The 72,089-nt window shown below is 44.7% G+C and overlaps 2 protein-coding genes across 8 annotated transcripts; one reads left to right on the top strand and one right to left on the bottom strand.

The window, feature by feature from the left end:
- Positions 1–13,898: 13,898 nt before the first annotated feature.
- On the bottom strand, positions 13,899–53,838 carry COPZ2 (coat protein complex I subunit zeta 2). Of its 3 annotated transcripts, none has more exons than XM_083147078.1 (8): positions 53,474–53,838; positions 32,482–32,580; positions 31,703–31,784; positions 31,061–31,152; positions 27,986–28,041; positions 23,333–23,410; positions 18,276–18,327; positions 13,899–14,208 (listed from the first exon to the last, which is right to left on the bottom strand). In XM_083147078.1, the coding sequence occupies exons 1-8, from the start codon at positions 53,486–53,488 to the stop codon at positions 14,113–14,115; spliced, it is 570 nt and encodes a 189-aa protein (XP_083003204.1). In that variant the 5' UTR covers positions 53,489–53,838; the 3' UTR covers positions 13,899–14,112. The 3 variants fall into 3 exon arrangements, with proteins under 3 accessions (XP_083003204.1, XP_083003205.1, XP_083003206.1); XM_083147079.1 differs by having other exon boundaries at positions 32,512–32,580; positions 53,474–53,765; XM_083147080.1 differs by lacking the exon at positions 32,482–32,580 and having other exon boundaries at positions 53,474–53,764.
- A 38-nt stretch (positions 53,839–53,876) lies between these two features.
- On the top strand, positions 53,877–62,841 carry NFE2L1 (NFE2 like bZIP transcription factor 1). Of its 5 annotated transcripts, none has more exons than XM_083147076.1 (6): positions 53,877–53,897; positions 55,256–55,824; positions 58,931–59,122; positions 59,838–59,912; positions 59,991–60,149; positions 60,648–62,841. In XM_083147076.1, exons 2-6 carry the CDS (start codon positions 55,330–55,332, stop codon positions 61,899–61,901), a joined length of 2,175 nt encoding a protein of 724 aa, XP_083003202.1. In that variant the 5' UTR covers positions 53,877–53,897; positions 55,256–55,329; the 3' UTR covers positions 61,902–62,841. The 5 variants fall into 5 exon arrangements, with proteins under 5 accessions (XP_083003202.1, XP_083003199.1, XP_083003198.1 ...); XM_083147073.1 differs by lacking the exon at positions 53,877–53,897 and adding an exon at positions 53,937–54,121; XM_083147072.1 differs by lacking the exon at positions 53,877–53,897 and adding an exon at positions 54,278–54,412.
- Positions 62,842–72,089: the final 9,248 nt, after the last annotated feature.

Here is a 72,089-nt window from a genome sequence, read left to right as displayed (position 1 = left end):
ACCTATAATCCCCAGACTTTCTGTATTGGTCCCTGTCACTGAATGACTTTCTACCGTTTTATCTTGAATATTACCTTCAAACCTCAAACAGAAAATTTACCAAACAAAATTAATTATATTTCCAACCTGATATATCTATCACTGTGTAGCACATGACAATCAATCCTACTCCGTAAGCTTGCTGCCTAGGTGACATTCTTGACTCTGAACTGTCCTTTATTTATTATTATTTATTTACAGTTTCTTATGTAGCGCAGTTGTGCTTTGCAATAGTAGACAGTGATAAAACAAATTGGGTAACAACAGACAGACTTGGAGGTAAGAGGGCCCTGCTGCAAGCTTACAATCTATAGGGATATAGGAGGGAAACACAAGGACAGGCACCAGTAATGGCATAGCAGTCCCACCAAGTTACAAGTCCAGAAGGGAAGCTATATAATACATAAGTGCCTCAGAGGGTTATGCGTGTACAACTTATCTATGATAGGCTTGCCTGAAGAGGTGAGTTTTCAAGGAACGCTTGAAAGTTTGGAGGCTAGTGGAGAGTCTTATTGTGCGTGTAAGGGCATTCCATAGGATGGGAGCAGCTCAATGAAAGTCCTGTAATAGTGATCCATGCAGAAGAGAGACCCAGATCTTGTGCAGAGTGGTGTGGTCGAGATGGGAGATATTTTGTGATAAGTAAAGAGATATATGTTCCTCACATTCAATATGTCTCAAAGTCATGATACATGCATCTAAAGAACATATCCAAACTATGACCTTACCTGGCACAAGAGACTACTAAATGTCACACCTGGGGGTTGAACTTGGTTAGTGTGTGATTCAACCTATGCAGCTGGATTATAAAGGAAATTAGGATTCCTTATGAACTTTACCCACATCTCTGGGCTCACAGTATGAGGTGGAGTCCTGGCCCCGAAGGCGTGTTTATGGATACTGGAGTTCTGGAAGGTGAGTATGTCTATAGCAATGAAAAATGAAGGAAGTTTAACTAGTTATGAGCCGAAGTTGGATAAAACCAACAGAGAACTGGAATCGGCTGGAACCGAAGAAATGCATGTAGTAGTGAATACTGGGATGCGATGCTGGGAGTCTCCAATGTAGGACATTGATATTGGATATAGGAAGGAACACTGCAGGTATGTATATGAGCTCAGGTAAGAACCACTAACATAGGCACAAAGGGAGATCACCGATGATGACTGTGTGTCGATGTTTGAAACACTGACGGTGACTGATATCGATGACGCTCTCTGACAGGTGACTGATGGAACAAATGGAAGATATTTTCCAGTTTTCACCATAGATTTGTTGGTTCGCTTGCGCTCGGTGTCTGGTCCGAATGCACGCCTACTACAGTTCATGCACTCCCATGTCTACGTCCACATTAACGCCCAGTTTCGCCCACTTTGAAACTGTGCCTTTATACACGCCCACATGATGCCCATATTATGCTCATCTTTCCCGAGCGTGTTCGGTGCACATTTGTAGACTGTATTGTTGAGAACAAGTGCGAAGACACAGCGTTGCTCATGCGCATTGCGTTGCTTACGCATGCGCAGTTAGCTAAAAGTCGCCGTCCAAAAGAATTTGGAACGGACCGCCTCAACCAGAATAAGGCCCTATGTTCGGGAGAGAGGCAGCTCCCCCTCTTCTTCCTCCATGCACAAAGATGTGCTTCAAACAGACATGGTAATGATCCTTTTTTTTCCATTTAAAATTTGTTATTGAATCACCAGCTTGTGATGTCATTACTTATTTTCATGTAAAGCAAGTAAAGTGGTATACAGTGTATACATACTGTGTGTATGTATATATATATATATATATATATATATATATAATATATATATATATATATACTGTGTTCTGGCAGCCTATTAGGAGCGTGCGTGCGTGTTTGTGTGTGTGCAGTGGCGGATTCAGGGGGGGGGCACCCGGGCACGTGCCCCCTGTCATTTTATAGCTGAGGACCAGGGCTTTCCAACGAGCCCAGCCCCGTGTCTCTAGCCCCCCGGGAACCGGAGATATCGCCTGGCAAACCTGTAACGTTTTTTACAGAGGCGTAACTAGAACTTAGTGGGCCCCATAGCAAAATCTTGAATGGGGCCCCCCTCCTCATTGGCACTCAGTGTTGAAAAATAATTACACACAGATTGGGACTCGTAGGAATAAAATGTAACAGAACCAGGAAAGAGGTGAAAAGGAAAGGGCCAACACAGAGGTGATAAATCCAGACAGAGGTGACAGGGACACGACAGAACAGGAAGGCAAGAGAGATGGGTGACAGGACAGGGAAACGACAGTGGGAACAGGAGAGAGGGGACAGCAGGAAAGGAGCGAAATTGTCAGGACAGATGTGACAGGTCAGGATAGAGCTGACAGGGAGAAGGTAAGGACAGATATGACTGGACCAGGACATACTGTAATGAACAGGGGTGGCAGGGACATGACATTGGGGACAGGACAAAAGACAAGGCAGGACAAGGTTAGGCTATGGAGGGGGAAGTTAGTGTTAGGCTGTGGGAAGGTGGGGTGTGTGTGTGAGGCTAGGGGCTGAGGGGGTTAGGTTAAGGCACTATTAGGGAGGGATATGGTCAGGCTGCAGGGGAAGGGATTTAGGGTAAGGGGGATAGGGTTATGGCAGTTACGGAGCCCTGCCAACCATCACCGGGTTATTATATGTATCCTGTAACACATAACAGGGCTACAACAGAGGTGTCAAGACCAGGACAGAAGGAGAAGATAAAGGATCAAGGGGACAGGAGAGAAGAGTGACAGGAACACTACAGAGGTGACAAGACAGGGACAGAGAAGACAGTAAAGTGGTGACAGGACAGGAAAGTACAGAGAGGATAAGGACAGGAGAAATGAGTGACAGCACCAGGACAGAGGGGACAGGACAGGGGCAGAGAAGGCATTACAGTGGTGACAGGACAAGGACAGAGAGGACGAGGACAGCAGAAATGAGTGACAGCACCAGGACAGAGGGGACAGGGACAGAGAAGACAGTACAGTGGTGACAGGACAAGGACAGAGAGGACGAGGACAGGTGAAATGAGTGACAGCACCAGGACAGAGGGGACAGGAAAGGGACAGAAAGGATAAGAACAGGAGAGAGAGGAGTGATAGCATGAGGACAGATGGGACAGGGACATGTCAGCAAGAACAGGACAGAGGGGACATGACAGCTCCGTGGGGTCAGGATGGAGGGCAGGAGTAACTACAGAGAGGGCAGGGACAAGATGGTGAGAACAGAGGTGAAACGCTGGATGTAACAGAGTTACATTTTTCTTTCTTTAATTTACTCACTGCTTTATCGGATTTCTTGTTCTGTGGCCAGGACTGGCGTCAGCAGGTCCTGGGTCCTTGCAGTGCAGGTCAGTGCTGGGGGTGCATGCACCTTCCCCTGAGCAGCAGTCAGGGAGACCTCCGCTGGATTACAGGACCGGCTAAGCTGGGGAGAGGCACGCAAGGAGTGGGTGCTGAGAGCGGGCACTTGAAGCAGGGATCTCTCTGCTGCTGCTCCCGCGCGGCCGCCGCTGCATAGATTCCTGCTGTCGTGAGATGATGTTGTCACCATCATCTCACGAGTGTCTCCCGTCCCCTGTCCTGTCTCCAGTAGGCTCCGGCTGGGCACAGTCACAGTGAGTTCAGCCTGTTCAGGGTCCCGGCGATACCCCCTCCCTCTTATTATCCCCTATAACTACTGGCGCAACTATGGAAGTGCGGTGCAGTGGGGGACTGGGCTTTGGGGCCCCCCCAGTGGCCGGGCCCCATAGCAGCTGCACCCCCTGCACCCTCCATAGTTACGCCACTGGTTTTTTCCCCATAGGATAATATGTCAATTCCGACCCCCACCCGGTTACGACGGCTGCCAGTTCCCGCCCAGGCATCACAGAAGCTTGTGGTTGATTTCATTAAATTCCAAATCGCTGGGTCTTCAAAATGATACCAGGCTGGTCCAAATCGGTCAATCGGTTCCAGAGATATTGCATGTAAACCGATTTTTTTATTTTTGAAATGTAATTTCATGGCTGTTCATGTTCTTTGAGGGCAGATTACTCTGGAACCAGACGTTCCAGTTTCACTGGACCAAAATCATTCAAAGCCCACTCAAAAGTTCTCCAATATAATACTTGTCTCATGTAAATGGGTCAGTTGGTTCCGAAGATATAGCCGGTTAAATGAGATAACTGGTTAAAGGGGGGATGGGGTGGTTTTCTCTCCCCCTCACACCAGAAAATGCAAGGACTAGACTGGTGTAAAAGGGGCCAACCTGGGAATGCATTTTCTGGTGTGAAAGGGGTATTGTTTCAAATAGCCGGGACCTGCAGTGCTCTGAATACAGCCAGGCTCTGCCACTGTCAGTGGCTATCACTTCTGCTGTCCCCCATTTACCACGAGCATGTATTCCCCCTTGGCAATGAGCATGTAATCCCACATGGCAACGAGCATGGAACCTCTGGCAATGAGCATGGAACCCTTGGCAATGAGCATGTAGAGAAGCAGCACTTATGTAGCATAATTTTTAATAGGCATTATGGTGTTTGGCATAACACATAATGGACATAATGGTGTGTAACTTAACGTGTAATGGACATTATGGTGTAAATGTTTAATGCGCGCCTTTGGTGGACAATGTCCCTGTTTATGAAGTGTATTGTGAATTCTGGCTCAATCCGTGTGGCATTATGTGAATTTTGGCTCAATCCATGTGGCATTATGGGAATTTTGGCTCAATCCGTGTGGCATTATGGGAATTTTGGCTCAATCCGTGTGGCATTATGTGAATTTTTTCCCAATCCGTGTTGCATTATGTGAATTTTGGCTCAATCCGTGTGGCATTATGTGAATTTTGGCTCAATCCATGTGGCATTATGTGAATTTTGGCTCAATCCATGTGGCATTTTATGCATTTGGCTCAATCCGTGTGGCATTATGTGAATTTTGGCTCAATCCATGTGGCATTATGTGAATTTTGACACAATCCATTTGGCATTATGTGAATTTTGGCTCAATCCGTGTGTGTTATTATGTAAATTTTGTCTCAATCCATGTGGCATTATGTGAATTTTGGCTCATTCCATTTGGCATCATGTGTAAGGGGCAAGTATAATGGGGTCTAGTATTTTGTTGCATAATGTGTAGAAGTTGTATATGGTGTTGACACGCCCCCTGTTGAGTGGCCACACACCTTTTCCGGAGCGCACCTTTGGCGCGCGCACAACTACATCCTTCACTTTTGTCGCCATGGTGGGCCTGCGTACTTTAAATGCCAGGGCCTATTTTTAATTAAATTCCCACCCTCTCTCTGCCGCTCTCTTAGCATGTACACTGGCACCACTAACACCGCCCCTCCCCCACCCAAACCCTTTTTTATCATGGTGCCCCCCCTGTCATTTTATCCTGGATCCGCCCCTGTGTGTGTGTGTGTGTGTGTGTGTGTGTGTGTGTGTGTGTGTGTGTGTGTGCGCGCGCGCGGGGAGGGGGGCCTGCCTATTGTGTAAGTCCCAGGCCCCACTATTTCTGGTGGCAGCCCTGAGAACAGCTGGAGGGCCATAGTTTGGACATACCTGTATAATAGATAGAATCTGTTTTGGAGCTTCCCCAGAGGCCACTGCTGATTGTTTTTGGGAGGACCTGGTGACTGACGCCATTGGCCATTCCCCAAATTCAGGGGAGTAGCCGCAAGTGTAAACAAACACGGCTGCTCCAGTACAATGGTCCGGGTAATGCACTTTGTTGTTTTAACCCCTGGGATGCCTACTAGGGAGTGAAAAGGACACTGCAGGCCTTGGCAAGTATAATTTCCTTCTACAGGAACCCAATGGGATTCTACTGGAGAAGTAAAGCCTACATTGGAATCCATAGGTGAATATGTATGAATGATTGTAGTATGTACTGTATTAAGGTTTTATTTCTCTTATATGTGTGTGTGTCTTTTATTTCGCTATTGGTTTTGTTGTACAACAACAAGTAACAGGGGGCCCTTTAATGTAAGAAGCTGGCACTTGTAGTTCTCCAAGTCCCTGTATGTGGGGCAGGGTTGCTGGGACTTGTAGTTCCACGATAAAACCCAATAGTTTATTTCATCTATTTTTACACAAATAATCATACCCAATGCCCACTGCCCTGGGGTACCGGGGACAGCACCGGGCTTTAGCCCGGGCTGGGGTTAATTTTGAGGGGGGGACCCCTATATTGGGGGGTCCACACTCCCCCAGTATCTGAGCTCGGGCTGACCAGTCAGGGGGTATAATGCTTTAGCCAGGGGAACTTATAAAACCTATAAAAAAATTCTCCTGGCTGTGGCATTACACTGCTGGCTGTTTTGGCCTGGTGCTGGTTGTCAAAATATGGGGGATCCCTATTCATTTTGTCCTCCGTACATTGGGAACCAGGACCGGCCCTTGAGCATGGCGCTGGTTTTAGAAATAGAACCGGTTCAATGAGCCTGGGGCTGGTTATAATTGTTGGGAGGGGGACCCAATGCTATTTCTTTTAAATTATTATTATTATTATTTTTTACACTGATAAGCTTGCATTGATCTCATACCATCGTATTCTATCGATGGTGTATTCATTCGTATTTTTTAGAACTTCTAAAAAATACTAACGTAAAAAATACGATTCATTCATTTCATCCTTAGAAATTATTAGATGTGTGAAATACGAACATATTTCACATAGAATGGGTATGAATATGACCATTTGTACCCATTCGATCTTAGTAAATATCCACTAGTATGTTTTATATTGTGGGAATGGGAATATCCCCAGACAATATAAATGGAGAGGTCTCCTTCACTATAAGGAATGCATAGTCCACCGTATGTGACCCTGACAAAGGGGGATACGGTCACTAGATCTACAATAACTAGGTCGACAAGCATTAGGTCAACATCACTAGTTCGACGTGAGTTACATGACTGAAGGTCGACGTGGGTTAGGTCGATCGTTCATTAGATCGACATGGGGATGGTCAACAGTCAAAAGGTCAACATGGGGTTTTTCACTTCTTTCTTTGAGCCGACATATGCCGACAGGCGGTATTTCATGCCCTCCTATCCACTAGGGCGTGGTGGGAGAATAAAATAGAGTGCCCGAAGCATAGATAGTGGACACGGTGCTACTTTTCATTGTCCATATAAACTGTGTCGAAATTCGGGGGAAAAAGTGAAAAACCCCATGTCGACTTTTCGACTGTCCACTTTTTACATGTCGACCTAATGATTGTGTCGACCTAACCCATGTCAACCTTTAGTCATGACGACTTTCATGCATGTCGACCTAGTTGCTGTCTATCCAATGATCCCATTCCGACACTGGATATACTTTGTGTAGTATGTGGGGAACAGGTCTTGAATATCTCCCCAATTGCTTGTAAACCACGGATGCTGCAGACAAATTAAATAACAATTGCATACAGGTTAAACCAGTGGTAGCCAACTCCAGTCCTGGAGAGCTACCAACAGCTAACGTTTTCCATGTCTTCTCACAGAATCACAAGTGAAGTATTCAGTAATAAGTGCACCTGTGCACCTGCTGGGTGTGCTGGAAAATGTGAACTGTTGGAAGCTCTTGAAAACTGGAGTTGGCTACCCCTGGGTTACACAGTTCATGGCTTGGTACAAATGGTGGGAAGCGGTCATCTATTAGAATGAACTTAGGTCTACAGTCATTAGGTCGACCCCACTAGGTTGACTGACAGGAAGGTCGACCTGACTTAAGGTCGACATGGGCCAAGGTCGACATGACTTACGGTCGAATTTGCATAAAGGTCGACATGAGGAAGGTCGACTGGTCATAATGTCGACATGGGGTTTTTCACTGTTTATTGAGCCGACATGTGCCGACAGGCGGTATTTCATGCCCTACCATCCACTAGGGCGTGGAGGTTATTAAAGCTGTGGCGAGCGAAGCGAGCCACCGTGCCTGAAGCATAGTGAGCGTCCGATTCTCATTGCCAACTGTGTCCATGTCGACTGTGTCGACATTCGGATAAAAAAACAGTGAAAAACCCATGTCGACCTTATGACCAGTCGACCTTCCTCATGTCGACCTTTATGCAAATTCGACCTTGGCCCATGTCGACCTTAAATCAGGTCAACCTTCCTGCCAGTCGACCTAGTGGGGTCGACCTAATGACTGTAGACCTAAGTTCATTCTGATAGATTCCCAAATGGTAAACTGATGTAGGCTACACCAATCTGGAGGGCAAATGGCACCATGCTCCCTGGCTCATGGTCACAGGGCTGATGCAAGGTTTCTAGGTGGTCTGGGCTAAACTTCACATTACTCCTGCTAATTCCCCAGTACACTCCATTACTCTGTTTACATATAATTATACTTAACGTGTTTACCAAAGACGATGACAATGGGGTGAGTCATTTTTCATATGCAAATTCTGTCATGTAAATGCATTACACTTTGGTTACAGAACCAAGTGCACCCAATATGCCCATTCACCTTTGCCCCTACCAAACCCATTTACCAATTCACCTCCACTCAGCATGAATAAACCCTTTACTTTCCACAAACCCATTAATTGATTGACCCTCCCATCATTCATTAACACCTTAGTCCATAATCTCCCGAGGTAGACAATGCTAGTTCTCTGTCGCTCTGTGTGTGAATGACACACTATTAGAGCTGCAAGGCAGCATTCACTAACTGTCTCCCAGACACTAAGGGGGAAATTTACCAATATGAAAAACCTAGTTTTTCGTATTGGTTGTTTCCCTACGACTGCATACGACTGTTTAAGTCGTATGCAAAGTCGTGTTCCGGAGGGGGATTTACAAAGCAGTCAGATACGACTGCTTTGTAACCCTCCGATGGTGTAATGATTCGTATTAGCGGCCGTATATACGGCTGCTAATACGAATTATTTCTAGCAGTCTGCACGGATCAAGTCAGATCCGTGCAGGCTGCGGTGTGTAAAAAAAATAGAAAAATAAATAAAAAAAAACGGCGTGGGGTCCCCCCCACAGCCATAACCAGCACCAGGCTGAAGGAGCCGGGGCCGGTAATTAAAAATCAGGGAACCCGACAAATAGGGGCTCCCCGATTTTTAACAACCAGCCCCAGGCTCCAGGTCCGGGGCTGGTTCCCAAAATACGGGGGACAAAATGAGTAGGGGTCCCCCGTATTTTAAGAACCAGCCCCAGGCACAACCAGCCGGCAGGGTAATGTCACAGCCGGGGGACACTTATAATATAAGGTCCCGCGGCCAAAACATTCTCCCTACCGACCAGTCAGCCTGGCCAGGGGCCCTGGGGGAGTGGGGACCCCCCCAATGAAGGGGTCCCCCCCCTCCAGGACTTACCTGACCAGGCTGAAGCCTGGTGCTGTCCCCGATGCCCCTGGGCGGTGGGCATCGGGCTGATTATGTTGTAAAAAATAGATAAACCATTGTTTTTTACTGTGGCACTACAAGTGCCAACAAGCCTCCCCAGCAAGCTGGGACTTGGAGAACCACAAGTCCCAGCCTGCTGGGCATTAAAGGGCCCGCTGGCACTTGTAGTTCTACAGTTAAAAAAATAGTGCACAAAACACACTGATACACTTTTAAAATAAAACTTTATTACACACAAAGCCCACACATACTAATACTTACCTATCTTCTTCCCATAGGTCGCCCTGGTCCTGTGTCGGCGTCTTCTGGTCCTGTGTCGTCTTCTTCCTCCATGTCGACCGTCGCTGTCGCCGTCCGGATCCGACGAAATCCATTTGGGAAGCTGTGGAAGGAAACCATACTCACCTGTCCCAGCGCGACGTAGTCCAGGTAAGGGTCTTTGCAAAAAAACAAAACGAACACCCCGAAACCAGACCGGACTGACGGAGACGCACGGTGTTTACATCGTGCGGCTCCGCCTCCCGAATGCCGCTATTGGCCTCCTTGCGGCCTAGCGGCTCCTGATTGGCCGCTAGGCCGCAAGGCGGCCAATAGCGGCATTCGGGAGGCGGAGCCGCACGATGTAAACACCGTGCGTCTCCGTCAGTCCGGTCTGGTTTCGGGGTGTTCGTTTTGTTTTTTTGCAAAGACCCTTACCTGGACTACGTCGCGCTGGGACAGGTGAGTATGGTTTCCTTCCACAGCTTCCCAAATGGATTTCGTCGGATCCGGACGGCGACAGCGACGGTCGACATGGAGGAAGAAGACGACACAGGACCAGAAGACGCCGACACAGGACCAGGGCGACCTATGGGAAGAAGATAGGTAAGTATTAGTATGTGTGGGCTTTGTGTGTAATAAAGTTTTATTTTAAAAGTGTATCAGTGTGTTTTGTGCACTATTTTTTTAACTGTAGAACTACAAGTGCCAGCGGGCCCTTTAATGCCCAGCAGGCTGGGACTTGTGGTTCTCCAAGTCCCAGCTTGCTGGGGAGGCTTGCTGGCACTTGTAGTGCCACAGTAAAAAACAATGGTTTATCTATTTTTTACAACATAATCAGCCCGATGCCCACCGCCCAGGGGCATCGGGGACAGCACCAGGCTTCAGCCTGGTCAGGTAAGTCCTGGAGGGGGGGGACCCCTTCATTGGGGGGGTCCCCACTCCCCCAGGGCCCCTGGCCAGGCTGACTGGTCGGTAGGGAGAATGTTTTGGCCGCGGGACCTTATATTATAAGTGTCCCCCGGCTGTGACATTACCCTGCCGGCTGGTTGTGCCTGGGGCTGGTTCTTAAAATACGGGGGACCCCTACTCATTTTGTCCCCCGTATTTTGGGAACCAGCCCCGGACCTGGAGCCTGGGGCTGGTTGTTAAAAATCGGGGAGCCCCTATTTGTCGGGTTCCCTGATTTTTAATTACCGGCCCCGGCTCCTTCAGCCTGGTGCTGGTTATGGCTGTGAGGGGGGACCCCACGCCGGTTTTTTTTTTATTTATTTATTTATTTTTCTATTTTTTTACACTGTAGCCTGCACGGATCTGACTGATCCGTGCAGGCTAAAACGCAAATAGAACAGGAAAATGGTGTTCTATTTTCCTGTCGTATTTGCGTGGGTGTTTTACACCACTAAGCAGCCGTATTGTCAGTACGGCTGCTTAGTAAATCAGAAACCACCATTCTTTTGAATGGTGATTTCTGTCGTATCCTATCGATGGTGTAGGGCATTCGTATTTGTAACTACAAATACGAATGTTCCATCTTTAGGACTACGAATTGTTGTATTTTTGGGATTGTAAATCCCGAAAATACAAATTCGTAAAAAAAAGGTGTATTTCTCCCTACGAATACACCTTTTTTCTACGAATCCATTTTGGTAAATGTCCCCCTAAATGGCTTTTAGCATGCTGAATGTAGGTGGCTGGAGCTATGCACCAATCATAGTGCCTCATTCTCTACCTGCCTTCCAGCCTGGATCTAGAAAAGGAATGACTCTCAGCATGCAGATTGGTGGATGTCTGTGACATATCACAGTGCTGACAGCCATTCACTATATGTGGAAAGGAGGGAAAATATTTTATTTTGATGTGTTTCTGTGATTGGGTTTGTTGGGGCCCCAATACAGTGCTTTTGCAAAGGTCCTACTAAGCTACTATAATGGCCACGCACACCGAAGACTCATTAATCCCCCTTTCAGCACTCATTACACTCCCCCATCTAGCACCTTGTAATGGGTGTAGTATGGCGGTCCGACAGGGGGGATACCAACATCGGAATCCCGAATGCCGGTGCTGTGACAGGGGGGCGAGCACAAAGAAACCCCTTGAGGGCTCAGTGGCTCACTTCGCTTGCCACAGGTTCTATTCTCCCTCTATGGCGGTTGTGTGTATAGCCCCTGTCAGCCGGGATCCCTCCTGTCGGAGCACTGGCAGTTGGGATTCCGACATCGGGATATTGACTTTCAGGTTCCCCCACCCCCTTGTCGGGCAGTCATCCGGTACCCCCTTGTAATACATTCATTCTCGGCACATAGTAACACCCCTCTCACAACATCCAATAACCCCAGACACACAAAGAAGCCATTGAAAATTCCCTTCACTGTTTATCTCCTGTTGCTCATTCAGCTCCTTCTTGTACAGCAGAGTGGGTGGGGATCCCGACAGTCATTATCCCGACGTCGGGATCCCGACTGCCCGAAGTCAGACAGCATGGCGAGCGCAAAAAAGCCCCTTGCGGGCTCGCTGCGCTCGCCACGCTGCAGGCACGGTGGCTTGCTGCGCTCGCCACCTATTCTATTCTCCCTCTAGGGGGTCGTGGACCCCCACGAGGGAAAATAGCGGGTGGCCGTCGGGCACCCGGCTGTCGGCGTTTTGACAGTCGGGATCCCGATGTCGGGTAAATGACTGTCGGGATCCCGACTGTCGGGAACCCGTCCGGAACCCCAGCAGAGTTGCCTAATTGGCTGTGTCAAAGGGAAAGATGCACTTGGCTCTGTAAAATGACTGCATTTCAGCATTATATGATGTAGTCATGAGCATTTATTGCAGAAGTCTCTGACACTGCTTTTAATTCATAGGTCTTCTTGATAAAGGTTGCTATTAAAAGCTAATACAATGCTTGGTGTCTATCGCTGACACCTCCAAATGTAAGGGCATATTTCGTGCCCCCCCCCGGCAATTGGGGGCATGGCTAACGTGTTGACACTGTAACGGAATCTGCTGCGCTATATAAGACACATATAAGAGATATTTTATGTTAACATTCTTTTTAAAGGTGGATGACAAGTTCCAGCAGGCCCATTAATGCCCCGCACTTCTCCAAGTCCCAGCATGCGGGTGAGGTCTGCTGGCACTTGTAGTTCTCCTGCATAAAGCAATGTTAGGTATGTGAGATTTAACCCTATCAGGCCGGCGTCCACGGACGCCGGTAACAGCCCCGGGCTTCAGCCCTGGATGGTTGAAGCCTGGGGGGACCCCTTTATTGGGGGGGTCCCCACTCATCCAGGTACCCCATCCAAGGCTGACCAGCCACGGTTCTCATGTTTCGGCCGGGGGACCTTATATAAAAAGTGTCCCCCGGCTGTGGCATGACACCACGGGCTGTTGGAGCCCGGTGCTGGTTTCAAAATATGGGTGACCCCAAATTTTTTGTCCCCCGTATTTTTGGAACCAGGACCGGTCCAAGAGTCCGAGGCTGGTTTCAGAAATACGGGGGACCCCTATGCTTTCTGTCCCGCTTTTTTTTGGAACCAGGTCCGGCTCAATGTGTTTTTGTTTTTTTTTATAAACACAAATTCGCACATTACCTCAAATTCGCACATTTTCATGCCTAAAATTTGCACATTATTGCACTTAAATGGAATTTTTTTCCCTGGAATACGCACCTCATTAAATATGCGAATTCGCGGCAAAAAATTGATTTTAAAAAGTGCGATAATGGGCGAATTTGAAAGTGTGAAAAAATCGCATTCTATTAAATGTCACCAGTGGTTTCAATCGCTGCCAACAGATGGCAATGTTTCTGAGACACACAAACTGACACTAGACATATATATGGATGATACAAGCATTATGAAGTATGTTTTCTCTGTGATAAATTGCAGTTTCCAATATGAACAGTAGATGGTGCTACAGGATTACTTATAACTTTAGCCTTTACTTCAGTCATGTTCGGAAAAATGTAATATCTTTGCATGACTTGTTCACAAAACCATGTTTGTATGAATGTATTCGCAAATTAAATTGGATGGCTGTTGAGAAATGCATTTTATGGATGTTTATTTAGGTAATTTGATTCTGATTCTACAGTATATATTTTAGTTATTTTGTGGATTTTTCATGGGCAATTACTAATGTTGAAAATAGGATGCACATTTTAATTACAGTACATTTTATTGATGTATGTAATTTAATGTGTAAAATGTATGGTAAAATAAACCAGTTAAAGAAAATGTATGCTGTAAATGTTTCTTTTTATTTTTTTACAAAGTATATGATACTTGTCATTTATTTCACTGCAAAACAAAAAAAAAAACTGTGAAAAATATACTACTTTCTCATTTTTGTTTACATCTTCCTACACCTAAACATCTTTATCGGAAATTGTTCTAGCGCTAGAAACATAAACAGCTGTCTCAGCAGGAGCACAGGTCATTGCAGAAAGCAAGAGTGGTGGGTTACATGACTTTTTGACATCACTCTGGGCTAAGTACCCATGATCACTCCACCAATGTTTTTCTCTGGGATTCTCTCTCATCACTGTTGCCTGTGATATAATCAAACAGCACAAAGCCAAAGGCTGGTTCTGAGATAGTCTGTAATGAAAAGAGACATTGCCAGTGTGACAAAAGTGTGATATTGTACGGGGAGACTTGGGATGGTTAACAGTAGAATAAATATGGGAAGGTAAGTATAAAAAAATTTAGGATGTTAGTGAGATATGACTATAACTCAAACATTAACAAGCTGCACTCATTTTAAATGTATTTATAAACTATCCTAGGCCTAATACTTCACTGTCACAGGATCATACAGGAGTTGCTTGCTGCCAAATGGTCTGATATCCTACACCAAAATTGGATGTAACCTACTACTCAAAGGTACCACTTCATGAAAGATTTTAGAGCATTAGAATATGGTTCAACAAGGATGCCTCTCTGAGACATCCTTAATTTTGTGATAGACTTAGGGACCCACAGATGACAGCTGACTAAAGCTTCCTAACTTGTCCCAATTTTCAGTACACACTGATAGCTATGAGGGGTTTGTGGGATTCATTGCACCTTCCATCATTTACTCTACATGATGGTTATAAGTGGACCTCCAACTTCATTTTGTAAAGTGCCGAAGAGAGTGTCTGGCACCACAGATTACTGACCTCAGCTGCACACCTGAGACGGAAATTTGTGTAACCTGACGATTACTCAGATGGTCAGACAGAAGGATGCAATGGTGTGGTGTGGGTCACACCAGCAGACAGGAGGCCTCCTGCTGCATTTAAATATTACGGTATTGCACACTTGCTTCCCTGCACTACCCTGCTGCTGTGCAATATTGTACAACTCTGAATCAGGCCTTCAACCCTTCCAATAGAATCCCCCAACCTAGCTCATAAGTTACAGATATGTACCTCTTACTGTTTTATTTCTTACTCTTTGTAATCAAAATGTATTGAGCAATACTGTATAAATATACATATTTGCACCATGTTGTCATTTAAATATATTCATTTTTCATTGAATGATCAGTCTCCGAGTGCCGCTGCTTCCCCGCTATACATCTGATTACTCTGAGGGCACCGGAGCAACCACCAATGGCTGGGGTGAGTGCCGATCCACCCCCTGCAAAGATTTTATATATACATGCATATACTAGTAAGCACACTTGAAGCAAATGCTTTGAAAGCTAGTCTGCTGCCTTGTGGCTGCCTCTGTGTTTGTGCATGTGTGAGAGAGAGAAAGAGATGCAGGGTGAGATTTAATAGGATGAGAGATTCCGAAAGTGAGATATTTGGTGAGAAATCTCCAGTTTTTTTAAAGCGACAATCATTTACACTGCAAAACCAGTTTGATTTTGCAGTGTTAATGCTTTAAAAAAACTGGAGATTTCTCACTGAATCTCTCCTCCTATTAAATCTCGGTACTTGTTTTCTAGCACGGCGCCCATCGCATGGTATACCAGAAGACTAAATATGGTATATAATGGGATGCGATGCAACGCTATTTTGTACAATAAAATATCGTATCGCATCGTATGCCATACAATGGCATACAATGCGATGGTATACAATTTTTTATTGTACAACCACCCTGATGTGTCCTTACAATGTTAAATGCCCCCCAATTGTCAACGCCACCCTCAGGATAAACGCCAACCCGAAGCGTGGCAAGCGCAGCGAGCCCGCGAGGGGCGGCGGTACGCGTCTTCCGACCTCCGACCAAAGCGAGGTGAGCGCACGCGTATTGCTTTACATGTATTGCGCGTCCCCTCGTGGGTAAAAAACTGCCCAAACAAAGAGCACCCACTAATCACATGCTAGACAGGCAGTCTGGACTGTAACCATCAGATACTACTTTCAAATGTAGGCCACTCCCCTGGCTTTCTGCCAACTCTCATATGCTTCTAAGGGCTGCAGCCAATGCAGTTCCTAGAAGCTGCAAGGGAGAAAGGGGAGCAGGGGTGTTTTGTGTGCATGCGCTAGTTTTTCTGCCAGCCAATGTAGTTCCTAGAAGCTGCAGAAGAAAAGGGGGTTTGTGTATGCGCATATATCGCTGCCAGCCACAACGTGCTTCTAGGGGCTGAAATAGATGCAGTCCCTTGAAGGAGCAACATCACTATGAGGGTGAGGACCACAGCTAGGTGTCACTGTTCCATGTAGGTACACCAAAATGCTGGTCCATGCTCAATGACTGGCAGCTGGGTGCTGCACTGTGATGCTATTGTTCCACCCAGCTCCTGTCCAGCAGTGCAGGTAGAGTTTCCAGTAGTAACCCAGCATCTCCTGGGCATCCACTGACCCTGGGTCCACCACTGCCTAGAAGGTCCAAGTCCCATTCTTTTTTTTCCTCCCCTACATTTCAAAGTAGATTGGAGGTATGAGCCACCACTGCACAAAACTATGCATTTTAAATATCTCTCACACATACAGGGCGGTATTCAATGAGTCTGATTCGCCATGTTTTTATGGCGAATTTGTGCTGTTTGGCGAATTTTTGACCTATTCAATGACCAGATGGCGAATACATTTGAAGGTTTTTTTCGCCATGATTCACTGAGTAGCAATCGCTATCTTTTTATGGTGAAGTGGAATGTGAACTTTTTTATTAAAGTGTTTTGTTTTTTTAACAATTGGTGTAAAAAAATCAGGAATTTTATTCTGAGCAGGGGCATGCTATATTTATTCATGTGCTGTAAGCACATGAATATATATTTAATTTAAAAAATATATATATATATATATATTTTTTTTTTACACAGACCATCCAGCAGGGGGCCGGAGCCGAGCCGCTCATTAGATATTATTATTATAATTTTATTTATAAGGCGCCACAAGTGTTTCGCAGCGCCGTACAAAGGAACAATACAGGGAGACAAAACTTGGCATAACATTGAATAAATAACAAAAATACAGTACAAATAAAGAGCACCACAGTTCAATACACATTACAGCTTAAATGTAAGTAGTGAGGACCCAATCAACATACAACTAGAGGCTTGGGGCCAATGATGGAGATGAGTATGCAGACAAAGATGGTCACTGAGTGTTGGAGTAAAGGAGAGCTGTGAGTGAAATGTGAAGAGAAGTGGGCTTTGACAACAGGAGGGAAGAGGGCCCTACTCGGAGGAGCTTACAATCTAGTAGGAAGGGGAGACAGACAGATTACAAGAGGTGCAAGCGAGTGGGTGGTGGTTAGATAGCAGGATGTAAACAGGCAAGGGGTTGGAGAACCATCAGGTTTATGCAGTGGAAGGGTACGCTTTTATGAATAGGTGAGTTTTCAGTGCCCGTTTGAAGCTTTATTCATATATTCACTTCACCCGATCATTACATATGCATGATTGGATGTAGTGAATATACCCGGTCCCCTGCTGGCACCCCCGGGGGGCAGCCTGTGCTGCCTGGCACCCGGGGAGCCCACCTCCCCCCCACAAACGTTCTGGGGCAGGCAGGGAGTCTTCCATCTCCCTGCCTGCCGCTGTCCGCAGGCTCCCTGCGGCATCCTAAACAGGATTCGCTGCACATCGCCATTTGTCTCATTGAATGCCGCCCACAGTGTGTGTGTATATGTGTATATGTATATATATATATATATATATATATATATATATATATATATATATATATATATGAAAAAGAGAAAGAAGCTCAGAGTGTGCTTATAGAGATAATCACAACATGTAAAATGACAATCTTTTTAAATAATAAACAGGGCCCTATGGGCAAGAAAAATCTACACAATAAAAATTATGTTCAACACAATAGTAGTGAATAATCGGACTGATGTTCAGACTTCCAATAACAGATGAAGTGCCCACCATCTGTTTTTGGAAGTCTGAACATCAGTCCGATTATTCACTACTATTGTGTTGAACATAATTTTTATTGTGTAGATTTTTCTTGTCAATAGGGCCCTGTTTATTATAGTGCCAGCTTTAAGTTCATTGGCTCGTAATGATCACATGAGCTCGTGTCACATGAACTTCTGACCACACCAACAACTCTATATTGCAATTAGGCTTCTACCCAGGCTGTCCACTTTAAAACTGAGGTGGGGGGACACTGTATATGAGGTGTCTGATTTCTGGGGGGAAATGAGAGTCCGGTGCCAGAAACAAAATCCTGACAGGACTGTTCATAAAAAAACATTAAGAGGTAATTCACCTTGAAGCTCAGTCTTTGAATGACTTTCTGGGATTCACACTCCAAAATGACTCTGAAAAACAAAATTCATAATAATTTAAAAATAATTATGCATGACACATTCTCCTGCACCATACTTACCAACTCTTGCAAATGTGTTTCATGGAGATTGTGAAAGTAACCCCTAGAAGCGCAGACGTGTACTGCTACATCTGAAGACGTGTCATAAAAGGGACTAACATTTATATGTAAATGAGTTCTGAAGCAGTTAATAAGATCTACTTGATGAGCAGACACTGATACGTGTCCGGGTTTGCTCATGTATTGTGATTTACATGTTGCTCTATATAAGTGACCATGAGAAATTGTATTTTATTTTATTTGTAGCCGTATTAATCATTGTGCCGTATACCAATGCAGGGACAGGGCACTGATAGTCCCATTTAAATGTATATAGCTCTGATTCCCCCCCCCCCCCCCCAAAAAAAACAAAACAAACCTACAATAACAGCTACATAATGGGAGTAAGGTACAATAAGGGAGATCACTAAACACTTCAGGGAGTCTTGGAGATTGCAACTATTTCAGGACAATGTACTGTACATAGAGTTCGATATGAAGTAAGAATGTTAGGGAGAACCACATTGCAGTTACTTTGCAGTTACTTACAGAAATCAGGTGACAAAATGATCTTTGTCTGTGTCTTCCTGCTCACCTTAGGACACTACCCTTTGCTCTAAGGATGGCCATCGACTATCAATGTCAAATATCGATGGCTTACTACTGATGGTTGATCCTTTTCCATCGATGGCAGCGTGGAACCAAATATTTTTATTATTTCCCCCCGGGCACAGAGCTTATCCCCACCCATGGTGGCCTGCTTAAAACCTGCCCCATGTTTTGATTGGGTGGCAGCCCAGAGAGCACCTGCCAGCAATGGCCATTGAGTGGTAAATACCATCAACGGTTTTTGTGCCAATGCTGGTTATCGATGGACATCCCAACCCTGCTCTCCCTTACACAGTAACACAAGCTCAGCTTCCGTATCTGGGCTGTGATCATGCATTATGGCCCTTATTCAGATCTGATCGCAGTACAAATTGTTCTCAGAACTGACAAAACCATGTGCACTGCAGGTGGGGCAGATGTAACATGTCCATTGAAAGTTAGATTTGTGTGAGTTATTTTGTTTCTGTGCAGGGTAGATACTGGCTGCATTATTTTTACACTGCAATTTAGATTTCAGTTTCAACACACCACACCCAAATTGAACTCTCTCTGCACATGTTACATCTGCCCCACCTGCAGTGCACATGTTTTTTCCCATTTTGAGAACAAATTTGTACTGCAATCAGATCTGAATAAGGGCCTATGTGCAGATTGTGGGAAGACTGGAAAGCCCAGAACGCTGCAAGTTCCAGATGTGGGAATTATTTCTTACTAATTCATAAAGGCACCTACTAGAAATGCTTACACTAAATTAACTTTTTTAATTGCTATGCTTTTAGGATGATAAACAGTTTGTGTATGTGAATTGGCCTACTGAACTTGGAATTTAACCAGCTCCTGTTCAGACAGTGATTTGGCTACAATGAAATTATCATTTTAATATTATGTAGTAAAAGAGAAAATGAAACTGAATGATTTCTCTAATTAGAAAAGGTCAAATCATTTTGTTGATATGTTAATTATTGCAATTTATTGTGGGGTGGATAAAAGAAACACAAGCATGTTGAGTGCCATCTTTTGTACATGCCCTAATGTTGCACTGCAAATTTGTATAAAGTTGTAGAGGGCCTTATCTGAAAGGCACATTTCGAGACAACATAGGGGTAGATCCTATTAGGTGCAGATGATTCGCACTTAAAAGTGCTCACACCTCCATAGGGCTGCGAGCAAATTGAAGCGAATTCTGCCCAGCGAAGGGGGCTAGATCAGCTTAATTTGGGTGCAGTTGCTGCCATTTAAATGGCACCTGAACAGTACTAATAGGATCAACCTCATACACTGTCTCAGTTTCATGATGCGCTGCTGTGCGACTGATGTTCCCATCTCCAGGGGATGTGAGATGTTGGCGGTGGGTGTCTCTGAGCACAAAACTTCAGCTACGTCAGTGGTTCCCAAACTTTTTTTAATCACGGTGCCCTAGAGCAGTGGTTCCCAACCTTTTTTCTCTCCCGTACCCCTTGATTAAGACTTTTCAATGATCAGTTTCCCCTCCTTTCATTTTGAAATAGGGACAGTACTTAGCGGTATGCGGATCCTTGTGCATGTCCTTATATTAAGGAGGAGCAGAGGAGTATTATACAGCAAGGAATCATGCCCTTCTGTGTCTAGACACTGGCGTGTATTATCTCCCGGATTTCCGTTAACACCGATAGGATTAAGGGCGGGATGTATTAAAATACATCGCCACCCCCCCGCCGCGATGCTGCCGCATATGTACTAACATATGCGGCTGGCATCGCGGTGCGGTGACGGAGGCCCCCCGCGATACCTGTACACTGGTGTGTGGGGGGTCTCCATCACCTCCCTGCCGCCACGCTCTCCCCTCACGCCGGGGACAGCTATGCATGCTGTCCCCGGCGCTTCCTCCTCCCCCCAACAGCCGGAAGGATGTCCGGCTGCTTCACTAGGGGGAGGAGGGGTTTACCTTACGGGGTCCAGGAGGACCCTTCAGGAAGGTAAGCCAGAGGGGGGGTCGGCGAGGCGGCAGGTTTGCGTCGGCGGGCGGCGAAAAGAAGCCCATAGGCTATCGCCACCCAAAGGTGGCGATACCCTTCAGTGCGGTATCATTTTTGATACATTGGAAAATGCTGTAAAACCGGGGTTTTACCGCATTTTACATTTGATACATCTCGCCCTAATGCCGCTGCTTCCTCCACCTTTGTCAGTGCTGGGCAGATGACTGCTGATGTCTGAGGGCAGCATGGGAAGCTCCCAGTGGATTGCTGGTCAGGCCTATGACAACATGGTTTGTCTCCATGGCAATGGGTCTTCTTCAGCCATCAAAAGACCTTTTCATTGTCCGCCATTACCAATATTGTTTTCAAGTACCCCCAACTGGTGTGCAGAGTACCCCCAAGGGTACTAGTACCCCAGGTTGGGAACCACTTCCCTAGAGTAATAGAATTTTTTTCACGAGTGCCCATATTATAAATATTTCTTAGCAATACATTTAGAAAGACATATTACGAGTGGCGGCTCCTGCCTTTAGACTTAAGGGGGACTGCAATTGCCTGGGTACTGCTCATCACAAACGGAACACAACAATCTACTTTAAATCACCTTAAACTATGGAATAAAGTAATGTTGATTGTGATTGCTCTGTCCCAGTGATTTTGTGCATATACTGTAAACAAATGATATACCCATATTTACACAAACACAGGTACAGAGCAAAATACACAATTTAAATAAATGTAATATTAATTAGAGTACAGAAAAGTATACTCCTATTAAAGATCTACACACAAATAATAGTTTAAATAAATATTGTTCACAGAGGCTCAAATATTATAAAAATAAAAAAACTTCCATGCACCTATCTGGTGCAATGCATACCTTCCTTCAGCTGCATCACACTGAGTGACTCACTGAAGTCTGGGCATGCTTGCTGCAGAGGATTTGCTTCTGCTGGGCTGCACAGGCAGCAGCCCATGGAAGCACTGTAGCTCTGGTGATGTGCACAGAATGACTTCCTGCTGGAAAGCTATTTCTGTCATCACTCCATATACTGGGGGAGGAGTTTTCAGTCCTCTGTATGATGGGCAGTAGCAGCTGCCAATAGGAAGCTACTACATGCTGAACTCCTCCCCACATGAGAGGATGTCACACATGGAGCCTGGTGTTGTGATAACTGACAGGAAAGACATGTGATCATGTGATATATGAGAACTGGGGGAGACACAGACAGCCAGCAGAGAGCTCCAGAGGTAGTTCCCGCTATCACCCTCCCACCCCGCAGGTAGAATGCGCACCCCCCTCTTGCGCGATCGCGAACAAGCGTGTGCACACCGGAGCTCTCATGCTGGCTGTCGGTTTTACACTGGAAACCTCCTGTTTTCACTGGAGGGGCTGCAGTTCTGCAGCCCAATAGCAGGAGCCGCCACTGCACATTACATTTACAGATGAGCGGGTTCGATTTTAATCAGATCTCATGCAGGATCTTATTGGCTATCCAAAACCATTGACAGCCGATAGCCAATTAGAAAAATCCAAAATTGCGATAGTTTGTCAAAAAGAACAGAGTAAATCCGAGTAACCTGCTCACCTCTGATTAAATTAAGTAAATTGTGTTTATATGTCATCCTTGGTCTAATTTATGTGGTGATGTACAGGACTCACTTCAGTTTATCCACATAGTCTATGATGAGAAGCCACAAGCATTGGTTGTGCTTATTACATTGGCCATAAATATTTGAATTGGTTGGCCCTGGACCAGCAATCCAGGGTGCCAAAAACACAGTTTGGGAACCAATTAGCTAAATCATTAGCATATTTTTGCAAGTCCCAGCAAATACTGTATGTACATCTGAGTCAGGCCCAAACTGAGCTTGTGTTATGAGGCCACTCTGGCATATTCTTGCTTATTGGAAAACACTTTCTATGTATGATGTTAGTTATCTTGATGAGGTTAATGTTCTATTGAAAAGCTACAAATAAAAATCGGTTCAGTATGGTTGTTAATAGATCTATATTGGAAAGTGGCACAACAGGGATATGTAAAATAATGGGGTTTTGCAGGTACACGTTGTAAGGGAACCATTTGGAGCCCGTTATTGACATTTTTGATTGAGGAGGGTCTGCTTAAATAGTTATAGATTCTGTGGGGTAAATTGACTAAGATGGGCGTTCTACTGAAGATAGGATGTTCCCATCGCAACCAATCAGATTCTACTTATTTATTAAGCACCTTCTAGAAGATAATAGATAGTATCTGATTGGTTTCTATGAGCAAACTCCCATCTTCAACTGAACTTCCATCTTAGTAAATTTTGTTTATTTTGCCATAGTGTGTGCATATATATATATTTTTCTTAATTAAGCTGATAAATAATCATAACTGAGCACCTCACCCTTGATCTATTATTTCATCAAGTACCAGAAAAGCTGTGTCCAAATTCGCCAACATCAAACTTCTGTCAATGTGTTTCCTATAGTGGAAAAAAAGGAGAAATGTTGTCATAAACTTAGTATCTCCACCATGATGGTAATTTACACAACTGTACAGCAACAAGATAACACACCAACAAGGGTAAAAACACAGACTCAGTTGACTGGAATTAAAGGTTAAAGAAGATGGTTTCTATTTTATAATACAGTATAGTAGTGGTGTTCATTCTAGTAACAAGAGGAAAACAAGGGTGTACCAGCATGCAATAGGATGGTATATTTTGCAATAAACAAATTTAATGAAATAGAAGATATATGGAATTCCATATTAACATAAACAAGTACAAGTGCATTTAAAAACAATTATGGGTTAAAATCACATCAAGCACAATACCACGAGGAATAGGTTGTTTGGAAAAGGACATCTCCAATATCAGAAAAATGTATCAAATTGTTACCAGGTGGCCAATCATTCTGCTCCTGAAGTAGCTGGGAGGCTGATCCCAGGAAAATGCATTGAGCCCATTACATTTATACTGCACCAATACCATTAGAAGGATATACTATGGACATTAAATTCTCCTAAAAATAACTTTTCACTATCTGCATCCGGAAGCTTATCTTAGGCGGCAACAGACTTGCACAGTCATCTAGGTTTACCCATACCCGTATATGGCCCTTATTCTGATCTCGGCGGTACGGCCCGCGTGCGGCCGTACCGCCGATGTTTTCACTCTGCACATGCGCAGAGGTCACTCTGCGCATGTGCAGGCGAAATCGCCGCACAAAAATGTTATACGCCGCAAAGGGGGCGTATAGGGGCGTGAGGGGCTTAATACCCTCATTTCCCTATGCATACGCCCCGCGTTTCATGGGCGTTCCCATGCAAACGCGGGGCGTATGCATGGTAATGAGGCTATGACGCCAGTGATGGGGGCGGAAAGCTGACATCGCCGGATGTCAGCTCTCCGCCCCCATACAAGCTTTCACACGGACGATTGTCCGTGTGGTCTAAGCTTGCGTGAGCTGGTGGAGCGTGCGGCCCTGCCTTCGATGGTCGTCGACCATCGAATGCAGGGGGCAGCTCCCACCATGGTGGAGGCGTACGCCCCACCATTTTCATGCGGATCGCCAGCCGTCCGCGTACGGACGGCCGTGGCGATCCGTCTTGTAGGCGGGGATTGGTTTGTGCGGCCGGAGCAACGTATGCGGCTCCGGCCGCACAGATCAGAATAAGGGCCTATATGTGAAATTGGCATAACTTCACTCTTCATCTCTGAATTCTACATTTGGGACTAAGCTGGCCACCTGGTACCAATTTTCTGCAATTTTCTGATATTGGAGATGTCCTTGTCCAGACAACCTATTCCTTTATGGTATTGTGTGTGACGTGATTTTAACCCATAATTGTTTTTAAGGGCACTTGTACTTGTTTATTTTAATACGGAATTCGATATACAATATCTTCCATTTAATTACATTTGTTTATTACAAAAGATACCGTTCTATTGCATCCAATTTTTATACCCTTAACAGCCAGCGCTGGTACACCCTTGTTTTCCTCTTGTGACATTTGATTTGGGTCTGACAACCCCAGTAGCAGCTGCAATTAGTAGCGCACCGATAATTTTCTCTTTTTTTAGTGTTCATTCTAGTACCCTGCACCTGTAACAATCAGCGCAGGTTCCCTTTCAGGTGCAGGGTATCGCTTTCTGCTCTGGTGCTTCTAGCGCATTCTTATTTGTATCTCTGTGCTGATGTATCTTAGTGCTGCGATACAGACCATAGTATGCTAGAAGCAACAGAGCAGACAGCGACACCCCACGCAGGAAAGAGGAACAAGAAGTTAAACTTTTAATACAAACTAGAATGTAACATAAAAGTTATTATCAAATTACCTGAATATCAAATGCAGCATGTGATCTAAATAATAATGTTTGTAGTTATAGTTTACATACATGATGTCAGGAATTACATGATAACATAGTAGTTCCCAATGAAACACGATCCATTACATGCATTACTTTAAGAATTTAAAGCGTAAGGCCTAAATATGAGGTTAGGATTATTATATACAGTTGTGCTCATAAGTTTACATACCCTAGCAGAATTTGTGATTTTATGGCCATTTGTCAGAGAATATGAATGATAACTCACAAACTATTCTTTTATGGTTAGTGGTTGGGTGAAGCCATTTATTGTCAAACAACTGTGTTTACTCTTTTTAAATCATAATGACAACAGAAACTACCCAAATGACCCTGATCAAAATATTACATACCCCAATTCTTAATACCGTGTATTGCCTACTTTAACATCAATGACAGTGTGAAGTCTTTTGTGGTAGTTATGGAATAGCCGCTTTATTTTATCAGATGGTAAAGCTACCCATTCTTTTTGGCAAAAAGCCTCCAGTTCCTGTAAATTCTTGGGCTGTCTTGGATGAACTGCACATTTGAGATCTCCCCAGAGTGTCTCAATAATATTGAGGTCAGGAGACTGAGATGGCCACTCCAGAACCTTCACTTTATTCTGCTGTAGCCAATGACAGGTCGACTTGGCCTTGTGTTTTGGATCATTGTCATGTTGGAACGTCAAAGTATGTCCCATGCGCAGCTTCAAGGCTGATGAGTGCAAATTTTCCTCCAGTATTTTCTGATATGCTGCATTCATCTTGCCATCAATTTTGACCAAGTTTCCAGTGCCTTTGTAGCTCACACATACCAAAAATATCAGCGACCCACCTCCGTGTTTCACAGTAGGAATGGTGTACCTTTCATCATAGGCCTTGTTGACTCCTCTCCAAATGTAACGTTTATGGTTGTGGCCAAAAAGTAAAATTTTGGTCTCATCACTCCAAATGACTTTGTTCCAGAAGTTTTGAGGCTTGTCTCTGTGCTATTTGGAGTATTGTAAGCAGGATGCTTTGTGGCATTTGCGTAGTAATGGCTTTCTTCTGGCAACTCGACCATGCAGCCCAATTTTCTTCAAATGCCTTCTTATTGTGCATCTTGAAACAACCACACCAGTCCTGTATTTCAGCTGAAGTTATTTGTGGATATTTCTTCGCATCCCGAACAATTTTCCAGGCAGTTGTGGCTGAAAGTTTTGTTGGTCTACCTGAACGTGATTTGTTTTCAGCAGAATCCCTAATTTTCCACTATTTAATTAGAGTTTGAACACTGCTGATTGGCATTCTCAATTGCATGGATGTCTTTTTATGTCCCTTTCCTGTTTTATACAGTTCAATTTCGTTTTCCTGCAGATCCTTTGACAATTCTTGTGCTTTCCCGTGACTCAGAATCCAGACATATCAGTGCAGCACTGGATGAAAGATACAAGGGTCTTTCAGGAGACCAGAAACTCACTGACCGTTTATACACACACACACTGATTACAAGCACACAGATCACAGGGGAGGATGGTTACCTTTAGTAGCCATTCAAACCCGTTTGAATGGTGTATTATCTGGGCGCCCGATTTTATCATTGCATGCCACTACTTAAGGCATGCAATGCGATTTTTCATTGTAAAGACCAGATTTTTAATTGTATAGTCACCCATGGGTGATTTCATACCCTCACTATCCAACTACGCATGGAGTTGATTTTATATAGTGTGGCAAGCACAGCAAGCCACCGAGTCCGAAGCGTGACGTGGATTACTTTACATGAATTCTGAGTCCCCTCGCTGGGCTCGTTGCGCTCGCCACGCTTCGGGCTCAGTGGCTCGCGCAGCTCGCCACACTATATAAAATCAACTCCATGTGTAGTTGGATAGTGGGGGTATGAAATCACCCATGGGTGACTATACAATTAAAAATTGGGTCTTTACAATTAAAAATTGCATTGCATGAATTGTATGCCACTATATTGCATGCGATGCGATGCAATGAAAAAATCGGGCGCCCAGATATTACACAAGTACCCCCGTTTGTGTCAACTTGTGTGCATGTTATGAGGCCAAAATCTCCAGGGTATGTAAACTTTTGATCAGGGTCATTTGGGTAGTTTCTGTTGTCATTATGATTTAAAAAGAGTTAACAGTTATTTGACAATAAATGGCTAAACCCAACCACTAATCATGAGTGAAAGAAAAGTTTGTGAGTTATCATTCATATTCTCTGACAAATGGACAGAAAATCACAAATTCTGCTAGGGTATGTAAACTTATGACACAACTGTAATATGCTATCAGGACGGGTCTCACATGCGCATGCGCGACATATGGGTGTGAAAGGAACGCTGCAGTTCATGCATGGTGCACAGGTTTATTCAGTGGCATAACAAGATACATGTGGGCCCCATAGCAAAAGTTTGTAAGGGCCTCTATTTAGCACCTGATGCTGAAAAGTGTATAAAGCACATGATATTTTGACAGGCAAAGTGGGCCCCTCTCAGCTGGGGGCCCCATAGCAGCTGCACCCCCTGCACCTATGGTAGCTACGCCCTTGGGTTTATTCATTACTAATTCTGTCACATTTTTATAGATCCACAGGTGGTCTGGGTCTGGAAAACATGCACTGTTAAGGGTCCAAGTGAATTATGTATGGGTTACATGCAGGAGTGAGCAAGATGGGAGGAGACATTTCACGCACACATATATGTTCCACTCACCGCAGCATGTGACAGAGGGTTTCACAAATACATGTGAGTGCAGAGAGAAGTATCAGCTGAGAGACAAAGACACTACAATTATCATACTGATCCATTTAATGGGAAATTGTACTAAACCACTGTTAGCTCTTGCTTCCAAACTCTTTGAGGGAATTGTTTACAACCACCTAACTGCCTTCCTTTCCTCCCACTCCCTGCTTGACCCATTTCAGTCTGGCTTCCACCCTCTTCACTCCACTAAATATGACCTCACTAAAGTCTGCAATGACCATCCATGCTGCCAAATCCAAGGCCACTAATCTCTGCTTATTCTCTTTGACCTTTCTGCTGCTTTGGGGGCTCATTTATCACGGATCGCACTTACAATGCGATCTGGGCAGAATATTACTGCCTAGGATCACATTGTAAATGCGATCCTAACGGCGGGTTGTATCATCCCTGACACACAGGGACAGGGCTAAGGAAGGAGCCCGTCCCTGCGATATGATGAGCCGGGCACCTGGGAGTCTGCGCATGAGCACAGCTTTAAGCCCCAGAGTTAACTTAAAAGGAGTTTCCCCTCTCCCACTGTGTAAAATCACTGTGCAGCTGAAGATGGTGCCTCCCCGCTTCCTCCGGCCAGTCTCCAGCTCCTTTTTCTGTGCCAACACTTCTCCTGCTGATATGAAGCAGCAACTCAGTGAGTGGAGCAGTGAGGACGGGTCAGCGTCAATGCAGTGACGGCTTTCTTTCTCCGACAGCTGAGTGTCGCGCTGGAGTCCCCAGGTGCTGCGGCTTTGTATGTGTGCCTTAGACTGCGACTCCCGGCTATGCAGAAGGCCCCAATTTACACTCGCGCTGGGAGCCGACTGTCTCCCCTCCGGTTATAGAGGGTATGTTGTGAGGAGTTTTAGGTGCGTTTTTGGAAGCAGGGGAGCCCCAACCTCAATAGAATGTAAGATTTATCAGGGAGCTCTCCTATCCTGCGTCCTTCCTCCAATGCCCTAGCAAACCCATTTTAAGCTGTGCTAACATAATTGCACAAGGGATTTCAAAGGTTTTCTTATCATCCATTATAACATAATTAGCAAACAAATTAAAACACTACCATTAGAATGATAGTTGACTGATAGTTGAATGATAGTGACTGGAATGATAGTTGCTGGAAATGGGCCTCTATACATCTTCAGTATGTAGATATTCCTTTAAAACCAGACGTTTGCAGCTAGTATAGTCATTTACCACATTAACAATGTATAGAGTGTATTTCTAATTAATTTAATGTCATCTTTATTGATAAAAACAGTACTTTTCTTTCAAAAATAAGGACATTTCTAAGTGACCACTAACTTTTGAACGGTAGTGTGTGTGTGTGTGTGTGTGTGTGTGTGTGTATAAATCTTATATATATATATATATATATATATATATACACCCACACACATATACACCTTAAATCATGCATATCTAATATCTATAGATTGTAAGCTTGCAGTAGGGCCCTCTTACCTTCAATTCTGTCTGTTGTTACATCTCTGTTTACAATTGTAAAGTGCAATGGAATCTGCTGCGCTATATAAGAAACTGGGGGTACTTATGTATTATCTGGGCTCCCATGTTAAATGCACCCCATTTTTTCATACCCCTACTATCCAACTACGCATGGAGTTGATTTTATACAGTGTGGCGAGCGCAGCGAGCCACCGTGCCCGAAGCGTGGCGAGCGCAGCGAGCCCCGCGAGGGGACACGGTCTCATGAGAAAAACGGGAGCCCAGATATTACATAAGTACCAAACTGGGTACTTGTTTCCTAGCAGGACGCTCAGATTTCCCATGTATGCTCAGTAGTTAATTTAGTAAATTTATTTACTGCACCCTGAGTGAAATCGCATGGCCCTTTTTTGTGGAGTGAGATGTGAGATGAGATAAGAGATATGCGATCTCAGTAGTTCATATGGTAAAACACCTAAAACACCACCACTCTCCACGTCACCCCGAAGCGTGGCGAGCGCAGCGGAACGCGTCCTCCGACCTTTTCATACCCCCACTATCCACGCCGGTGTATAGTTGAATTTATATAGTGTGGCGAGCGCAGCGAGCCACTGAGCCCGAAGCGTGGCGACTGGCGAGCGCATCGAGCTCCACGAGGGGATGCAAAATACATGTAAAGTGGGGGTATGAAAAGGTCAGAGGACGCGTTCCGCCACCGCTCGCCACGCTTCGGGGTGACGTGGAGAGTGGTGCTGTTTTAGGTGTTTTACCATATGAACTACTGAGATCGCATATTACATCTCATCTCATCTCACATCTCTCATCTCACGCGATGTGTGATGCGATTTCACTCAGGGTGCAGTGAATAAATTAACTACTGAGATCGCATCGCACACATCGCACACATCGCAAGGCACAAAAAGCCATGCAATGCGATTTCACTACGCAGAATAACCCACTAAGCAAATAGCTTATTGGGCGCCCTGCTAGGAAACAAGTACCAGAAACTGTAAATAAATAATAAATAAATATCTTGGAATGTCTCACAGACTCCCAAAAGTGTAGGTGAGTCTCCCACATCCTGCCCACTTCTACTGAAATAGGCAGGACAGAGAGCATAATGCATGAATCCCCAGACATAAGAAAATAATGTATGATTCTCATAGAAGTCATATAATAGCACCCACCCCTCCCAATCAGCGCTCAGTTGCATCCCCTCTCCAGGCACTATTCCAGTCTAGAGTGCATAAGAAAAATGCCTTCCTCAAAACATGGCAACATTTAAGAAAGAATACGAAATTGTGACAATCAGTCAAGCTCATAATATTCTGGCCATACAGCACTTCAGCACAGGCTGCTCAAGCCACAGATTATTTGGCAAGTCCATGTCACCATTACGTGAAAGCCAAGTCATTGTGCACCCCATCAATTTGTATGCACCCACGAAGTTCAGGACTAGTGTATGGCTAATGAAAACCTGATTTATCTTAACTCTGGAAGCTTTTGCATTTACAAAAAAAAGAATGCATTGTTTTGTGATTTACTAGTCCTTTAAAATATCTGCCAGCATTAAATGAATGCTAAGTTGCCACTTTTGCAATTTACCTCATTCTCATCAGGCCCTCCAATAATATAGCATGTCACACCAGATAAACATTGGGAAAGTACAGTCACTCCATCCACTAGTATCACTTCACCTGTGGTACACAAATAGATAATGCTGAATTAATGGAAACATGTACCGATTTCTGCAGAAATGAAAAAGGGAAAAACAATTCAATGCAATTCTTATTCACACTGTTAATGATATGTGTATTTAAAGGACCCAGGCATTTTTAGCGGATATTTTAAACATCTCTCACAGCAATATTGGCACTCAATGGGTTAAACCACTCCTGCATTGGAATTCTTTGGCAGTTGTAATTATCCTTTGAATCATGTTTTAAAACCATTTTTTGACACATATTTAGCAAAATGTGTTATCTTACAATATGATCAATTTAATTTGAACGATATGCTGCATGCCTGTTAACACATTTCCCAGTGTATTTCTACCTAAATGAAGCTCAGCTTAGTTAGCCAATTATGAATTAATTTATCCAGGTCAATTCAGTGAAGATTCGGAAATAAATCCAGTGGTAGACATATATTTCCTGGATAAACTGGGTTGGGCTGGTGTCATGCCTGTGCTGCATGCGTCAAAACACAAAGCATGCTGGTAAGGCAAAATCAGACCGAGTCTCGTACATTCAGATCTCTGTGTCTTGTAGAAAATCCTTTTCTCAAATTCTCTCTGCTCCAACAAAGATGGAAATGTGTGATCGTAATACTAAAGAAAAAGAAAGTTTGTGGTGAGGGGTTTTACAATTGGAGTGGAAAGACAGGATTAACGAAATAGAAGGTACAGACAGGATATTTAGTATACTATAAAGGAAAATAAAATTAATTTGCACTTGATATTCAATGTAAGCATTGGAATTAATATCTTACTCATATGGAAAACCCTCCCAAAATCTCTCACTTTGTGATTCTCACACCCTATTATACAGATGGAGCCCCTGCCATCTTTGGCCAGGGCTCGCCAGACCCTCCCCGCTGGCGAGTGTCGGCGGCAGGGGCTTCACTGAACTGGGACGCGCGTGCATCTCACGGGGACGCTGCCTGTCCCTGCCCGTCTCCGCTTCAGGGAGACGGGCAGGGTTAGGGGGGCGCTCGGGGTGGCGAGGGCGATGACGGCGGGGGGCCGGAGACAGGCTCCGTTGTCCAGGGGGTCCGCAAGCGTCTCGTTAGAAACGCCAGCCCTGCAAGGATGAGGCCAGACCCATCTGTATTTGTTTTATTTGTACACAATAAAGGATTAGATGTGGGCTTACATGCTTTTGGTATTTATGGGAAGCCCATGCAAAGAAAAACAAAACACATGCATCAAACTTTTCAAAAGAATCACTAAACCAATGTAATTGATTCACCTATTGAACTTGAGTCACAACATGTGTTATTTGTACACAAAGCAAGGCAATATTCACCCACACAGACAATTTGCTCTTAAGTATTACTTTGGCCAAAAGTCGATGCCCATCCTGGTCCAAAATGATGGCAGCTCTCACAGTGTAAAGGGTGGGTTCCTGCAGGAGACATGCACACAGTGATGATCTAAGTTCTGTTCCTTTGGGGCACATTTAATGAAATTAAGCAAGATCATTGATGTAACAGGGAACTGGGAAGGTGCCTCCGCTGTGACTGTGTTTTAAGGAAGTTTTCACAGAGAAAGTGTGTGTGTGATAGTGAGTGAGAGAGATTTTTAAGGCCCATACACACTGGACGATTTTGAGCTAAAAGCGGGTCAGTTTTGTCATTTCAGCTGTTTTCAGCTCAAAAGCTGCTCAGTGTGTACAGGCCAACGGTGAGCACTGATGCGCACTCCATCATCGCTGTTGGCCACTGCTCGTCTACTGGTATTACCAGCAGTTGAGGGACAGGCTGGATGGCTTTCCATAGCGATGGGAAGTTGTATACCCCTTGGAAAATCACTTAGACGGGTTAAATTTGCTCAATGTGTATGCACTGAGCGATTTTCAGCCTAACGTTTTTCCCCATCATTGCTGTCCATACACTCTGGGCAAAACCGCCCAGGGTGTATACACCTTAACAGTTGAAACAGACATCTGGCAGATCCTCTGATGTACTTTTACATTTCAACCAGTCAGTGCTGGTTCTTCATTCTTCTCACAAAGGAGAGGTAAAGCAGAACACGAGGACATGCACTGAAACTAGAGGGAGGAAGATTCAGGGGAAATTTGAGGAAGAATTACTTCACAGAAAGAGTAGTAGATAAGTGGAATAGCCTCCCATCAGAGGTGGTAGAGGCAAATACAGTAGTACAATTTAAACATGCTTGGGATAAGCATATTGATATCCTTACAAAAATAAGGATCAAATATGGTTTGAGGTAACATGTTTAAAAAAGGGGCAGACTAGATGGGCCAAGTGGTTCTTATCTGCCGTCAAATTCTATGTTTCTATTAAAGCTGAGTACACACAGAGAGATCTGTCCAATCTGTATGGATGGGCACAAATAGGACCCATACACTATAAGACTCAGAGTCTCCCTAAATATATAAAAGTACATAAATTGCATACATGTGTAAAATAGAAATGCAAATGTAATACTTATGGTTTATGGCCAACCATGTGGCAGCTGGTATTTGTCTGGTGATCATCATGCTGCCATGATGGCTGGTCTATATTTATGTGGAGGCCTGGAGCTGAGTGTTGGGAAGATTGAGGTGACATGGTATATGCTGGGTTTCTTTACTAGTGTATACAGTACACTGAACTTCTAAGGTCTGTCCCAGCTCCCACTGTTAAGGAGATGATAGGAGTAGGTATTGTAGGTACATGGGTGCGGCTACTATGAGGCCCAGGGCCCGGCCCTTGCACAAAGATACTGTACCAGCCAGCCACACACACACTGACCTCACCTGATACTGTGTCCTGTGGCTTCTCTTCTTTAAGCAGTGTTCTGCTGGCTCTGTCTTCCCATTCTCACTAATGATGGGAGGAAGCATAGCATTGCTTAGCCTGACTCCTCCCAGCATCAGTGAGGATGGAGAGACATGTAACCAGCTGGGAAACTGACAGCAGCACTCCGCTTAAAGAGAATAAGCCACAGGGCACCTGTGGGGATCTGGGGAGGCGGGCAGGATTGGGTGAATCAGGCTCCTGTGCCCGTTGTTTGTGCCATGATGCAGAGCAAGGGGGAGAGGTGTTTGATGTAAACTTTGTTATGGGGCCCCATTAGTCATAGCTATGTCCCTGGGACCAAACATTGGCCTAGCAGGAGAGGAATGCACTGCTAGGAACACACAGGTTGGAGTGGGGTTTAGGGCGGGGACATGGAGCGGGACCGAAGTGTAGGGGTAGAGCAGCAGACAGACACTGACCTTAGCCAACATACTGTATGCACTCCAACAACTCCCACTGCTAAGGAGACTGAATAGACCTAGCTGGTCACTAGCAATAGGGTATGAGTGCGGGATTAAGTGTGCACAGGGATAGGGATAGAGCATGGGCTTGAGTGGTGGGACGGAGCAGCAGAGAGAAGGTAGAGCAACAGATAGAGCAGAGGTAAGAGAGGGGGCATCCCTGCCTAGTACAGTTGTTTTTTTTAAGACTGGTTCTAAGAGGGCCCCATTAATTCTAATTTGTGCCATGGGAGAGCAATATAATGCCATTATGTGGTGAAGGCCAACAGGACCAATGTCCAGGTGTTTCAAAACCCCTTCATTAAAACCCAGCTAATCCTGTCAAACGCCATCTTGGCACCTGTAGATAACAGCAGCACTGGAACAGAGCCAGTGGAAGCTAGATGTATTAAATCTATAGCTTTGGTGGTATTATCCCATGCCTTCCTTCAAAGCACAAAGCCCACCTGATCTGAACGTACAAGATTAGGAAGAAACAGCTTAAGACTGACATCGGTATTAAAAATATATATCGGGCTGTAACTAGCGCATTGGGCAGGGTCTTGCTTATACGTTCTTGATGAAAGTCCTGAAAGACGTTCGTATATGTTGAAATGGAACTACTTTGAAGTGCTGTGATTCTTTTCCTAAAATACAATTAGTGCCGCCTACAAAATGTGCATGGATATGACACGGAAGTGTTGTACTTGGATGGCTCCAGGGTGAAGTGTATCATTTACAAAGGAGTGCTTGTATGTATACATTGTTTTCTCGTCAAGATGGCAAAGTAGACAGCACCAAATAAAGCAAAACATTTAAAAATTCCTGTGACCCCGTCTCTTACTAGACAAAGACCAGCTAATTATACACGGCCCCCTAACTGGTATAAGTCATATTAAACCCCACACCCAAGCACCAATAACTTGTGTTTCTCAGACTGTCAATTAACACAAGAAATCATTTTGCTACACAATAAATGCAAAGTGTGGATTTAGTGGCAAGAGCAAGCTTTCCAGAGAGGGTGTCTGCATGCGTGCTCCATGGGAAAAGAAAATGGCTGCAGCGACAAAAACCATCAGATCCTGTTAAACCTGACCTCCATGTTGGTATACATCCAACAAAGGGGCAAATGATCTGCTACCAGTGTAATCTCTTGGCTAAGTTAAGAATAGTGCAGGGCCTCAATGATCCATTTAATGGCCAAGCACTCTTTTTCCATCATGCATACTATTGTTCCCTGGGGAATGGTCTTTCACTGAGAAAGAGACAGGTTTCTCCTCTCCTTCCTGTTGGGACATTATGGCCCATAAACACACAGGTCAGGTGTTAGCTCCAAGAGAGGAGCAAAGTACTGATTGTAAATCAATCCAGTCTGCTTCAGCTGCCTCGGTCCTTGCCAGCTTGTCAGGACAATTCTTCTGTGACATCTCTAGTAAAGGAGTCGCCAAGTGGCAAAATTACTTACAAATTGCTTGTAATATCCAATTGACCCATAGGTCAGTAGCTTTTTTTTGAGTAGCTTTGGCCAATTCTACACTGCCCAGCTGTGGCTTTAACTAGTTTAGACCTACTATATGCTGCAAGTATTTGGCTTCCTTCCTACCCACCACATATATTTCCAGGTTAGTAGTTAAGCCTGGAAAGTTGCTAGTACAGCCTCAACCACTGGGAGATGGGATTCCCATTTTTAGAGCTGAGGCATAGGCGCTAAGGAGTTGCAAAAGCTTATCCATCCCCACTAGAAAGCTGGAGCACCATGTAAACCAAATTGGGAGAACCTTGTATTGAAATAATCTGCCCAGGGTAGAGAAGGTGGTCTTTGTTCTTGCTTAAGGGAGTGGGATCTGCAGTAATTGTAAGGTCAAGGGTGCAATGGCTGCCTGCCAATATCTCATGTTAATGACCTGATGCATGGCTTAACTATGGAAGAACTCATGTACAGAAAATGAAACAGCTTAATTCAAAAGCATGCTTTTGTCAGGTTTGGACCCAAATTTAATTAAGCTGTTCCATTTTCAGGTGGATTCTTCCACCACTTCCAACTCTTGCACTTCCCTCAACAGTCATCCATCTCACCTCAGGAATACTGTAGTGGTTAATTCTAATGACTATCTCGGGAGGGTTGATGTGTTCTATTGGCATGGTGTGCCTTGAAAGTACAGAGAACACATCTTGGTCCTGTAGTACCATTTTGTCAGCTTTTTTTTTCAGTCTGGCAACAGAGTTGACCCTATTGGAAGCTCTGTACGTTCAAGTATGGTACTGAGCAGTCCAGCCTCCCATGCCAGGGTTTCAAAAAGATGACATGGTAAGTTTGTTCATTTTAGTTGTCCTTATTTGTATACTCTCTAATGTATTTATGGTCTCCAGAACTAGACACAGTATTCCAGATAAGGCCACATCGATGACCTATACAGTGGGAGATTCCTCTCTCTATGCAACCAAGTCTCAGACTTGCCTTTCTCATTGCTTTGTTGCATTGCTTCTCAAGTGACTCCTAGATCCCATTTCCTCATCAATAATTTCCATTATAGTACCCTTGATTCCAGATTCAGCCTTTGAGTTTTTGAGTTCATGATTGAGCATGTTTCAGCATTAAAATGTAGTTGCCATGTTCTTTATCATTCCTCGGGTCTACCTACATCAATCATTTGTTTTACCCCCCTTCGCCCCAGTATGTGTACCCTGTTGTATATCTTTTTGTCTCTTCTACAAAAAAGGCATACTTTTCCTTTAATACGGTTTGCACCAACATAGATATTAAAGACATACATTTTTTGGGCCCTAAAGCTTGAACTGTTATGGGGGCCCCTTCTCAACCAGCAACAATATGGTCACATCCAACATGTCCAGAGGGCCTAGCTGCCCTTGTAAAGGACAGAGCATATCGTTCAGCGCAAGAAAATTGACCTCAGTAGACCTCTCCTTGTTGGGGCTCCCTCACACCATTCATTGCTCCCAGATTCTTTCCTAGGATTGCTCTGCCATTCCTGGGTATTAAGCTGCGCCAGATCCCGGCATCTACTTATCGTGTCCAGCAGCGCTGGGGTCCGTAAGCTTCAGCGGGGAGGCTGTTGGGGCAGAGAGGTGGCCATGGTGTGGGAGCGGTGGCTGCTTCTGGGTTTTCCGCACCGGGCATGTGCATAGCAAGTGTACATCCTTAAATGGACAGACACCCTTCTTTTTACAGTGCTCTGAATGAGGCATAGGTTAACTTCCTCTATAAAAGGAAATCAGAGGAGTATAGGCATTAACACCTACTCAAGCGTTCCCAGTGCTTATGATCTTCATACTACTAGTTATTGACCTTGGATATCTTCCTGACTAACCTTTTGCCTTATCCTCCTGTACTGCGTATCTTGATCACCCACGTATGACCCAGCCTGAATCCAGACCGTCTATGTTTGCTCCTTTGGTACCTGTTTGATTACCATATTCTGACCAGGCTAGACAACCACGAGAATTCCTGGACTCCATTTCCTTATGGAAGTATACAGTTTCCAACAGGGGAACCTGGATAGAGGGCCGTGAATGGCATGTTGGTAGCAGCAAAACCCAAATGCCGCTGTAATAGAAGCCTGATTGTCATGGTGATATTGCTCATGAGCTATAACTATACAGTACATTTAAAACAAGAGGCGAATTTTGGTGTTAAAATGCACAAGCAAGATGACTCTTTCACTGAAATAACCTTATTTTAATAATAAACACTTAAAAAACTCTTGTTAAGTTTGTTGGAAACAAAAATGCCCTGTAGTTTATGCTTCATTAGTTTCACAGTAGATCTGCCTCTGCGCTGGGTTACTACACTGGTAACATATCCCGCCTTATAATGAACTCCATTTACTATAACCATCTGTTTCCCGTCCTCTCTTGATCTATTATTTTAGCCAAAAACATAATTATTTGGCATGATCTTCCCCCACTAAATCCATGTTGTTTGGGATCCTGTAAATTGTTGGATTTTATATATGCCACAACTCTTTATTTTAATAGTTTCCATTGCTGTCCCTACAACTGATGTAAGGCTTACTGGTCTGTAGTTACTTTCTTCTTCCTTGCTTCTACTTTTATATAACAGTCACTCTTTTCCAGTCCTCTGGAATTGCTCCTGTAGATAATGACTGGTTGAATTATTTTGTCAATGGTGCTCCCAGCACATCTTTAACACATTCCCAGGCTGCCATAATACTAGTGATGATCATCTGCCATCTGGGTTTTGAAAATAATCAATGGTTTATGACTGATGTTGAATACCTTTACTATCAATGACAGAGAACCACAGTGTTTTCAGCCATCAATGGTAGCCCAATGTTTTTTTCCACCCTTTGCTTTCACATAGCCCCTTTGTGCAAGTTGTATAGCAGTTCGATATGGCGGAAGAAGGGTCAAGGCATTGGCACATGCATACACACTTGTTTATTCAGATGAGGTTGTATGCTATGCTGCCATCACCAGCATGCCATCGCTAGCAATGTCTTCTGATCTGCAGCAGGGGTGGCCAGAAGACATCACTAACGACCACATTAGCAAATCGCGGGTACCCACTTAACGATCAGTGCAATATATTGTTCTGGTTTGACTAGAAACAGCTCTAGATTGCTCTAGTGTGTACTCAGCCTAGAGGGGCATGCACACTGGGCAATTTTAAGCTGATTGTTTAGATATTAAGCAGGGATTGCTCTGTGTGTATACCCCTGAGCAATGGACGTGCGTCGCCATCGCCTGACTAGATTTTGACTACATGTAGTCAAAATCTAGTCAAATCACTGGCCTGTGCTAACCAGAACACAGGTTAGGAACAACATATCACTATGTGTGTATGGGCAATCTAGCTGCCGGGAAGCGCAAGTGCGATTTCCCTAGCCTGCATCGCTCAGCATGTCAGAAATGGGATGTCCCACCACTTTCATAGGCTGAGCTCTCATTCAAAATCAGATGCACAACCATCTGTTGTGTATGTGCAAAAACAAATGTGGTAAAACTATCAATGACACCACGGGTGTAGATCATTAGGTCAACATGCATTAGGTCAACCACTGAAGGTCCACACGTGAAAAAGGTCAACATGGCTTTAGGTCGACAAAATCATTAGGTTAATATTGGAAAGGTTGACAGTAAAAAGGTTGACATGGGTTGTTCATGTTTTTTTGGTCCCGAATGTCGACACAGTCAACATGGACACTTCACACTCGCCATGCTTTGGGCGTGGCATACTAATATATTATATTTCCATGCCCTAGTGCAGGCTTTCCCAACCACGGTCCTCAAGGCACACCAACAGTGCAGGTTTTAGTGATATCCAGGCCTCAGCACAGATGGTTTAATCAGAATCACTCAGGTACTAATTAAGTCACCTGTGCTAAAGCCTGGATATCACTAAAATCTGTACTGTTGGTGTGCCTTGAGGACCGTGGTTGGGAATGCCTGCCCTAGTGGATGAAGGGCATGAATTACCACCTGTTGGCACATGTCGGTTAAAAAACAACAAGAAAACCCATGTCAACCTTTTGACTGGTGACCTTCCCAAATTCGACCTAATGCTTGTGTCGACCTAATGACCCTGTCAGCCTAAAGCCATGCCGACCTTTTCCATGTGTCAACCTGACGCCTGTCGACCTTCAATGGTCGAACTAATGTATGCCAGCCTAGTGACTGTATACCAACACCACACTGAATAGTTACAGCTCATGGATGGGTACCACACTGATGGCTATCCCTACATAATACACATTTGCAGCATATTCGGCAGGTTAGGCATGATCAATTATCCTTGGCAGGGAACTGATTAATTTTTCAATTATGTGACAGAGTTGTAGCCCAGTATGTAGGAGGGTACTAGAGTTTGGATTAGGAATTCTGTTCCTGTAGCCATACCGCTGTCAGTTAGCTCAACATTTGTAAAATAATTGTAGGTACTTATATGTTAGTTGGGCGCCCACGAAGCTATTTGCTTAGTGGCTATTCTGCGTAAGAAAATCGCATCGCATCGTATGTCCACTTTTAGTGTCACACTATGCGTGCGATGTGATATTACTAATTAATGTATTCACTGCTATTTTTCCCGGTCTTATTTTTCCAGCTCTTATCGCATTGCATCGTACCTCATGTATTTTATGACACTAAGGGGGGTATTCAATGCCGCAGCAAGCGGCCGGCGAGGGGGTTAAACAGCGAGGATTGCTGAAAACCAGCGATCCTCGCTGTTAAACCCCCGCGCTGGCCGCTCGCTCTATTCAACGTTCTGGGGAAATCCTCGCCATCACAGGACGGCGAGAATTCCCCAAAACAGTGAGACCCACGGCTGCTGCAGAAAACTTGCAGTTTTTAGCCACGGGTCTCGCTGCTTCTGGAGCCGCATCCGCCAATTCCCCCTCGCTCAAAAAACAGAGCGAGGGGGAATTGGCGGATACGGATCACCTACAGTCTGAACAACCTGGACACTGATCTCCACACTGAATTAACCCCTTCCCGACATTTGACGTACATTTACGTCATGGCCGGGATGTACTTCCCGACGCATGGCATAAATGTACGTCATGGCTTTAAACTGTCACCGCGTCTATAGACGCGGTGACAGTTTAAACATGTCTGCTGTCCCTGACAGCAGACATGTCCCTGCATGCCCAGGGGGGGTGGCGATGCCTCCCCCCCCGTCGGCGATCGCTGTGATTGGCTGTTCAAATGTGAACTGCCAATTACAGCGTTTTCTGTGTACCGGCGAATAACGTTCGCCGGTGACACAGGGATCGGTGGTGATTGGTGCTGTAAAGTACAGCACCAATCACCACGGGGTGTAAGGGTGACACTGGTGTCACCCCACCCGCCCCCAAAGGCCGTGATTGGTTCGTCGGACCGACGGACCAATCACAGCCATGGAGGGTGATTTAAACTAACGGTGACTGCACTGCAGACGCCATTCCGGTCTGGAATTGCGTGCAGTGCGGTCACCGTGCCTATCTGCCGTGATATACTGACCTGATCCTTGCAAATACTTACCTGATCACCTGATCACTGCTTGTAGCGTGCTGGATGCTTCCTGGATCTGACTTCTTGTGACTTCCTGCTGCTGCTGCAGTGTTATAGATAGAGAGATAGAGAGAGATAGAGAGAGATAGTGACAGAGAGTGCTATATTTTGTGTCTGCTACCCCCCCTTTTTGGGGGTGCAGGGTTTTTTTTTATATATATAACTGTCAGTGCTGCTGCTGCAGTGTCATAGAGTGATAGATAGTGATAGATAGTGAGATAGAGAGAGATAGTGACAGAGAGTGATAGAGAGTGCTATATTTTGTGTCTGCTACCCCCCCTTTTTGGGGGTGCAGGTTTTTTTTTTTATATATATAACTGTCAGTGCTGCTGCTGCAGTGTCATAGAGTGATAGATAGTGATAGATAGTGAGAGATAGAGAGAGATAGTGACAGAGATTGATAGAGAGTGCTATATTTTGTGTCTGCTACCCCCCCTTTTTGGGGGTGCAGGTTTTTTTTTATATATATAACTGTCAGTGCTGCTGCTGCAGTGTCATAGAGTGATAGATAGTGATAGATAGTGAGAGATAGAGAGAGATAGTGACAGAGAGTGATAGAGAGTGCTATATTTTGTGTCTGCTACCCCCCCCTTTTGTGCTGATCAGTATATCTGTGCTGATCAGCAACTCTTTGGGGGTGCAGGGTTTTTTTTTTATATATACCTGTCAGTTGCTGCCAGTTGCACTGTCAGTTGCACCAAAGGTTGTGCACCTGCTGCCCCTCACTGGTAATCAGTGTCGCATCACTGATCACCTTTTTTTTTTTTTTTGAGGGTGCTGTGGGGTCTTTTTTTAAATTTTTTTTTTACACACACTGTGATTTTGTGGGTGTCCTGTGGCCACTGTGCGCTGGTCAGTGACGTACATCACTGATCAGCTTTTTCGGCACAGGGTTGATCTATTTTTTTTTTTTGATCAAATTCCTGTTGCCTTTGAGCGCTGTTCAGTGACGGACGTTACTGACCAACATCTGTGCTCAATTTTTGGCGCAGGACCTTTTTTTTTTTTTTTTTTTCTGCACTACATACACACTACACACTACATACCCCCCCGGGTTGAAATAAAGTTTGTACCCCCCCTACACTATACACGTGTTGAAACATTTCACTACCAGAAACACAAAAATAAAAATGGCATCCCAAATGTCATCCCAGTCATCCAGAAGAATGTATTCAGCGGAGGAGGCATATGCCATGCTTGCCTCTGACTCTGACACAGCCAGTGAGGCAAGCGGGGAATTTGAAGGATTCATCTTAAGCTCCTCTTCCTCCTCTAGTGATGAGGGACCCCCTCAAAGACGCCCCCGTAGAGCAGCTGAGACCCCCCCCAATAATTGATCTCGTATGGACCCCACCACCAGACAATTTTGAGCCCCAGGTTCCTGAGTTTTTGGCCATCCCAGGAATCCAATTTGATTCCACAGGTCTCAGAGAAATTGACTTTTTCAAATTATTTTTCTCTGATGATTTTATAAATTTAATGGTGGACCAAACTAATTTATATGCCCAGCAGTTTATTGCTCAAAACCCCACGTCATCATTTGCTAGGTGGACCCCTGTAGATGCAGTAGAGATGATGACGTTTTGGGGTCTGGTGTTTCATATGGGCATAGTAAAAAAGCCAGAAATTAGGCAATATTGGAGTACAGATGTTCTGTACAGCACCCCACTTTACCGTATGGCCATGACCCGGACTCGTTTTGAGTTAATCCTTAAATTTTTGCATTACAACGATAATGCACAGTGCCCACCCAGAGATGATCCCACCTTTGACCGGCTATTCAAAGTCAGGCCGGTCATTGATCATTTCAGTGCCAAATTTGCAGAGATGTACATCCCTGAAAAATTCATTTGCATAGACGAGTCCCTTATACATTTTAAAGGAAGGGTTAAATTCCGCCAGTACCTTCCCAGTAAGAGGGCAAGGTATGGCATAAAAATGTATAAGCTGTGTGAAAGCACCTCAGGGTACACTCACAGGTTTAGGGTATATGAAGGGAAGGATTCAAGAATTGAACCGCCAGAATGCCCCCCCTCCTTCGTAGCTGTTAGTGGAAAAATTGTCTGGGATTTAGTGCACCCCTTCCTGGATAAAGGTTATCACCTCTATGTGGATAACTTTTACACTAGCATCCCCCTGTTTAAGGCCCTTGGTTCAAGAGGTACAGCAGCTTGCGGTACTGTGCGCAAGAACCAAAGAGGCCTCCCAAAAACGCACATTGCCCAAGTAATGAGAAGGGGTGAAAGCAGGGCACAATCCACCGAAAATATGTTGTTGGTCAAATATAAGGACAAGAGGGATGTCCTTATACTGACAACAATTCACGGAGACAGTACCACCTCCGTCCCTGTACGAGGTACCAGTACCCACACCTCAAAACCTAATTGTATCCTGGATTACAATAAGTACATGGGCGGAGTGGATCTTTCAGATCAGGTACTGAAGCCGTACAGTGCCCTGCGGAAAACAAAAATCTGGTACAAGAAGCTGGCCGTGTATATCATCCAGATGGCACTGTATAACGCTTACGTGCTATTCCGTTCTACCAGCCAGAGGGGGACATTTATGCACTTTCAAGAGGAAGTCATAAAGAGCCTAATATTTGGGAACCAGCAGGCAGAGGGCCCCAGTACTTCTAGTACTGGCCCCCGTATTGTACCAGGGCAGCATTTTCCTGATGAAATCCCCTCCACTGGAAAAAAGGGTAGGACACAAAAAAGGTGCAAAGTTTGCTATAAAAAGGGAATAAGAAAGCAAACTATTTTCCAGTGTGACACTTGCCCCGACAAACCCGGCCTATGTATAAAGGAGTGTTTTAAAATATACCACACATCTATGGATTATTAGGTTCATCATTTCACCGTGCTTCGGGGGTCTTGCTAATGCCACATAGCACCCACCATTCATTCCACCAGAATCTGAGCCGCAAAATCCAAAAATTACTCCTTCCCTTCTGAGTCCTGCCATGCACCCAACTGGTATTTTTTGGTCACATGTGAGGCATTGCCGTACTCGGGAGAAATTGGGGCACAGATTTTGGGGTGCTTTTTCTCCTTCATACCTTATGAAAATGAAAATTTTTGAGCCAGAACTGCATTTTTGTGTAAAAAAATGTAATTTTTCATTTGCACAGCCCAGTTGTATCAAAATTGGTGAAACCCCTGGGGGTTTGAAATGTACACTATACCCCTAGATGAATTCCCTGAGGGGTGTAGTTTGCAAAATGGGGTCACTTGTGGGGGGGTTCCACTGTATTGGTGCTTTGGGGGTCTTGCTAATGCGACATAGCACCCACCAACATTCCACCAGAATCTGTGCTGCAAAATCCAAATATCACTCCTTCCCTTCTGAGTCCTGCCATTTTTTGGTCACACATGAAGCATTGCCGTACTCGGGAGAAATTGGGGCACAGATTTTGGGGTGCTTTGTCTCCTTCATTCCTTGTGAAAATGAAAAATTTTGAGCCAGAACTGCATTTTTGTGTAAAAAATTTAATTTTTCATTTTTACTGCCCAGTTGTACCACAATTGGTGAAACCCCTGGGGGTTTGAAATGTACATTATACCCCTAGATGAATTCCCAGAGGGGTGTAGTTTGCAAAATGGGGTCACTTGTGGGGGGCTTCCACTGTATTGGTGCTTTGGGGGTCTTGCTAATGCAACATAGCACCCACCAAAATTCCACCAGAATCTGAGCTGCAAAATACAAAAATCACTCCTTCCCTTCTGAGTCCTGCCATGCACCCAAATGGTATTTTTTGGTCACATGTGAGGCATTGCCGTACTCGGGAGAAATTGGGGCACAGATTTTGGGGTGCTTTTTCTCCTTCATACCTTATGAAAATGAAAAATTTTGAGCCAGAACTGCATTTTTGTGTAAAAAAATGTAATTTTTCATTTGCACAGCCCAGTTGTATCAAAATTGGTGAAACCCCTGGGGGTTTGAAATGTACACTATACCCCTAGATGAATTCCCTGAGGGGTGTAGTTTGCAAAATGGGGTCACTTGTGGGGGGCTTCCACTGTATTGGTGCTTTGGGGGTCTTGCTAATGCGACATAGCACCCACCAAAATTCCACCAGAATCTGAGCTGCAAAATACAAAAATCACTCCTTCCCTTCTGAGTCCTGCCATGCACCCAAATGGTATTTTTTGGTCACATGTGAGGCATTGCCGTACTCGGGAGAAATTGGGGCACAGATTTTGGGGTGCTTTGTCTCCTTCATTCCTTGTGAAAATGAAAAATTTTGAGCCAGAACTGCATTTTTGTGTAAAAAATTTAATTTTTCATTTTCACTGCCCAGTTGTACCACAATTGGTGAAACCCCGGGGGGTTTGAAATGTACATTATACCCCTAGATGAATTCCCTGAGGGGTGTAGTTTGCAAAATGGGGTCACTTGTGGGGGGCTTCCACTGTATTGGTGCTTCGGGGGTCTTGCTAATGCGACATAGCACCCACCAACATTCCACCAGAATCTGAGCTGCAAAATCCAAAAATCACTCCTTCCCTTCTGAGTCCTGCCATGCACCCAAATGGTATTTTTTGGTCACATGTGAGGCATTGCCGTACTCGGGAGAAATTGGGGCACAGATTTTGGGGTGCTTTGTCTCCTTCATTCCTTGTGAAAATGAAAAATTTTGAGCCAGAACTGCATTTTTGTGTAAAAAAATGTAATTTTTCATTTGCACAGCCCAGTTTTATCAAAATTGGTGAAACCCCTGGGGGTTTGAAATGTACACTCTACCCCTAGATGAATTCCCTGAGGGGTGTAGTTTGCAAAATGGGATCACTTGTGGGGGGGTTCCACTGTATTGGTGCTTCGGGGGTCTTGCTAATGCGACATAGCACCCACCAACATTCCACCAGAATCTGAGCTGCAAAATCCAAAAATCACTCCTTCCCTTCTGAGTCCTGCCATGCACCCAAATGGTATTTTTTGGTCACATGTGAGGCATTGCCGTACTCGGGAGAAATTGGGGCACAGATTTTGGGGTGCTTTGTCTCCTTCATTCCTTGGGAAAATGAAAAATTTTGAGCCAGAACTGCATTTTTGTGTAAAAAATTTAATTTTTCATTTTCACTGCCCAGTTGTACCACAATTGGTGAAACCCCTGGGGGTTTGAAATGTACACTATACCCCTAGATGAATTCCCTGAGGGGTGTAGTTTGCAAAATGGGGTCACTTGTGGGGGGGTTCCTAACTTTTAGCATCTTATGGTGCCTAGAAACCTACATGGTGCCTAAAAAATAATCTCATAAAAAGGAGGCTCCAAAATCAAGTAGGTGCTCCTTCTATTATGAAGCCTGTGGTTTGGTCAACGTGCACACTAGGGCCACATATAGGATATTTATGAAAACAAAAGAATTGGGGGAATCAATTTTTAGTCACATTTCTCTAGTAAAATCTACTGTGTTCCTTAGAAAAATGTATTAAAATTGCAAATCTGCAAAAAAAATGAAATTTTGAAATTTCACCTACACTTTGTTTTAATTCCTGTGAAACACCTAAAGGGTTAACAAACTTCCAAAATGCTGTTTTGAATACTGTGAGGGGTGCAGTTTTTGAAATGGCATCATTTATGGGGGTGTCTCACATACAAGTCCCTCAAAGTCACATCAGAACTGAACTGGTCCCTAAAAAAATCAGTGTTTGAAATTTTCTTGAAAATGTGAGAATTTGCTATTCATATTTTAAGCCTCCTAGTGTCCAAAAAAATTAAAAGGAAGTTGAAATAATGATGGAAACATAAAGTAGACATATGGTCTATGTTAGTTAATAACTATTTTGAGTGGTATGATTATTTGTCTCACAAGCAGAAAATTTAACATTTTGAAAATTGCTAAATTTTCCATTTTTTTACGACATTTTGGTATTTTTCACAAAAAAACACAGACTGTATCGACCCAAATTTACCACTAATTTGAAGTACAATGTGTCACGAGAAAACCATCTCAAAATCACTGGGATAAGTAAAAGCAAAAAAAAGTTATCCCCACTTAAGTGATACATGTCAGATTTGAAAAAAGGGCTCTGTCAGGAAGGCAAAAACTGGCTGCGTCAGGAAGGGGTTAAGTGCGGTCACACACTGCTTCTGTCTCCCTTATACATTACCTATACTTCCTGTAGGCTCTCCACGCTTCCAGTACATCACCTGCTAACTACTCATTCTAGGCCACTCCAACCTCATTCTATATCACTACTCTGATCAACTTTACACAGAAATATGGCTCCTCGATCCAGTCCCATACCAGTCCTCGCTGTCAGGTCTCACCCCCTCTCAACTTCCACACCTCTCACACGCACCCACAACCCACACAACCTAATTACTATCTCACCTGTCCCCTCCCTTCCTTTCTCCTGTGCTCTCTGGAATGCTAGATCAGTCTGCAACAAGCTCCCAACTATCCACGACCTCTTTATCTCCCACTTTTTTAACCTTCTCGCCATCACTGAAATCTGGCTCTCCTCCTCTGACACTACCTCCCCTGCTGCCCTCTCTTATGGAGGCCTCTCCTTCACACACTCGGTCAGACCTGATGGCCGCCAGGGTGGAGGAGTGGGCATCCTCCTCTCCCCCAACTGCACCTTTCGCACCCTCCCGCCTGAGCCCTCCCTTACATTCTCCACCTTTGAGGTACACACTATCCGCCTCTTCTACCCTATTCACCTCCTTGTGGCTGTAATCTACCGCCCCCCTGGCCCCTGCTCCCCTTTCCTTGATAACTTTGCTGCGTGGCTTCCACACTTTCTTGCCTCTGACCTCCCCTCTATCATCCTCGGTGACTTTAACATTCCTATTGACATCAATAATGCTGCCTCCTCTAATCTGCTTGACCTTACCACCTCCTTTGGTCAATGGACCTCCACCCCTACTCATAATCTTGGACACTCCCTTGACCTAGTCTTCACCCACCATTGTAATCTCTCTGATTTCTCTAATTCTTCCTTCCCACTCTCTGACCACAATCTGCTCTCTTTCACCCTCTCATCCTCCCCTCTCCCCTCATTGCCAAGACCCACAGTCACCAGACGTAACCTCGGGTCTCTTGACCCTACTGTCCTGTCTTCCCTGGAGACTTTCCTCTCTCCTCTTTCAACCATGACCTGCCCCAACCAGGCTGCCTCTTTCTATTTCTCTTCTCTCACCTCTGCTCTCGACTCTGTAGCCCCCCTCCACACTGTCCCCCTCCGACGCTCTAAACCCCAACCCTGGCACAACAAAATAACACGATTCTTGCAAAAATGTGCACGCTCTGCTGAACGCCTCTGGAGGAAATCTCACTCTCTGGCAGACTTCCTTCATTTCAAGTTTATTCTCTCCTCCTACAGTGCTGCTCTCTCCTTTGGCAAACAATCTTTTTTTCAAATCTCTCATCTCTTCCCATTCCTCCAATCCCCGACGTCTCTTTGAAACTTTCAACACTCAACTTCGCCCTGCACCACCCCTCCTCCCCTCATCCCTCACTGCCACTGACTTTGCCTCCTTCTTCCTCTCTAAAATTGAGATAATCCGACATGATATCTCCTCCCATACCCCCTCTGCTGCCAACCCACCCCAATCATCCTCCCCTCCCAACTACCCCACTCTGTCATCCTTCTGCCCTACTACAGCTGAGGAAGTCCGCTCCCTCATCTCATCCTCTCCCCCCTCTACCTGTCCCTTGGACCCTCTCCCCTCCCGTCTCCTCAGTTCCCTCTCCCTCACTGGCTGCTCCCACCTTGCTCACCTCTTTAACCTATCTCTTTCTACTGGCATCTTTCCCTCACCCTTTAAACATGCTCTGGTCTCTCCTATTCTTAAAAAACCAAACCTGGACCCTTTATCTCCCACAAGCTACCGCCCTATCTCTCTTCTCCCATTTGCCTCTAAAATACTAGAATGGCTGGTTTACAGGCGTCTCACCAGCTACTTGTCTGACCACTCCATCCTTGATCCCCTTCAATCTGGCTTTCGCCCACTTCATTCCACGGAGACTGCCCTAGTGAAAGTCACCAATGACCTGCTGTCAGCCAAATCCAAGGGTCACTTCTCCCAGCTTATCCTTTTGGACCTATCTGCTGCCTTTGACACTGTGGATCACCCTCTCCTCCTCCACACACTCCAAAACATTGGCCTCTCTGGCACAGTCTTCAACTGGTTTTCCTCTTACCTCTTCAACCGTTCCTTCTCAGTCTCTGCCTCTGGCTCTACCTCACCACCTTCTATCCTTCCTGTCGGGGTCCCTCAGGGTTCCGTCCTTAGCCCCCTTCTGTTCTCTCTGTACACCTCCTCTCTGGGTGCACTCATTAACTCCTTTGGCTTCCAATATCACCTCTATGCGGATGACACCCAAATCTACCTCTCCTCTTCTGATCTGTCCCCCACTGTTTTCTCTCAAGTTTCCAAGCCTCTCTGCCATCTCCACCTGGATGTCTGAGCGATTTCTAAAGCTGAATATGGACAAAACCGAACTCATTATCTTTCCCCCACCCAGAGCTATGCCCCCTACTAATATCTCTATCACTGTTAACAACACCATCATCTCCCCCGTTCCCTAACTCCGCTGCCTGGGTGTCACTCTTGACTCATCCCTCTCCTTTGCACCCCACATCCAAGCCCTGGCCCATTCTTGCCGGTTCCAGTTATGCAACATTGCTCACATCAGGCCCTTTCTCTCACAGAGTGCAACTAAGCTGATCATGCACTCATTGGTTATCTCACGGCTCGACTACTACAATGTTCTCCTCACCGGCCTCGCTCAATCCCAACTGGCTCCTCTCCAATCTGTCCTCAATGCTGCAGCCAGGCTTATCTTCCTCTCCCGCCGCTCTAATTCTGCCACTCCCCTTCAACAAAATCTGCACTGGCTCCCATTCCCCTACAGAATCCTCTTCAAACACCTCACACTCACATACAGGGCCATCTCTAATTCCATTGCTCCATATATCTCTAACCTCATCTCCATTCATAAACCCTCCCGCCCTCTACGGTCGGCTGACGACTGTCGTCTCTCCTCCACCCTGATCACTGCTTCCCATGCTAGAGTACAGGACTTGCCCGTGCTGCACCCCTTCAGTGGAACGCACTCCCTCGCTCCATTAGACTCTCCCCGACCTTGCAAAGCTTCAAACGGGCACTGAAAACTCACCTATTCATCAAAGCGTACCCTTCCACTGCATAAACCAGCTGGTTCTCCGACCCCTTACCTTTTTACATCCTGCTATCTAACCACCACCCACTTGCTTGCACCTCTTGTAATCTGTCTGTCTCCCCTTCCTACTAGATTGTAAGCTCCTCCGAGTAGGCCCCTCTTCCCTCCTGTTGTCAAAGCCCTCTTCTCTTCACATTTTACTCACAGCTCTCCTATACTCAAACACACAGTGACCATCTTCGTCCGCATACTCATCTCCATCTTTGGCATCAAGCCTCTAGTTCAGTGATTTTCAACCGTTTTACCTTGCGGCACACTAAATAAGACTTTCAAATTGCCAAGGCACACCCTAAGATCCCCACAGGGCAAAACACATTGGCCACCACAGGGAAAAAAAAACCTATTGGCCCCCACATTAAAAACAATAACACTGGTCCCCACAGGTAACAAAAATAAAATACATTGGCCCTTTACATGAAAAGAAGAGACCAGTAAATAACATTTGAACTGGTGGTGGCTGTAAATGGGTTTGGGCATCTCTAGATGTGGGGGCACACTTGAGAACAGCTCAAGGCACACTAGTGTGCCACGGCACACTGGTTGAAAAACACTGCTCTAGTTGTATGTTAATTGAGTCCTCACTACTTATATCCAAGCTGTAATGTGTATTGAACTGTGGCGCTCTTTATTTGTACTGTATTTTTGTTATTTATTCAATGTTATGCCAAGCTTTGTCTCCCTGTATTGTTCCTTTGTACGGCGCTGCAAAACACTTGTGGCGCCTTATAAATAAAATTATAATAATAATAATACGGAGGCTGTGTTGAATGCTGTCAGGGTGAGTGGTGACAGCGAGCAGGAAGACCTACTCGCTGTCACCACTAGCAAACAGCATTGAATACCTGCCTAAAACTTGTAATGCGATGCGATATTACTAAATAATTGATTTCCTGCAATTTTTTGTGGCCTTATCGCTTCGCATCTCACGATGCAATGCAATGCGATGCGATAGTGACAATTGTAGCTACCCCACCCTATTATCCACACTACCCCATAGTAACCCCCCCCTGTATCCACATCACCCCATAGTGTGGCGAGCAGCGGCGGAACGCGTCCTACCAACCTTTTCATACCCCCACGATCCACGCCGGCGAGCCCGAAGCATTGCGAGCGTACGCGGAAAACATGTAAAGTATTCCACGTCCACCCTCGGGGCTCGCCACACTATACAAAATCAACTCCACACTGACGTGGATAGTGAGGGTATGAAAAGGTCGGGAGGACGTGTTCTGCCACCGCTCGCCACGCTTCGGGGTGGCGTGGATAGTGGTGTGGGTTTAGTGAGGGACTTACGCAACTTCTGACTGACTACACTATTTACTTAGCTTAAGTGTATTCAGAAACCATAGTTACGGTAATTTATAGACATACATCACAACTATAGGCATATAAAGCACTGGGCTCGCATCGCACGGCACTAAAACGGAACATGCGATGCGATTTTGGTCCGCATGCGTACGTACGTAAAGCAGGGTTGCCGACTTTGAAATGCTCCTCTCCGGGAGAAGCCCGGAGAGGAGACTTTCATTACCCGTTCGGGGGGCGGGGCTTGATTGTGACGTCATTAAGCCCCACCCCCATTTCGGAACATACCCGAAATTGCTGATCTCCTCGGAGGGGGCGGGGCTAAAATGACACGAGTGTGTCGTTTTAGCTCCGCCCCCTCCTCTGAGATCCGCGGATTGCGGCATTTAAATGCCGCGATCGGGGGGCTCAGTGGGGGTCCCCCTGATTCCGGGAGGGTTGCCCACCCTTCCGGGGGGCCGGGAGGGGGACCCGATTTTCGGGAGACTCCCGGTAATTCCGGGAGGGTCGGCAACCCTGATGTAAAGTGGACGCCCAACTAACATATAAGTACCGAATTGTAAAACAAATATTTATGTTCAACAAACATTGGTTGTATAACAAGTATGGTATGTACACGAACAAATAACCCCCTAATTTACACTGGGAAGCGGTCATCTATTAGAATGAACTTAGGTCTACAGTCATTAGGTCGACCACACTAGGTCGACTGGCAGGAAGGTCGACCTGACTTAAGGTCGACATGGGCCAAGGTCGACATGACTTAAGGTCGAATTTGCATAAAGGTCGACATGAGGAAGGTCGACTGGTCATAAGATCGACATGGGGTTTTTCACTGTTTTTTGAGCCGACAGGCAGTATTTCATGCCCTACCATCCACTAGGGCGTGGTGGGAGAATAAAATAGTGTGCCGAGTGCAGCGAGGCACCGTGCCCGAAGCATAGCGAGCGTTCGATTCTCATTGCCAACTGTGTCCATGTCGACTGTGTCGACATTCGGATAAAAAACAGTGAAAAACCCATGTCGACCTTATGACCAGTCGACCTTCCTCATGTCGACCTTTATGCAAATTCGACCTTAAGTCATGTCGACCTTGGCCCATGTCGACCTTAAGTCAGGTTGACCTTCCTGACAGTCGACCTAGTGAGGTCGACCTAATTTCATTCTGACAGATGTACCGATTCCCTTACACTAAATACAGTAATAGAGTGAATAACAATAAAAAAATATGTTGGTGTACTGTATTAGTAGTATTTGAAACAGGACCAGATCCAACCCTGTGGATGCCACCTAAACCAGCCTTTCTCGGGAACACCTCTCGCAAATGATCTCCTAAATATGTATTAGAGTGTATAGTATACTTAGCAGTTGTTATAAATATCTACGACTACAGACAAAACACACAGCGAGTATTTTAAGCGTTATACCCCTTTCACACCGCAGCTAAAACACTGTATATTGCCTTTTTTTAAACGTTTCAAACGGTTCTAGCTGCAGTGTGAAAGCGCCATTAGTTGCTCTAATACCGGTAAATTTTCCATGTTGTTCGCGACTGGCTCTGAGACGTCACAAGATATCCCTTTCAGAGTCCCCGCCCTGTAATGTCAGCAGCTACAGTCGTGTATGTCGCACAGCCGCGGGCGCAGCGAGTGACAGTTGTCAGTACAGATCATAGGTTACTAGTGCACTGTTACACGATACTGTAACTACACGCGTGCTCATTCCGAACCCTGATCCAACAGCGCCGATAGAAGGGTCCCTGCAGCAGCCATTTTGGCAGCGCCACCAAATTGCGCACGCTCGGGGATGGTCTTCTAGCACTCGTTATTGTCACAGCCATTGACACTTACTCCGCCTCTGCCACACCCCCTGCAATAACTGATCCCTATGACGTCTAAATACTGTTTACGAAGTGACGCTAGGCGCGCCGAACTTTCTAGAACGTGTGACGTAAGACGTAGATTTTTTTTTTTTGCAAGTCACTGTGAGGGCCTGCGCGCGTTTGCATCCTCTCTCTGTTTCTCCTAGATGTACAGAAGTGCGGCACAGGCTGACGGGTGACCAGTGTACCGCAGCCCGGGACAGTCCGGGAGATAGAGCAGAGCTGAAAGAGGGGAAAGCAGGCCTGACAGACGATTGGCTTAGGACGGAGTCAGTCAGTGACGTTTTCGCTGGCAAGTTGGCGCTGCGGAGTGTGATTTGCCGCTCAGCTGTCAGTGACGGTTGTGTGGTGTGGTCTCCCGACAGCCACTCACTGCGCCACAAAGGCACTGCTCTTCTCTGATTGGTCGCCTTTGTTGTCAGTTACCGGCCAACTTGTGTGTACAGGCGTGTGATTGGTGGGTGCATGGAATGTCTGTGTTGCCGGGTGATGCGGAAGTGATAGTCGAGACAGCGGGTGCACGGGTGGTAGATGCACGAGGAGGGAGAGCGGCGTTACCGGGGAGTTTATCGCGAGCGAGCAGGTACGCGCACACTGGTCACGCTGATCCAATATACTAGCGAGGAGGCTACCGAGACCAATGCGTGGGGGCAGCTAGGTCGTAACCGTAACTTGTCGGTGTGTGTGGCAGCTGGCCTCCTGGGAGTGTGGGTTACGCTCAGGCGTGCGGCAGTCCCTGTACTGCGCTGTTCCAGCGCATGGTGCCTGGGCACACCTTAGTTTGCCTGTGACCCGCTACACGAACACCCCACAAAGGTATGCTGCCCCACTCCCACACATTGCACCATCTTTCTGCCTAGGTCAGAGACGGGAGGCGGCCTAGGAAGCTGCTGACTGCTGGTTATATATAAATACAAGTGGATGAGAGGGGTATGAGCGAGGCTGGGCCACTGCAGTTAAGCAGGGTGATTACCCTGTACGTGCTAGGGAGTGAAGGTAGACTGGGATGTTTTGAGAGAGGATCTGATGCATTGAACGCGAATACAGAAGCACCTGGTGATTACAGCATGTACTGTAGCGCCCTCCCCAATTCATTGTAAGAGGTCTTCTATACCTCGGTTACTTGGAACCAATGTGTACTTTATATGTAGACTTTGCTCTGATGACTGAAACTTTTTGTAGACTATCTTTGATCACTGAAGCGTGCCAATTTAATTATTCTAGGTCACACTAATTGATTTGTCAATGATGCGTGGAGACGAACCGGTTACTGGGTGCGTCGTTTCATGTAATGCAATTACATAGTGTGCTGCAGTATCACTGAAAATTACTATTCTTGCTGTTACAGTTTTTTTGCAATGTGGTGGGTAAAGAAACATGCAGGAGCTGATGGGTCTGTCTTTAATGTTACACTTTTATCTTCCAGGACAAATCTGAACAGATCACTGAGTGTTGGGAAGAGTGAGTGTTGGGGGTCCCTGCTTCCCGGGGCTCCCAGACATGCTGTCTTTGAAGAAATATCTGACGGAGGGTCTAATCCAGTTCACCATTCTGTTGAGCCTAATGGGTGTGCGTGTAGACCTAGACTCATATCTGCCCTCTCATTTGCCCCCACTGCATGAGATCATCTTGGGGCCCACATCAGCGTATACACAGACTCAGTTCCACAGTCTTCGCGGGACCTCTGATGGCTATGGAGTACACCCAAAGAGTGTGGATTTGGACCAGTTTTTCACTACTCGTAGACTTCTGAGCCGTATGCGAGCACTTGATAGGCTGCAAGTGCCCAGCACAGAGCTTGATGCTTGGCTTGTACATAAGGAGGCAGAGAACTCTGTGTCCAGTGTCCAGACTGGTTCTAACAGATCTCCAGACAGCCCACAGGATATCCCTACATCAGATAGCAGCCTCAGAGACAGTATAGATACAGAACAATTACGTGGTGATGAGTTAGGAGCAACTGCACAGTCTGAGAGTACTGACCTGAACAAGGAGGTAAGGCAATGTTACTACACATAGCATGTTTTCTTGTGTGATAATTATATAAAGGATAGCACAAGAGAATCACATGCCATTTTGTAAGCTCTTTGTGTTTACACAGGATCTAAAGCAGTGAGATAGAGGTGGTTGTTCATCTGGTTTGACGTGAAATGTGAGCATTCTGCAGTGCAGACATAACCAGTGTCACCTTACATTACATCTGAGTCTAACCTTAAGTATAGACTACAGGAGCTGTAATCTTGTGCAGACAGTATATGCAAAGAACACAATCGTGAGAAGCTGCCATCAAGAACTGCGTGCCTATTTAGCAGAGGCCTGAGATTTATAATGAACATTATATACTTGCATAGCACAGTAAACCTACAACACCCTGAGAGAACCTCATTATTATAGGCCAGGGTCCCTGTGCCTGAGTGTTATGTGACGGATTAAAGCTGCACTTGATCTGTCTGCCTGTGTGAGGTATTTGTTGTGTATCTTAAGGTGGCCATACATCTACAGATCGATTGTCAGATTGGGCTTGTTGGAACAAAAACCTGGAAATGGATGAGTGAGGTTTTTGGCAGTTTTCCGGCATTTCCAAGCAAATGGTCAACTGTCATTTACTCTCATCCATTACCAGGTTTTTGTTCCAACGAGCCCAATCTGACAATCGATCTGTAGATGTATGGCAAGCTTTAGTTGCTCAGTCACATTTCTGTTGGTTGCTGTGGAGGCTCTAACACAGTGGTTCCCAACCCTGGTCCTCAAGTACCCCCAACAGTGCACGTTTTCCAGGTCACCCAGCAGGTGCACAGATTATTCAGGCACATTTTAAAAGATCCACAGGTGGAGCTAATTATATCACTTGTGATTCTGTGTGGAGACCTGGAAAACGTGCACTGTTGGGGGTACTTGAGGACCAGGGTTGGGAACCACTGCTCTAACATGCTTGCATGCAATGAATTTTGTGTATCTTTTATAGGACAGGTTTTATATTGGGCAGGAATCTCACATATAGCAGAGCAGATGGCTGAAAAGGGTGCACTGATTCCATGGGTTATATTCTACAGTAAAGGACCTAGAAAATAGTGTAAAATACTCAATCAGCAAACTTAATAAAAAGCAGAAGAAATGTGTCAAAACACACATTATAGATGGCGAATGACTCTAAAGGTGGCCATACATCAGAAAGATATTGTACCCAATCATACAATCTCAACTGATTGTAAGATGGATTGTATGCAGATTGTGTGCACATCTTATGTACATAATCATACAATCAATCAGCAGATGGCTTGTATGACTGATTGTAAGATGGATTGTATGCAGATTGTGTGCACATCTTGTGTACACAATCATGCAGTAGATGGATTGTATGATTGATTGTATGATCGATTGTGTGTAGATTGTGTGTCCAAAAACCACCAAGGACTGCCGGGGATTTCAAGGGAAATTGTACACAATCATGAGCGCAATCGATCTTATTATCGATCTTTCTGATGTATGGCCACCTTTATGGTTCTGATGGCAAAATCCAATAGAAAATCGAGTGGGAATCAAAATTCTATTTTTCTACGTTCAATGCAGATCTGATCCCAATGCGGGCTCCTGTGTAGTGTAAATCAAATAGAAAAATGGTCTTGGCAGCCAAGACTATATAGTGGAAATCTAGTAGTAGATAGTGCAAATCGAAGGTGTTCACTGCAGCATTTGATTCTATGTGTATCTCCTGCCCAAAGCCAGTGCTAATCTAATAGCAAATCGAATGCACATCAAATGGAAAAATTTAATAGAAAATAGAGGAAATCAAAAAGGAGTAGAAAAAACTTCAGAGCACAGGTCGAATAGTCCATATCTAATAAATAGAATTGAACCGTGTGTACACACCTTAATTATAGAGCTTTTATTATTGCTGACTGCTGTATTTGCATGTTTAGCAACATTCGCCAATACAGATTCCTTTTTTAAATGTTACACAATGTGATTTTTAGTAGCTTGGCAATTGTGACTTCTATTCCCTAGATATGGACTTGGTATTGGAAAGTTTCTAAAACCGTGTTTGATACTTTGAGCTTTTTTAGGCTATAGTATAGTTGTATCTGTTTTTTTCATAGTTACGCTTAAATTCAGTTTTCTATGAATGGGTAGATGGGAGAAAACACAGCAGTCTTCAATGAGAGATGATAATGATGAAGGGAATGACAGCTGTTATTTGTGTCGCACTTAGAGCATGACCAGAGGTGACAGGTGTCTGGTCCACACTTGCACAATATAGAGCAAGGGACAGTCATATAACCTGTTTACATCTTATCTTGTAGCACTGATATAGAGCTCATGTGTGTCACATGAAAGGGCAGTCATATGACTTTATTTGCATGATGGCATCATGTTCATGGTGGTTTTTATTTTTTTTGAATATGTAACTTGTATTTGCTCACTATATTCTGTACATGTCCTCGCCTATTTCCTGTGTGCGTTTTCCTGCTTTAATGTTCGAAGCTTGCAGCAGATTATTATTATTATTTTTTTCATGCTGCTTTTATGCAGCTGTCACGACTGGGACTTAATGACATCTTGAAAGACTGTAAACTTGAGTGACCTTGAAAATCTCTGCAAAGCATTTACTTACAGGGCAAATTGTGTGATTTATTTCCTCTAAAATGTTATTTTCAGTACATTGAACGTTAAGATGGACACTGAGTGTATATACCATGAAACATGACACTGGGGGAAAGTTACAAAGATGGCAGTTTTATTTCACATGAGATGTTGCTATGGGCAACCAGATACTATCTATTATCTTTTAGAAGGCGCTAAATAAGTACATTCTGATTGGTTGCCCATAGCAACATCCCATGTGAAATAGAACACCCATCTTAGTAAATTTTCCCCCAAATAATCAGACTTGTTAATCAAAAGCAGTGTTTCTTCTAATGCTTTGATTTAGATCTAGCGTGGTAATGTGTTGGCACAACCTAGTATGTTCCAGGTATTAAATGACACTGAAGCATAAACAAGGGTGTGTTTTGTCTAGACTTGTTCGCTTTTTTCACTAACTGTGCATCCCTGATTTCTACTAGGAGGTTTCTGAAATGTTTCTTCATTTCCCATTTTCCAGGAAGTTGACCCAATAGATATTTTATGGCTTCAAGACATTGACCTTGGAGCTGGCCGTGAAGATTTTGAAAGTCGCCAGCATCAAAAGGACAACGAAGACGTTTGGGAGTCCTTGGGTGATGGCCCAGAAAGTGAATCAGTGGACTCCAGAGTGCAAGTGGATGGAGAGACTGGGGAAAATGTACCACAGGAGGTGAATAACACTATGTGCACCCAAGTGCTAGGTCCATTTGTCCTTCACTCTGTTGGACAGTTGTTTAAAGGAGATGTCTCATAGAGATAATTGTTATCTATAGGTAGTTTCTTGGGTACTTGTGTATTATCACGGCACCCGAATTTACTAGGCACGCAAACGTAGTGAAATCGCATTGCATTGCATGCCGTTATTCTAGGTTCCATCAGAACCGATATCTCGTGGCATGCCATACAATTTTTATTTTTTTTATCGCATCCTATCTTTTTAATGGATTCACTGACACAGAGCAGTGAATACATTAGATAGGAAAATCGTATCGCATGCCATACAATATAGCATGCGATACGATTTCACTACCGTGAATAGCCCTGTACGCAAATGGAGTAGTGGGCGCCGTGATAATACACAAGTACCAATTCTTATGTAGTATATACTTCCATCTTTCCAAGATGGTGGTTGAGAGTAGGTATGTGGGTGGGTGTCTCGCGCTCTCATTTGGGTGAATTATTTTGTTTTTGTGAAGGGCAAATAAGGTCTGCTTTATTCTTACACTGCAATTTATATTTCCATTTGATCACACCCCACCCAAATGTCACTCACACGTTACATTTACCCAACCTACTGTGCAGCATGGTTTTGCCCATTTGAGAAAGATTTTGCTATCAAGGACCATGGTCTGTTATTGCAGTACTGACAGTTGTTGTCTTTTCAGGACCAGACAGATATGTCTTTGGCAGAATGCCTGAGTCTTCTGGAGGATACCTTCCAGTTTGCGGATTCCTCTGAGGTAATTAAGTGTCTGACTTGTTCAACTTTGTGCTTTATCACCTCTTAAAGAAAACAGGCTGACCTCTGCTTTATGCAGTTTCCAGCTCCTGCCTCCCAAAGTATATTGGATGTGGATCCATGTCCTATGGCTATAGAACAAGTGGATGGTCTTCTGTCCCCTTTTCTCCCAAATTTGGAGTCTCCTCTGGATCTGGAGGAGCAGTGGCAGGACCTTATGTCTATTATGGATATGCAGGTACAAAGTGTTTATGACCATGAATCCAATATTTAATCTGGACACTAATATGTGCTCTGCATTTTATACTGCTATATTCTGAATGTGGGGCCTAATATAGTATGGATTGCTAATCTGAGAAAAAACAGTTGCCTTCGATGACAAAGTCGCTGTCCAGAAAGAATAAACACCCATTGCAAAACTACGAATACATTGCAAATGGCAGTGCATTCTCAAACAAAACACCGAAGAGGATTGTGGATTTTTTTTGGCGTGCTGTCAAACTGCGATTGCTAGGCGCAATTATATTTATTTGCAATACGTATCTGTGTATGTGTAATGTGAATGCTGTCCACTCGCAGTTGTTCAATAATGAACCACAATGCAAATTCTCAATTTCAAACCATGCTGAATTAGGCCTGTGATATGTTTTTTAGTTTTGTCCTTTGAGCCATGATTAGGTGTGCAGTTCTATATGACTAAGAAAGGCCTAATGCTCTTTTTCTTTTCCCCCCATAGCCCATGGATATCAACAGTACAGCTGATGATCCATTATACCTTAACTTGGACCCATCACTTCAGCAGAATGGCACCCTAGATCAGCTGTCTCTTCAAGGCTGTTCTCAAAACCTGTCACTTTACACTCCTACTATGGAGCCATTTCCAGTCTTGGAGTCCCCACTGCCTCAGCTCTCCTCCCATAACTCATCTGACCTAAATTCCACTTTTGGCTTTACCAATATAACAGGAATTCTTTTCCCTTCTCAACTAAACAGCACAGCCAATGAGATAAACCCTATTATACAGGACCCACTTGGTGGAATCTTGGGTGAAGCTTTGCTAGATGAAATCAGTCTTATGGAGTTGGCCCTGGAGGAAGGCTTTAGCCAAGTACAAGCTTCACAACTCCAGGAAGAGTTGGACTCAGATTCTGGTCTTTCTCTTGATTCGCACCAGAGTCCAGTATCACCTAGTGGGTCTGAGAGTTCCTCTTCATCCTCTTCCTCCTGCTCATCATCCTCATTCTCTGAGGAGGGAGCAGTAGGATACAGTTCTGACTCGGAGATGATTGAGCTTGAGGAATCTGAAGAAGCTAGTGGGTACCAGCCAGAATACAGCAAGTTTTGTCGAATGAGCTCCCAGGATCCTGGTCGATTTCAGCGCTTGCCTTTTCTTGAACATGTTGGGCACAATCATACCTACAACATGATGCCTGAGGAGCCAGATGAGCAGCAACAGCTTATGATGGGGAGAGATAGTCAAAGACAAACAGGATTTTTAGATAGGCAGGCAGGCAGAGATGAGCAAAGGGCTAGAGCTATGAAGATACCTTTCAGTAATGAAAAAATTATCAATCTACCTGTTGAGGAGTTTAATGAGCTTCTTACGAAGTATCAGCTAAGCGATGCACAGCTTTGCTTAGTACGTGATATTCGCAGGCGTGGTAAGAACAAGATGGCTGCTCAAAACTGTCGTAAAAGAAAGTTGGACACTATCCTAAACCTGGAGCAGGAGGTGAAGCGTTTAAACAGAGAACGTAATGCTCAGTTGCGAGTAAAAGGAGAAAACTTGAGATCACTACAGAGAATGAAACAGGAAGTGGAGAACTTGTATCAGGAAGTGTTTAGCCAGCTAAGAGATCAGGAAGGTCGCCCATACTCTCCTCAGCGATATGCTTTGCAATACACCAACAATGGCAATGTAGTACTCATGCCACGCAATGCTGAGGGACCACAAAGCCGGCGTCCAGAGCGAAAGGACAGGAGGAAGTGATTATATATGAATTTGAATTCTGAAATATTGCAGGACAGGGGGTGTTGGGCTGTGCTTTCATTCAGGCCTCCGTATCAAACCTTTCACACAAGACTGACCCCAGTGAGTGAGGTAGATATCTACACATACTGAGGGCCAGGGGCTGTGTCCTGTCTGTGTCAGGGCCCAGTTCGCCCAGGAATGCGGAGGTCGCCAGTCGGGCCTAAAGGCAGAGGAATGCCCAGGAATCGTACACTTAAGAAGCCGACAAAGGGAGGGTGACAACTACTTTTTTCTTTTTAATTCTTAATGTGTAAAATGTAGGCAACTGTCAGCAATTGAACAGTCAACATGCATGAGGGTGAGTGGTGTCCCTTTTTATGAGCAGACAGTGTCCAAGAGGGCTTTTGTAGTGTATAAGCAGTTTGGGATTAGTGTCTTAACTGGTAAAAGACTCTCGGCCTCAAAAAGCTTAGTACTGATTTCAACTTCTTTATAGCAGATCTTATTTTGTAAATGTCTGCCACGTAAATTATAACATCCTCATTAATGTGCTCAATAATCTCTGGTAATGCAATTTAAACTTGCTGTCTGCAACAAAGAAAGTATAGTGGTTAAATACAGAAAGAATCCAGCAATTTGCCATATTCAAAATTGTTATGAGCCCCAAATTGCCAGACAGGGCATGACCTATTCACACGTGGTCTATGTACCAGTTACAGCAACACCCAGATTCCTGCAACGTGGATCAGGTGGGGTGTGTGTGTACTTTGGACTGCTATGTTGAGCAGGAAGAATTTTGTTAAAGGGTTAGCAGTTATTACCTGAATCCTAAGTTTATTCTATACAATACATGTGATGAGTTAGGTTTAGCGTTTGCAGAGTGATAACTATGCACGTTCCATAATACATCATCCAGGAACTAGTACAATGTATGAAGATTTTTTTTTTTTTTTTTTTTGTATTTAATTTTTTTTTTATTTGAAATAAAATGATTTTACAAAAGATTGGACAAACCGAATACAATTACTTGATCGCATGTTTGTTGTGCAGAAAAAGTGTTGACTTACCAGGAAAGAAAAAAATGTATTGCTTTAAAAGTAAAGAATATTTTACATGCAAGTTTTAATTTTGAATGCAGTTGTGTATAAACAATAGAAATAGGTTCTTGTTTCCTAGCACCTCGCCCAATCTTTTGATCGTAGTACAATCGCATCGCATGATGGGTGCTTCCAATGTTAAATGCACCTCCATTGGCAACATCACCCCCACTATCAACGCCAACCCAAAGCGTGGTGAGGGGAGGCGGTACGCGTCCTCAGACCTTTTCATACCCCCACTATCCACGTCGGCGTGGAATTGATTTTAGATAGTGTGGCGAGATCTAAAATCAACTCCACGCCGACGTGGATAGTGGGGTATGAAAAGGTCAGAGGACGCGTACTGCCGCCCCTGCCAGGCTCACTGCGCGCGCCACGCTTCGGGTTCGCGTTGACAATGGGGGTGCATTTAACATTGTAAGAACCCATCAGGGTGCTTGTACAATTAAAAATCGCACTGCATGCCATTTGCTGGCATGCAATGCTATGCGATATTTCATTGTACAAGCACTGTTAACAAGTTGTTAATTTAACATGAGCCGCGCATCGCACACCACTAAGTATGGTATGCGATGGGCGCCGTGCTAGGAAGTACCAAAAAATAGATTGTATTTACCACTAAGGGGCGTCCTGGCCAGGCAAAAACTTGTCAATAATTCACAGATCAGTATTCAATCATGGGTGTTTTATTTTTAGTACTTTTTTTTGTGTCTGGGTTGTGGCGTGATGGTCACGAATTAGCCAAAGTCACATGGTTTTGCAAATTTGCTGATCCAGGTGGTGTTCTCCGATGCGGCATGTTTTTTGCCCAGGTGAAAAATCGGCATGGGGATTGAATAATCCCCCCCCCCCCCCCCTTTCAAAAAAAAAAAAGTGTAGACCAGTAATTTTTCAACCTTTTTACCTTGCGGCACACTAAATAACATTAAAAAATTGCCAAGGCACACCATGAGATTCTCACAGGAGAGAAAAAAAAGCGATTGGCCCCCATATAAAAAGCAATCATGCTTGTCCCCACGGGTAACAAAAATAAAATTAATTGGCCCTTTACATGAATAGAAGAGACTAGTAAATAACAGTTGAACTGGTGATGGCTGTAAACTGGTTTGGGCATCTCTAGATCTGGGGGCACACTTGAGAACAGCTCACGGCACAGTGGTTGAAAACCACTGGTTTAGACAATTCAGTCTGATTTGAGTCACTGAATAGCCATTTCCTGCAAGGCAGAGTCTTTGACCATTCTGAAATGAATAAATGTTCAGGACCAGTGCCTATATAGGCCAATAAATAATCACTTCCTGCAAAGTATCTAGAAATTATTTTATGGATTTATAATCTATGGAATATGCTATAGAAATGGATGATTGGCAAGTATGAAGAACTGTAGAAATAACAAAAATTTTATTACAAACAACTTGTTGGTAATATTGATTTATATATAGCTCCTGCATGCCCTTGTGTTGGTATGAAGAATTAATTCCACAATTGGTACAACAGCTAGGAGCCAAAAATGAAGGCAAAATGCTCCCATTTTGGTTGTATTAATTTCTTGAGGCAAGTGGAAGGGAAGGGGATGGTACTTGTGTATTATCACGGAGCCCATGATCGCAGATCAAATCGCATGCAATTTGATCTGCGATGCGATTTAGCACACCATTATCCATGTCAGCCCGAAGCATGGCGAGCGCACACGGTACGTGTCCTCCCGTCCTGTTCATACCCCCACTATCCATGTCGGCATGGAGTTGTTCTTATAAAGTGTGGCGAGCGGATGCATACAAGCCCAAAGATTGGCGAGCCCCGCGGAATACACGTCAAGTAATCCGCTGCGCTCGCCTTGCTTCGGACTCGTTTTACGCGTCCGCTCGCCACGCTTTATATAAAATATATATGAAATCAACTCCACGCAGATGTGGATAGTGGGGGTATGAACAGGTCGGGAGGACGCGTACTGCGTCCCCTCGCCACGCTTCGGGCTGACGTGGATAGTGGTGGTGTGCTATATCGCATATCAGATGTAAATCGCAGACTATTTGGTATAAGATGTTGCATGCGATCCATGGGTATGGGCGCCGTGGTAATACACAAGTACCCAGGGGATTTCTTCGAGTGTGGTATCTGGATCAGACAGTTGAGATTCTGACTGTCATTATACTGACATCTGAATCCTGACTGACGATATTCCCAACAGGTGGGGAAGCGCAAAGAAGCTCTTGCGGGCTTGCCACAGGTTCTATTTTGCTCAATGCTAATCCCCTACTTCATTTAGCACTTGCAAAATCTTGTCGGGTAAGTGTGTTTTTTTAGAGAAAAAAAAAAAATGGCCTCCTTTTGTCATCGTTTTTATTTTTCAACATTGTACAATTGTGAGGGGTATGCATTACACTAATTTGGGGTCCATGTGCTGGGACCTCAGACCTCATGTTTACCTTTTTCAATGTCGACTTATTGACTTTCTAACTAGACATAAGGGGATATTCAATCCCTGCCAATATTTCAGATGGGAAATATTGGCAGTTAAGGTATTCGTTCCCAACAAGGGCTCGTCTGCTACAAACCCACCTTCCTGTGGAGGTGAGTCTGTGTTGCCGTAAACAGCCGCGGATTGTTTTTATTTCGACAATCCTAACTTTCTGACATATGGAACATTGAATTCTGTCTAGTTAGTTGATTGAAACTAAAATGGGCTGAGTTTCCGACAGTCGGAATCCTGGATTGAATACCCCCCTATAGTCTGGATAGGATATACCAAGCAATTGCGGTATATCCTATAATTTGCTCCAACTAGAAAGATTGGGCATATAATCCACGGTTTGCTCCCAAAAATTTGATTTGTTAAATGCAATTGAATTGCAACTGAATTGTCAGAATATTTTGACTGTTTTCCAGTGTCTGGTGGGGAAATGATCGACTGTAATTTGCTCTCACACATTATTAGATTGTTGTTCCAACTAGAAAGACTGGATAGAATCTTATACTGCTTATCCAACTTTATTTACAACACTTCAACAAGTTTGAGTGTGGTTGATTTTAGGCTAACAGTAGCGTCTCAATAGAATTACTACAGTATGTTGATTTTGATTGGACCACATCCAGATATGTGATTTACTGTACACTATATTGTTTTGAGCTTACCTCAAGGCTTAATCCATACCACTTGGTATGAAGAAGTGGTTATTTTTGCTGCCAAATGCAAAAATCCCCACAAAGTGCATATTTGTGATTAGTTAGTGTTGGTCCTCTGCCACAAAAGATTGCAATGAGGTCAAGACTATTATCTGAGGATTTTAAAGATTGTTTTTTTTTTTTGCAAGGAGAGTTATTGAGTTTTGTATAAAGGGGTATACACACAGTTCTGTTCTGGCTATAGCTGATTTTGACTGTGATAGACCATTAAAGTGAATGGAGCGGATTCTGGCAAGCAGGGTAAACACTGCGTGGTTTTGGGTAACTTTTTTTCCTTACGCTTTTGACTATATACCACAATGTGATTTTAGCTTAAGTCTGGCACAATGGTAAGTGTGACATGGTAAAAAAAAACAAAAAAAACGTATATATAATTGAATTGATCCGTTAGCTGTACCAGGGTCCTAATTTTAACCTGATTGACACAATGACTAAGAGCCAGATGTATCCAGCTTAAAAAAAATGGAGTGATAGACAATGTATTGGGTTTGATTCATCACATCAGAATGATCCCCAATTCACTCTGTCCCCCAGCCTGCCCCTTCACTGGATATTCCCCAGCCTGCCCCCCTTCTCTGTATTCCCCCCAGCCTGCCCCTCTTCTCCGAATATTCATCACTGCCTCCATTCACTGTATGTCCCTAAGCCTGCTCCTCCTTCACTGTATGACTGCCATTTACAGTATATCCCCTACCCTGCCTCCATTCACTATGTCCCCCAGCCTGCCCCTCCTGCACTGTATGTCCCCCACCCTGCCCCTATTGACTGTATGTCTCCCTGCCTGCCCCCACAAGGGGCCCCCAGTGGCTCCTTGTGTGAGCCAGAGGATGGAGAGGCAAAGCAGGCACTGCAAGGACAGGAGACAGATGCTTGGGGCTCCCGCTGTCGTCCTCCTCCGCTCTACATGTTACAGCTTATGCTTCCCCCTTGCTAAAGTGACCCCGAGAATGTAGATAGAGTGAAACAGAGGACACAGGATCCAATGAAACAAAGACCAAACTGGTCCGAAAAGGAAGTTATGAGAATCTGGCTGTCTATCAATGGTGCAAGCTGGCTCAACGCGTTTCGACATGTTCACACATCTTCATTGGCTCCATCTACATCAGGCTTTCCCAACCACAGTCCTCAAGGCACACCAACAGTGCAGGTTTTATTGATATCCAGGCTTGAGCACAGGTAACTTAGGGGGTTATTTTGGTTCACTCTTTCTGACAAATTCCTTCTTAGATGGACAAAACCATATGCAGTGCAGGTGGGGCAGATGTAACATGTGCAGGGAGAATTAGATTTGGGTGAGGTTTTACTTCAAAGTGAGATCTATATTGCAGTGTAAAAATAAAGCAGTCAGTGTTTTCCCTGCACAGAAACAAAATAACTCAACCAAATCTAATTCTCTATGCACATTTTACATCTGCCCCCCTACAGTGCACATGGTTTTGTCCATCTAAGAAGGATTTTGTCAGAAAGAGTAAACTAGAATAAGGCCCTTAATTAGTACCTGAGTGATTCTGATTAAACCATCTGTTCTGGGTCACATCATTCAGTCAAATCCAAGAGCTAGGAGGAACCTACTATCCTTGACAAAAAAGCTTAGAGCTTTGAATGAACAGGAAAATGCCACTTGGAACATGCTAACCGGAAGCGCCAACCCGAACTTCCGGTACAGAGGAAGCAATCCAGCACGAGGAGTCTGCCGCAATGCTAAAAAAAAAAAAAAGGGTACTTGTTTCCTAGCACGGCGCCCCTGATTTTGATTGTATTACATCTTATACAATCACATATAGCGGTATGCAATGCGATTTTTTTTATTGTACAAGCATCCTGATGGGTGCTTTTAATGTTAAATGCACCCCCATTGCCAACGCCACCCCCACTATCAACATCAATCCGAAGCGTGGCAGAGCTCAGCGAGCCCACGAGGGGCCCCTGTACGCGTCCTCCAACCTGTTCATACCCCAACCATCCACGTCAGCGTGGAGTTGAATTTAGACAGCATGGCGAGCCCCGCAAGGGGACACCGATTACTTGTATTGCACGTTCGCTCGCCATGTTTCAGGCTCGTATTCCACGTCCGCTCGCCACATTATATAAAATCAACTCTGCGCCGACGTGGTTAGTGGGGGGTATGAAAAGGTTGGAGGACGCGTACTGCTGCGCTCACCACGCTTGGGGGTGGCGTTGACAAGGGGGGTGCATTTAACTTTGTAAGCAAAGCAGGTGCTTGTACAATTAAAAATCGCATTGCATGCCATTTGCTGGCATGCAATGCTATGCGATATTGTACAAGCACTCCTGTTAATTTAGCATGAATATCACATCGCACACCACTAAGTATGCTATGGGTGCCGTGCTAGGAAACAAGTACCAAGAAAACTGCTGAAGGAAGGTAAAGTTAGGGACTGTGCCTCCCAGCAAAAAACTTTGTGACAAATGGACAAGCCTCAGACCTATATACCAACCAGGTAACATCACATTCACTAACCCCACATATACTCCAAAAGGAGTAGTAAACATTTCCTCCAAGGTGACATGTTTTTATATATATTTTTTTAATAAACGGCATGCAACATATTACTCATTTTTATTTATTCTAATTCCCTCAGATATACAAGCGCTCTATTTCTCTGCACCACTATTACCAATATTTATATTGAGCTGCTAATTAAGCGCAGTATATATTCTTTCTTTACATAGAAACCCAAACATGTATCTTCCTCATCATGTCCAAACTGTGGCCCTCCAGCTGTTGCAAAATTACAAATCCCAGCATGCCTTGCCATAGTTTTAGCATTCCCTAATACCAAAACTGTGGCAAGGCATGATGGGACAACAGCTGGAGGGCCATAGTTTGGACATGCCTGCCCTTGGAAATGGTATACAATATGGATTCAAATGATTGGCAATTGTTAAATGGTCAGTTTAAGAGGTACGGATGCAGAGATCAACTGGGGAAATGTCAAGTTAAAATGAATTGTGTCTGTAGAACCTGATCCCACAGCCAGAGACCAAGTAGTAATGTACTGATTAGTGACAAGACCAGGTGGCATGATTTCCCCCATACAGTCATGTTACAGTGATATATACAGCTGTTACAGGAAAGCGTCTGATTCACATTTGTGTCTGCCATGCAAATCCTTCCACCAGTTCTTCACATAACATATACAAGGCAGCCTCTCATTTTACTAAAGCAAAGTAAAATTAGAGGCATGAAATAAAAAAAGAAGCCAGCCTTTCCCACACAAGTATTTGCTGTGAAAGATAGCCCCACTTAAGTATTTTCTTCTACCTACTCCTTGCTATTGTTTAAGGGAGAAAACAAATTGCAAAACTTGTATAATAGTCTGGTTATGAAGTGTTGTAAACTCTAAATGTAAAGCTACCCATACACGCCCCGATACGGGCTTGCATTCCGTGCTTAACAAGCACGCATCGCATTGCATTGCCTGTGCATGCGTTGTGCATGCAATGTGATAAAAACTAAGTACAAAAAGTAAGTGCAAGCACATACTTTTTGTACTGTACTGTGCGATGAGGTGCCACGGTAGCGCGCACCTCAAAGCACATAACGCACAGCCCGCATCGCAGCGTGTATGGGCTGCTTTAGTCTACACAAACGTATACAGCCGTGGTTCCCATGGCTCTCAAGGGTCTAGGTCGACCACTAATGGTGGTTGACACCTGGAAAGGATTGACATACCATAGGTCGGCTTCCAGCTTAGGGAAATAGGAATGGGATACATGAGGATAAGTGCTACATATTGCAGTAATAAGATGTGACTGGGGAATAACAGACATAGAGCTGACTTCAGAATCATCAAAAATATCCAGGGACTTACCTTTAACTTGTACTGCACTCCATGGATGTCTCTCCAGAACAAACAGATTGCACTCCTGCACTGATATGCACACTGGATTGATTTAAACCCCTGCCCCTTCTACTAGGACTGGCTTTACATCTTCAGGGAACATCACATAACAAGGTACTGAAAAAACTAACTATCTCTGACCCTATCAAGGTTCCCATTGACATCAGTTTCCTATGCTTTCCGTCCAGTTACATAGATTTCTCTGTTCAGAAAAGAACTCTGATCCATTCCCTTAAAAAAATCTGAAATACAATATCCCCAGTCCCTGGATTCCACGATCACACAGGGCCCCAGTTTATTCCCGAGACATGTTATCTCTACAAAGAATATACACTTCAAAAGCGTATACCCCTGGAGCACACCCCCCGTATGAGCCTGACAGAGCGGGACATGGGCAGATCATCAGCCCTCACAGTCCATGCTGCCCTGTGCAGAAAGGATGCAGCAAAGTTCAATGGCAGTTGTTGGAGAGTGGACCGGCGACCATGGAGAACCATTCACAGAGGTAGCATAAAAGTAAACCCTCAGGGCGGTGTGGCGGTGGTCCCAGACCGAGCCGCAGCCCATCAGCTCCCCAGCACTGCCAGCAGAGGCCAACCTGGATTAAGCCGCAGTGTGTACCTGCCCTGGTCATGGAGAGGCTGTTGTGCCGGTGCCTTAGTGAGGTGGAAGCGGCGGGGGCACCGGTCTGCACTCCCCACGATCCCTGGCTGTCCCTCCTCATGGGAAGCACAAGGCCGAGCATTGCAGGATTATCTGTCCTATGCTTCACAGAGACATGGCTGGATGACCACATTGCTGACCCCCCGATGTCCCTGCCAGGATTTGGTCTCTACAGAGCTGATCGCTCCAAGGTTCTCTCAGGGAAAACAAAGGGTGGTGGCATCTGCTGCTACATCATGGATAGATGGTGCACCAATGTCAGTCACAAACCTAGACAAATCATGCAGCCCTCACCTGGGGATGCTACGTATCAACTGCAAACCCTTCTATTCTCCCCAGGAATTTGCCTCGGTTGTCCTAGTGGGAGTGTACATCCCCCCCCTTGCCTGCGCAAAGGAAGCCCTGCACCACCTGGCCACCAGCATATCTGACATGGAGCAAAAACAAAGGGAGAACAAAAGGGTTTTTGGGGCACACTTGTAGAATGAAAAAGGTTTGTATATTTAAAATATAACTTTTATTGAAGAACTAAAGCTAAAATATAAGTACGCATGACACATAGTAATGGTAATGAATGACAATACACAAAATGACCATACTACAAATAGAATAATGGTTACCATTATTCTATTTGTAGTATGGTCATTTTGTGTATTGTCATTCATTACCATTACTATGTGTCATGCGTACTTATATTTTAGCTTTAGTTCTTCAATAAAAGTTATATTTTAAATATACAAACCTTTTTCATTCTACAACTTTTATTGAAGAACTAAAGCTAAAATATAAGTACGCATGACACATAGTTGGAACCGGGAGGGAGGCACCCAAGTAAGCTTGTTTGATGACAGACCTCAGCCACCGGGCAATAGTCTGCTTTGTAGCAGGCCAACCTCTCTTTTGAAATCCATAGCGGACAAAGAGAGAGTTAGATTTCCTAAGTGTTTTAGTACGGCGCACATAGATGCGTAACGTATGTACCACATCCAGAAACCGCTGCTCAGGAGAAGCATCCGGCCTACGAAAGGCCGGGAACACTATCTCCTGGTTAACAAAACTTGGACACCACCTTGGGGAGGTGTGAAGGGACGGTTCGAAGAACCGCCCTATCAGGATGAAAAACCAGGAGAGGTAACTGACAGGACAGAGCCGACAAGTCAGAAACCCTTCTGGCCGAAGCAATGGCCAACAGAAAAACAGTTTTCCATGTAAGCCAAGATAGATCCACTGATCGCAAAGGTTCAAAAGGGGGGCCTTGTAGGGCCTTAAGAACCAGAGAAAGATCCCATGGAGCAACCGGTGGGACAAACGGAGGTTGGATTCGCAAGACCCCCTGCAAGAAAGTGCGGACGTCCTGCAACAACGCCAACCTCCTGCGAAATAGAATAGACAAG

This window comes from Crinia signifera, chromosome 6 (assembly GCF_055691185.1).
Source record: "Crinia signifera chromosome 6, ASM5569118v1, whole genome shotgun sequence".
Classification (NCBI taxonomy): Eukaryota; Metazoa; Chordata; class Amphibia; order Anura; family Myobatrachidae; genus Crinia; species Crinia signifera.
This window is presented reverse-complemented; position numbering and strand designations above follow the sequence as displayed.

What these genes read in the sequence shown, in the direction of transcription:
- COPZ2 (XM_083147078.1), bottom strand. An exon ending in ACCCTCTGTCACATGCTGCG is followed by an intron (nt 23,411 to 27,985) that starts GTGAGTGGAACA and finishes TTTCCACTATAG; the next exon opens with GAAACACATTGACAGAAGTT. An exon ending in TTCAAAGACTGAGCTTCAAG is followed by an intron (nt 14,209 to 18,275) that starts GTGAATTACCTC and finishes TTTTCATTACAG; the next exon opens with ACTATCTCAGAACCAGCCTT.
- NFE2L1 (XM_083147076.1), top strand. Translation starts at nt 55,330, where the DNA reads ATGCTGTCTTTGAAGAAATATCTGACGGAGGGTCTAATCCAGTTCACC. An exon ending in GGGAAAATGTACCACAGGAG is followed by an intron (nt 59,123 to 59,837) that starts GTGAATAACACT and finishes TTGTCTTTTCAG; the next exon opens with GACCAGACAGATATGTCTTT. An exon ending in AGTTTGCGGATTCCTCTGAG is followed by an intron (nt 59,913 to 59,990) that starts GTAATTAAGTGT and finishes TGCTTTATGCAG; the next exon opens with TTTCCAGCTCCTGCCTCCCA.